Genomic DNA, 72,089 nt, shown 5'->3' on the forward strand with positions numbered 1-72,089 from the left:
TGGTGGGGATGTGGAGAGAAAGGAACTCTTATCCACTGCTGGTGGGAATGCTGTCTAGTTCAACCTTTATGGAAAGCAATATGGAGATTCCTCCAAAAACTGGAAATCGAGCTCCCATATGATCCAGCTATACCACTCCTAGGAATATACCCTAGGATCACAAAAATACAATACCAAAATCCCTTCCTTACACCTATATTCATTGCAGCACTATTTACCACAGCAAGACTCTGGAAATGGAATGTATTATGCTGAATTAATTAAGTCAGAGAGAGAGAGAGAAATGCAGAATTATCTCACTCATCTATGGCTTTTAAGAAAAATGAAAGACATTCTTGCAATAATAATTTTCAGACACAAAAGAGGGAAGGGTTGGAAGTTACAGCTTACCTCATGAAGCTCACCACAAAGAGTGATGTGTATATTTAAAGAAATAACTACATTTTGAACTATCCTAATAATGAGAATGTACGAGGGAAATAGAAAGCCTGTCTAGAGTACAGTCGGGGGTTGGGTAGGGAGGAGGGACATTTGGAACATTGGTGATGGGAATGTTGCACTGGTGATGGGTGGTGTTCTTTAAATGACTGAAACCCAAACACAATCATGTATGTAATAAAGTTGTTTAAATAAAAATATTAAAAAAAAGAAAACAACCCCATTCACAATTGTGCCACACAAACTCAAATATCTTGGAATCAACTTTACTAAAAATGTGAAGGACCTAAACAAACAAAACTATAAAACTCTACTCCAAGAAATAAGAGAGGACATGCAGAAATGGAAACACATACTCTGGTCATGGATTGGCAGGATTAACATAATTAAAATGGCAATACTCCCCAAGGCATTGTACAGATTTAATGCGATCCCTCTAAATATTTCCATGACATTCTTCAAAGAAGTGGATCAGGCACTTTTGAAATTCATTTGGAACAATAAACACCCTCAAATAGCCAAAGCAATTATTTGGAAAAAGTATATGGGAAGCATAATGTTCCCAACTTTAAACTGTTTTACAAAGCAATAGTTATCAAACAGTATGGTATTGGAATAAAGACAGACCCTCAGATTAGTGGAATAGACTTGAGTACTCGTAGAATGCTCCCCAGACATATAATCATATAATCTTTAATAAAGGTGCTCCAAAAAAAGTCCAAAATGGAGCAAAGAAAGCCTCTTCAACAAATGGTGTTGGCACAACTGGCTAGCCAATTGAAAAAAAATTGAACTTAGACCCCCAGCTAACATCATGTACGAAGGTAAAATCCAGATGGATTAAAGACCTCAATATCAGATCTGAAATGATAAGGTATTAGAACAACATCTAGGTATAACACTCCATGACATTGAGTCTAAAGGCATCTTCAAGGAGGAAACTTCACTCTCCAAGCAAGTGAAAGCAGAGATTAATAGATGGAAATATATTAAGCTGAGAAGCTTCTGTACCTCAAAGGAAATAGTGCCCAGGATACAAGAGCCACCCACTGATTGGGAGAAGCTATTCACCCAATACACATCAGATAAGGGGCTAATATCCAAAATATACAGGGCACTGACAGAACTCTACAAGTAAAAAAATCATCTAATTCCATCAAAAATTGGGGAGAGGAAATGAACAGACACTTTGATAAAGAAGAAATACAAATGGCCAAAAGGCACATGAAAAATTGCTCCACATCACTAATCATCAGGGAGATGCAAATCAAAAGAACTCTGAGGTACCACCTCACACCACAGAGACTGGCACACATCACAAAGATTGAGAACAAGCAGTGTTGGTGGGGATGTATGTGGTGAGAGAAGAACTCTTATCCACTGCTGGTGGGAATGCCGACTAGTTCAACCTTTCTGGAGAGCGATATGGAGATTTCTCCAAAAACTGGAAATTGTGCTCCCATATGATCCAGCTATACCACTCCTAGGAATACCCTAGGAACACAAAAATACAATACAAAAACCCCTTCCTTACACCTATAGTTATTGCAGCACTATTTACGATAGCAAGAATACCAGATGAGGACAAAAAGGGAAGGAGAAGAACAATTAGAGAAGGAGATAATAGCAGAGAACTCCTCCACTTTTTGGAAAGAGGATGCTGTATAACTCCAAGAGGCAAAAAGTGTGCCAAACAAAATAGAACCTAAAAGAACTACACCAAAACATATTGGATTATAAATGAAAACAACAACAACAACAAAAAAAAAAACAAAGAGAGAAATGGGAGTTTTAAAGTAAAAAATAGAAAAAACCTGAAGTATAATGAAAAGAACATAAGAATAAATCAGATCTTTCATATGTAATTGTACAGGAAAGAAAAGAGAAGAATAACATATCCAAACTACTGAATGAAAGAAATTTTCTTTTTTTTTATTTTTTTAATGCATATTTTTTTTATTTAAACACCTTGATTACATACATAATTGTGTTTGGGTTTCAGTCATAAAAGGAACACCACCCATCACCAGTGCAATATTCCCATCACCCAAGTCCCAAATCTCCCTCCTCCCCACCCAACCCCCGCCTGTACCCTAAACAGGCTCTACATTTCCCTCATACATTCTCAATATTAGGACAGTTCAAAATGTAGTTATTTCTCTAACTAAACTCATCACTCTTTGTGGTGAGCTTCCTGAGGTGAGCTGGAACTTCCAGCTCTTTTCTCTTTTGTGTCTGAAAATTATTATTACAAGGGTGTCTTTCATTTTTCTTAAAACCCATAGATGAGTGAGACCATTCTGCGTTTTTCTCTCTCTCTCTGACTTATTTCACTCAGCATAATAGATTCCATGTACATCCATGTATAGGAAAATTTCATGACTTCATCTCTCCTGACAGCTGCATAATATTCCATTGTGTATATGTACCACAGTTTCTTTAGCCATTCGTCTGTTGAAGGGCATCTTGGTTGTTTCCAGAGTCTTGCTATGGTAAATAGAGCTGCAATGAATATAGGTGTAAGGAAGGGGTTTTTGTATTGTATTTTTGTGTTCCTAGGGTATATTCCTAGGAGTGGTATAGCTGGATCGTATGGGAGCTCGATTTCCAGTTTTTGGAGGAATCTCCATATCGCTTTCCATAAAGGTTGAACTAGACGGCATTCCCACCAGCAGTGGATAAGAGTTCCTTTCTCTCCACATCCCCGCCAACACTGTTTATTCTCATTCTTTGTGATGTGTGCCATTCTCTGGGGTGTGAGGTGGTATCTCATCGTTGTTTTGATTTGCATCTCCCTGATGATTAGTGATGTGGAACATTTTTTCATGTGTCTTTTGGCCATGCGTATTTCTTCTTTGTCAAAGTGTCTGTTCATTTCTTCTCCCCATTTTTTGATGGGGTTAGATGTTTTTTTCTTGTAAAGTTCTGTCAGTGCCTTGTATATTTTGGAGATTAGCCCCTTATCTGATGGGTATTGGGTGAATAGTTTCTCCCACTCAGTGGGTGGCTCTTGTATCCTGGGCACTATTTCCTTTGAGGTGCAGAAGCTTCTCAGCTTAATATATTCCCATCTGTTAATCTCTGCTTTCACTTGCTTGGAGAGTGCAGTTTCCTCCTTGAAGATGCCTGTAATGTCCTGGAGTGTTTTGCCTATGTGCTGTTCTATATATCTTATGGTTTTGGGGCTGATATCGAGGTCTTTAATCCATTTGGATTTTACCTTTGTACATGATGTTAGCTGGGGGTCTAAGTTTAATTTTTTGCAAGTGGCTATCCAATTGTGCCAACACCACTTGTTGAAGAGGCTTTCCCTGCTCCATTTAGGATTTCCTGCTCCTTTATCAAAAATTAGATGGTTGTATCTCTGGGGAACATTTTCTGAGTATTCAAGCCTATTCCACTGATCTGAGGACCTATCCTTATTCCAATACCATGCTGTTTTGATAACTGTTGCTTTGTAGTACAGTTTAAAGCTGGGAAAAGTAATTCCTCCCATATTCTTTTTCCCAATGATTGCTTTAGCTATTCGAGGGTGTTTATTGTTCCAAATGAATTTCAAAAGTGTCTGATCCACTTCTTTGAAGAATGTCATGGGTATCTTTAGAGGGATGGCATTAAATCTGTATAATGCCTTGGGGAGTATTGACATTTTGATGATGTTAATCCTGCCAATCCATGAGCAGGGTATGTGTTTCCATTTCCGTGTGTCCTCTCTTATTTCTTGGAGCAGAGTTTTATAGTTTTCTTTGTATAGGTCCTTCACATATTTAGTCAAGTTGATTCCAAGATATTTGAGTTTGTGTGGTACTATTGTGAATGGGGTTGTTTTCTTAATGTCCATTTCATCCTTATTACTATTGGTATATAGAAAGGCCATTGATTTTTGTGTGTTAATTTTGTAGCCTGCCACCTTGCTATATGAGTCTATTGTTTCTAGAAGCTTTTTGATAGAGTCTTTAGGGTTTTCTAAGTAGAGTATCATGTCATCTGCAAACAGTGAGAGCTTGACTTCTTCCTTTCCTATCTGGATTCCCTTGATATCCTTTTCTTGCCTAATCGCTATAGCAAGTACTTCCAGTGCTATGTTGAATAGGAGTGGTGAGAGAGGACAGCCTTGTCTTGTGCCAGAATTTAGAGGGAAGGCTTTCAGTTTTTCTCCATTGAGGATAATATTTGCCACTGGCTTGTGGTAGATGGCCTTCACTATATTGAGAAAGGTTCCCTCCATTCCCATCTTCCTGAGAGTTTTGATCAAGAATGGGTGTTGGACCTTATCAAATGCTTTCTCTGCATCTATTGATATGATCACGTGGTTTTTATTTTTCTTGTTATTGATGTTGTGTATTATGTTGATAGATTTACGGATGTTAAACCAGCCTTGCATTCCTGGGATGAAACCTACTTGATCGTAGTGGATGATCTTCTTAACGAGGCATTGAATCCTATTTGCCAGGATTTTGTTGAGGATCTTTGCATCTGCATTCATCAGTGATATTGGTCTGTAATTTTCTTTTTTGGTAGCGTCTCTGTCTGGTTTAGGTATCAAGGTGATGTTGGCTTCATAAAAGCTATTTGGGAGTGTTTCTGTTTGTTCAATTTCATGAAAGAGTCTTGCCAAGATTGGCAGTAGTTCCTCTTGGAAAGTTTGATAGAATTCATTAGTGAATCCATCTGGACCTGGGCTTTTGTTTTTCGGCAGACATTTGATTACTGTTTTAATTTCATCAATGGTGATGGGGGTGTTTAGATATGCTACATCCTCTTCCTTCAACCGTGGAAGATTATAAGAGTCCAAGAATTTATCCATTTCTTCCAGGTTCTCATTTTTAGTGGCGTAGAGTTTCTCAAAGTAGTTTCTGATTACCCTTTGAATCTCTGTCATATCAGTAGTGATCTCTCCTTTTTCATTCCTGATACGAGTTATCAAGTTTCTCTCTCTCTCTTTCTTTGTTAGGTTTGCCAGTGGTCTATCAATCTTGTTTATTTTTTCAAAGAACCAACTTCTGCTTTCGTTGATCTTTCGGATTGTTTTTTGAGTTTCCACTTCGTTGATTTCTGCTCTCAGCTTTGTTATTTCCTTCTGTCTTCCTATTCTTGGGTCCTTTTGTTGAGCATTTTCTAGTTCTATTAGCTGTGTCATTAAGCTACTCAGGTAAGCTCCTTCTTCCTTCCTGATGTGTGCTTGCAAAGCTATAAATTTTCCTCTCAGTACTGCTTTTGCTGTGTCCCATAGGTTCTGAGAGTTTGTGTCTTTATTGTCATTTGTTTCCAGGAACCTTTTTATTTCCTCCTTGATTTCATCTCGGACCCACTGGTTATTGAGCATGAGGCTGTTTAACTTCCAGGTGTTAAAGTGTTTCTTCTGAGTCCCTTTGGAATTCACAAATAATTTCAGAGCCTTGTGGTCAGCGAAGGTAGTCTGCAAAATTTCTATCCTCTTGATCTTATGGAGGTATGTTTTATGTGCCAGCATGTAGTCTATCCTGGAGAATGTCCCATGTACATTGGAGAAGAATGTGTATCCAGGTTTCTGGGGATGGAGTGTCCTATATATATCCACTAGGCCTCTTTCTTCCATTTCTCTCCTCAGGTCTAGTATATTCTTGTTGGGTTTCAGTCTGGTTGACCTGTCCAGTGTTGACAAAGCCGTGTTAAGGTCCCCCACAATTATTGTGTTGTTGTTGATATTATTTTTCAGATTTGTCAACAGTTGTATTAAATATTTTGCTGGCCCCTCATTCGGTGCATATATGTTTAGGAGAGTGAATTCTTCCTGCTCTACGTACCCCTTGATTAATATAAAATGTCCGTCTTTGTCCCTTACAACCTTCCTGAGTATAAAGTTTGCATTATCTGATATTAGTATGGCCACTCCAGCTTTTTTATGGGTGTTGTTTGCTTGGATAACTTTTCTCCAGCCTTTTATTTTGAGTCTATGTTTGTTCTGACTATTCAGGTGTGTTTCTTGTAGGCAGCAGAAGGTTGGATTGAGTTTTTTGATCCATTTAGCCACTCTGTGTCTCTTAACTGGTGCATTTAGTCCATTGACGTTGAGAGAAAGAATTGTCCTGGGATTTAACGCCATCTTTATTTCAAAATTTGGTGTGTCTTTTGGGTAGTCTTGTCTTAGATTAGGTCTTTCAGTTTTTCTCTTAAGACTGGTTTTGTGTCTGTGAAGTTTCTGAGCTGTTTTTTGTCTGTGAAACCATGTATTCTTCCATCAAAACGGAAAGTGAGTTTTGCTGGGTATAGTATTCTGGATGAAGCATTCATTTCATTCAGTCTTGTCACAATATCCCACCACTGCTTTCTGGCATTGAGCGTTTCTGGTGACAGGTCTGCTGTAAATCTCAGGGAAGCTTGCTTGAACATGATTTCCCCTTTTGATCTTGCTGTTTTCAGAATTCTGTCTCTATCTGTGGGATTTGTCATTGTGACTAGGATGTGTCTTGGGGTGGTTTTTCTGGGGTCTCTTTTGGTTGGTACTCTTCGGGCATGCAGGATTTGATCACATATATTCTTTAGCTCTGGAAGTTTCTCTTTAATGATGTTCTTGACCATTGATTCTTCCTGGAAATTTTCTTCCTGGGTCTCTGGGACTCCAATGATTCTTAAGTTGTTTCTGTTGATCTTATCATAGACTTCTATTTTCGTCTGTTCCCATTCTTTGACTAATTTTTCCATTGTCTGCTCATTTGCTTTAAGTTTTTTGTCCAATCTCTCCTGCTGTATGGAATTGTTATGTATCTCATCTTCCACAGCACCAAGTCTATTCTCAGCTTCTGATACCCTGTCCCAGAGCTTATCCATTTGTCATTCACTTCGTTTACTGACTTTTTCAGTCCTGTTAGTTGACATGTTATTTCAGTTTGGAGTTTTGTCATTTCTGCCTTCATATTTTCTTGGTTCTTATTAGTGTTCTGTTCAACTCGATCCATGGTTTCTTGGAGTCTGTTGAGCACCTTCCATATTGCTAGTCTAAAGTCCTTATCTGAGAGGTTGATTAGTTGTTCAGTCATTATCTGGTCCTCAGAATTGTCATCTTCATTCTCTATGTCTGATGCTGGCCTGCGTTGTTTCCCCATTGTCACACTTGTATTGTGGGTTTTTCTACGTGTTGTGGTGGTATTCATTGTCTATATGATGTAGGCAGCACACTCCTCTGGCTCCTCCCTTTCTGGATGGGCTGACTTGCCTCTAAGGGTGGGGAGTCCTCCGTGGATGAAGCCTCACACTGGGTCAAATCTTAGGCCCGAGCATGCAACAGAGAAGACAGTCCAGAGAGAAATATTTGCTTCTGTGATATAGCGCCGTTCTTAGTGTGATTTTTCCTTCTTGTTGCAATGGAGTTCTTTCCTTAGAAAGAGTGCACAGCCGCGTAGTGAAGCGGAGCGGCCGTGCTCCTCTGAGCCTCTTTTTGCCCCACTCGCAAGAGTTTCACGCAAGAGGACAGTAGACAGACATAGACAGGTCAGACTCACAGTCTTTCACAGCTGAGCCCCACTGGACCGGTGTACTTTCGCGGATTTTCCCCGCCTGGTGTCACACACAGGGAGCCAGCTTTTGCAAAGGTTAGCCGGTTTTTATGCTCTGAAATACCTCCCTGAAAATGGCGTCTGGGCGAGCGAGGTTTCTGGAGGCTCTTTTTGCCCCACTCACAAGAGTTTCACGCAAGAGGACAGTAGACAGACATAGACAGGTCACACTCACAGTCTTTCACAGCTGAGCCCCACTGGGCCGGTGTACTTTCGCGTATTTTCCCCGCCTGGTGTCACACACAGGGAGCCAGCTTTTGCAAAGGTTAGCCGGTTTTTATGCTCTGAAGTCCCTCCCTGAAAATGGCGTCTGGGCGAGCGAGGTTTCTGGAGGTTCTTTTTGCCCCACTCGCAAGAGTTTCACGCAAGAGGACAGTAGACAGACATAGACAGGTCACACTCACAGTCTTTCACAGCTGAGCCCCACTGGGCCGGTGTACTTTCGCGGATTTTCCCCGCCTGGTGTCACACACAGGGAGCCAGCTTTTGCAAAGGTTAGCCGGTTTTTATGCTCTGAAGTCCCTCCCTGAAAATGGCGTCTGGGCGAGCGAGGTTTCTGGAGGCTCTTTTTGCCCCACTCGCAAGAGTTTCACGCAAGAGGACAGTAGACAGACATAGACAGGTCACACTCACAGTCTTTCACAGCTGAGCCCCACTGGGCCGGTGTACTTTCGCGTATTTTCCCCGCCTGGTGTCACACACAGGGAGCCAGCTTTTGCAAAGGTTAGCCGGTTTTTATGCTCTGAAGTCCCTCCCTGAAAATGGCGTCTGGGGGAGCGAGGTTTCTGGTGGCTCTTTTTGCCCCACTCGCAAGAGTTTTACACAAGAGGACAGTAGACAGACATAGACAGGTCACACTCACAGTCTTTCACAGCTGAGCCCCACTGGGCCGGTGTACTTTCGCGGATTTTCCCCGCCTGGTGTCACACACAGGGAGCCCTGAATGAAAGAAATTTTCAACCTAGAGTCCACTCCCCAGCTAAACTCGCATTCAGATGGGAAGGAGAATTAAAAATATTCCAACTCAAAACAAGAAAAGAAAAAATAAAGAAAGCCTGTCTAGAGTACAGGCCAGGATAGGGTGGGGAGGAAGGACACTTGGGATATTGGTGATGGGAATGTTGCACTGGTGATGGGTTTCTGATCTATATATAAAAGGAAATCAAAAGAAAAGAAAAGAAAAGATCTGGCCTCTCAAAGCTTACCACAGGCTGTGCTCTTTTCACTGGCTATATAGAAAGAGCAGGTATAGTAAATGCTCCCCATATACACCTCAAACCAGGCCCTTTGCCTGGTCTGTATTGTGAATGGGGGGACAAGAAAAACTCATAATACTCCAGCTAATGAAACTGAGCTACTCAAAGGTCAATTAAACAAACCAACATCCCAATGTTACGACAACAATCCTACACAATATATGTTACAAGAGCCATTTCTTTCATACTGTCCTTACTTGGTAATGGGAAAAAAACATCAAAATGCAGAGTATCGCGTTGTATCGGAAACAAAAACCAGTCATCTGCTGCATCAGGAAGCACACTTAACTTTTCAGTATGGAAACATGCTCAGAGTAAAAGGATAGAAAAATAGAAAACTATAAATTCTACTGAAAAAAAAACTAGAACTAATTTTATGCAGTAATATAATAAAATTAACACTATTGTATTAATACTCTGGATACTGTTATATTTGTCATTCGATCAGTAGAAAAACTCTATGGCAAGGTAAAGGAGGGAAAAAACAGCCCTTTTATTTGTTAGCAGTGGGATAAAGGGTCAAGCACCATTTTTTCAGTCACCAATCCATACATAGTTCTCACTCATGCAAAGAACTCAGCAATGAAATTTGCTGGGTCATTATTGCCCAACATCACTCTTCCCTTCCTTCCTTTCTTCCCTTCCTGGTCCCACACAAAGAAAACTACAAAGTTAACATTTTGCTCCATGTTTTATTGGGGCAGCTACATGATCGACTTGCACTTGAAAGAGCAAAGAAACCACGTGTGCACTGCCTTTGTGAGGGCAAGCACAATCTTTGAGAGATTATGAGCACTGGGAAGTTGAAGGTGTCTCCGCACCTTCTTCGTTGTTCTTGGGCTGATTGTCCTTTGCCTTCTTAGTTCGGTACCAAAATACAAAGACGTGCACCTTCTTCCCTTTAGGCCTACTCTTATTCTCCTTGAGCCTGGTGTTCACCATTTCTACTATCTCTTTCACCTAGTAGGAGATCAAGGTCGACAGAAATGCCTTTGTCATTGAAATAGACTTTTTTCTTTAACTTTCAGCATCATAATGAAATTGTTGCATGCAGAGATCCAAGCACACTACATTCCAACACTTGTCCCACTGCCAGAATTGGGGCCAGCCCCTCCACCACCCCGAAAGAACCCAACATTCCCGTTGGAAAATAAGGCAACACTGAAGGAGGGCCCACCATGGAAGGGTCAGGCTCCACGTGGGGAAAGGAAGAGACTCTGAGGCAGAATTTAAGGAAAAGTTACCCAAGACCAGAGTCAACTCACCTTTTTCCTCTCTTCTTCCTTCTCGTTGTCGTCAAGCTCATGAGAGTCATCCAGGACCTCACAGGAGAAGTCCTGCTGCCCCGGGGACCTCTTGAGGATAACTTTCCTCACTGTGACTCCGCTTGGCCATGTTTGTGCACCGGAAGCAGAAGCACCTCCCTCCTCCTCTGAATTTAACATGGTGAAGCACCAACAGTGCCTGCTGCCTTCTGGCTTCTGCTGCGCCCAGTAATACCCTGGCACCAGCGGAACCACCCCCCTTGTTCTGATGGGCTGCAAGATATTGCCCCAGTTAATAGCAGCCTGAGGTGAAGTTACATCACAAAGGCTATCTGGTGACATTTGTAGGGGGAGGGCCCAGCCAGAGTTCAGTGGGCTTGACTAAAGAAATGGGGTGGGGGTGGGCTTCATCAACATCTCTTAAAGGGTCGCCTGCAATTAAGGTCTTCTATTTCCTCATCTCTAGTTCAATTGAGATCAGAAAGTATGTTTTCTCCAAACCATTGATCACTGCACCTAGTCCTAAATGGGCTCATTGGCACTCATAATTTCCCCTTCTTACCATTACGTAGTCAGTTATTAGAGGAGGTTTCTAAGGAAAGTTTCAGATTCAGAATGGATTTCGACATATAGTGACATAGAACTTCCACACTCCTAACATGTGTCTCTTTCTGGTTTCCTGCGTTGGTAGGAACTTCCTAGACTAGCTTAACCGTTATAGAAATGGCACTACCGTTCATACAGGATGGCTTACGTTGAAAAAATATCATATTTTCCTAACATATCATGATCCAGGATACAATTCACAAATACTGTTTATTTTAATCATTATGTACATTTACTTTCGTTTTTGATTAATTTAGTTACTCCTTTATTTTTATTTAATTGTTTGGTGTTGTTGTCAAGGTCACTGTTGCTCATGGTGGTGCTCAGACTTCCATATGGGACACTGCTTATCAAACCCTAGTTGGTCACCTGTAAGACAAGCTCCATATTTATTTTCAGTGCTATACTGATAGCTATACTGATGCTTTGTGCTTTACTTTCAGCATCCTAATGAAATCATTGCAAGCAGAGATCCAAGCACACTACATTCCAACACTTGTCCCACTGCCAGAATTGGGGCCAGCCCCTCCACCACTCCGAAAGAACCCAACATTCCCATTGAAAAATAAGGCCACACTGATTACATGTATGTAATCAAGGTGTTTAAATAAAAGAAATATATATATATATAAAGAAAATGTGGTACATATACATGATGGAATATTATGTAGCCGTCAGGAGAGATGAAGTCATAAAATTTTCCTATACATGGATGTACACGGAATCTATTAAGCTGAGTAAAATAAGTCAGAGAGAATGAGAAAGATGGAGAATTGTCTCATTCATCTGTGGGTTTTAAGAAAAATGAAAGACATTTCTCAACAATTTTCAGAGACAAAAGAGAGGAGGGCTGGACGTTAAAGCTGACCTCATGAATCTCACCACAAAGAGTGATGAGTTTATTTAGAAAATAACCACATTGCGAACTATCCTAACAATTAGAATATATGAGGGAAGTGGAAAGCCTGTTTAGAGTACAGGTAAGGGCGGGAGGGGAGGAGGGATATTTGGGTCATTGGTGATGGGAATGTTGCACTGGTCATTGGGTGGTGCCATCTGATATGACTGAAACCCAACTGCAATCATGTTTGTAAACAAGTTGTTTAAATAAAAATTATTAAAAAAGACAGTGTTTGTGTAGATGTAGAAGGCATCAGATTTAGCTGCTAAGAGGCAATACATATGATGTATGTGTGTTGAAGTTCCAGACTTTGAAAGCTGCCCTGTGCCTAATTAAGCCTATTTTCTTCCTAAATACCATAAACTGAGAATGGTAGAACAAAACTATGAGTGCACAACAACAGAATGATAAAAGAAAAATAGTCAGAAAACAATATCTTTTGTGTCTGTTATGAATTTACCACATAACTTCTTTAAAGAATATAGAAAAGTGGGAAGCTGCTGTTGAGACCATCTTGATTTAACACTTTACTAACAGTTTAAGTAGGCCGCGAAAGACACTTGAAATGGTCGGCTCTAACATACACTGATGCCAGCATTACAGTTTGTATAAGTCACGCTGAAGTGGAAACGACAAGTAGTACACATTGTCATGGCATATCAAAAACAGCAAAAGTACTTGAGCAGTTGTCAAAACAAACCACTATTATGTGCTTCTCCTGAGTTCTAGCATAAGATTCTCTACAGAAATATATGGTGCAAACTCTGTGTACACAGGGTCTAACATATTGGGTCAAGTCTCCCAAAACAAGCCAAGATGGAGTATATTTCTTCTTCCAGCTTCAATTCTTGATTTTACCTTAACCAGCACTTTCAAACCACTAATTACATACCTTTCTCTTAATGAAAATTTTCTTAAGGCACAGACAAGCAATTTTTGACATTGCTACTATATACCTAAGGTAAAATCCTCTAAGAAGCAGACCTGCAGGAAGCTAGGGAGATGGATTAGGGATTAAGCCGTTTACCTTGCATTAAGCTAAATCAATTTCAACTCCTGACATCCGATATGATTCCCAAACCTCTGACAGGAGTGATTCCTGAGTGCCACAACAGAAGTAATTGTTAAGCACTGCCTTGTGTGACCCCTAAACCAAAACCTGGACACCTAAAAATAACACTAATCTTGAAGTAGAGCATTAATATTAGTTTCAAAGGTCCATTCTATATTAAGGGGCTGTCTTTGGAGAGCTTAGTTCTGCAACGTAGTTGAACCTGTGTTATAGAAATGTGTATGTCATAAATTTGCCTTTGTCTGCTATAGTAAAATGCCTTAGACTGGGAGTTTAAATAATAGGCACATATTTTTCATAGTTCTGAATGCTGGAAGTCTAAGTTAAAGTGTCAACATATTAGTCCTTGATGAGGGCTCATCTCAAATTGCTGACAGCCACTGTGTCTTCCTATGGCAACAGAAACTCTGCTTCCCCTTTCTCTTCTTTTAAGAGCACTAATGTTATCATTATGACTCCACCATCATGACCTCAAAAAACTTTGATTACCCTCCAAATGTCCCGTCTTCTAACACCATGACAATTGGAGGTTAAAGCTCCAACAGATGCATTTTGAGGAGACATATTTGGTCCATATGAATATAAATTTAACTTCATTTAACCTTTGAAGATAATCTCTCCTAGAACTGAAAATAGTAAGCAAATTTATAATCATATTTGGGGACTAGAGAGGGGAAACAAAGAATAAAAAGCTTGTCTTGCACATGGATAACCTGTGTTTGATCTCCACTACCCCATAGGTGTCAGGTATCCCCAAATTCCACCAGGAATGATCTCAGAGCAGATCGAGGAGTAAGTCATGAGCACAGGCAAGTATGGTCCAACACCTCAAAAGCATCATTTTATTATTGGTTGCAGAGAACATTAGGGAGGCCTGGATTCAGCATTTTGCACATACTCCCCTTTCCTCCTCTTATCCTCCTTCCTGTCAAGTTTCCTCCTTTCACCTCCCCTCTCCTCCTTTCCATTCCTCTTCTTACATCTCCCTTCCCCCCTCTCTTCACTCCAACCTCTCTCCTCTGCCCTGCTCCTCTTCACTCCTCTTTTCTCCCCCTCTCTCTTTTTTATTCCCCTCCTATTTTCTCATCTCCCTTTCTCTCCTCTCCTCTCACCTCCTCTCCTATTCTCTCCTATCATCTCCTCTCCTTTCCTCTCCTCTCTAGCACATGGAGCAATCACTAAACACTACTGGGTTTTTCCTCACCCCCACCCCCACCATAAAGATATTTTAGTTGAAAGGGCTTTGGTTAGGCTGAAATTGTTTCAGAAAAATATTCCAAACTACATCTCACAGAGATCATTTCATTCAAGAAAGATTTATCTTTCTTTTTGATGAAATTATAACCAAGCAACCAAGCTCTCAAATTAAAATGCAAAAGAATGTGAATGACCTCTAACTGAATGGCTATATCATGCTGTCTTTATTGATCTTTCTTTGTAATGTTACAGCAGGACCAGATCTTGCACATAAGTGACCACACAGAGAGTTCCTGAAGATTTATAGTTCCTTTTCTGGCTTTATTCCTAAAATTCTGACCAGAGAACTTAGCACTAAAAAGGTTATTAATTTGTCTTTTGATTTTGTTTTTACACACTTTTCCATTGTTTAATTTTGTTTTGTTTAGTTTAGTTTTACATAATTTAGAAAATACAAACAGAACGGTAAATTTCCCTGTATTATCAATGATGTTGTCCTTCTCTGTATAAAGACTTTTCAAAGACCCACAATAACCGATATGGTCCTGGGAAGACTTAGCCAAGCATAAAGATATGCAAAGTAAAAAGAGTAATAGGGGCTGGAGAGATAACACAATGGATAAGGTACTCTTTTGGCATGCATCTGACCTGGGTTCAATCCATGGCATTCCCTAAGGTCCCCTGAGCACCACGAGAAGTGACTTCTGAGCACAAAACAGGAACTAATTCCTGAACATCACCAAGTATTACCCCCAAAAATGTAAAAAAAATTTTCAGTAGTGACAATAATATCATTGGACCAAGGAGATGGCTCAGGAGTCAGAGATACATGTTTTGCAGGCACAATGACTCTAATCTATACCGCTACCACATGGCCCCAGAGTCCCCAAATATTGTCAGAATGGAAAACTGCCAGACACAAGCACTGAATCATCTGATTTGGTTGACTAAGTATTATCAGGAATGGTTTTCAAGGTCCCTGAGTGTAGTGTATTTTCGTAGAATTGTTTTTGCCTGTCGTCCCACCTGGATCTTCCAGGTGGGGACAATTGAGAAAAGAATAAAAAGCCTTTGGGTGAGGCGAGAAAGACTTTTTGGCAGAACTGATGGCTGGTTCGATTGTTGTTCTGGAGTTGGCATCAGAACTGTTAAAAGACTCGCCTCACCAACTTTTGTCCCCCAACCTTTGTATCTGTCTGAATTATTCGTGGTGGAGAATTGTCACTTAGGCTTCCCCCAAGAGGAAGAATGGAAGAATGGGATATAATCTCCATTTTGGGAGATATTTCTGGACTTTCAAATCACAAACAAGGGGTTCAACATCCCCCAACACCTGAGCACTGTTTTAGAACCCCGCAAATAAAATATCATTAGAACTCATGATAATTTAAGTTCTTAGGTTGGTAGGTAGTGAGAGAAGAGTGAGGCAGCAAGCCCTGAACTTTCAAAAATATCTGAATATAATAATCATAACTAGAGCTGAACAGGAGGCTACAGAAATCCATCTGACACCACCAATTTAAACACTGCTAGACAAACCAAATGCCATGAGAACATGGGTGGAAGGTAACACCACGGTTAAATCAGAGACAACAGTAAGAATTAGAGAACTAGAAAAAACGCTACAGTCCTTTGTCCTGTAATTACCAGCTCCCTTTGATGAGGGGAATTAGGACAAATGAGCAAGGAGCCTTGGATCCACCATAAGAGAAATAAAAACATTTAATGAATGTTGTGCTTCTTTAAGGCACCTGAGATCAAAGGCATGCCCAACCAAACATAAATCTTCAATGTTTTGATAAAATAAAAGTGTGAGAATCAAGGGAATAAATCCATTCACTCATTCATTTGTTCTCATAATTATAAGAAGGCAGTGTAGACCGTAATTCACGTTCTGCTGAAGGGCGTTTTTTCAGCCACAGAGGTTTTCTGCATAACTCTTTTTTTGAGAGAAGCTGGATTGTCAAGGAAAATGTTTTACTGAACTCTTTCCCTGGGCTTCTACACAGGAGCAGTGACTTAGCCACTTGAGCCACATAGCAATTAAGCAAGTGAGATGAAGTTACAATTATCTACTATCATCAAAATAATCTCACCAGACAGATGTTACCTACAGTCTATAGATACAGATATCGGGCTTCAGAGATGTAGAGTGAGTTAAAGTCAAGCAATTGCATAATGGAGCCATGATCAGCACAGAGAATGGCTAATACTGGAACACATCATTTATGTAACTCTGAGTCTTCATTAGAAAAGAAATAAAAAAGCAATGCCATCATTTGAAGGTTCCAGTGTCCTGACTTATTCTTTTTTTTTATTTTTTTTGGTTTTTGGGCCATACCCGGCGTTGCTCAGGGGTTACTCCTGGCTGTCTTCTCAGAAATAGCTCCTGGCAGGCACGGGGGACTATATGGGACACCGGGATTCAAACAAATCACCTTTGGTCCTGGATCGGCTGCTTGCAAGGCAAACACCACTGTGCTATCTCTCCGGGCCCGTCCTGACTTATTCTAACATATAGTGCTACACCTTAAAAATTCTACAATATGTTTCTGTTATAGTTTACATGGAACACTTTATCTGTTAGGACTCAAAGTTTCTATAGAAAAGAAAAATGCAATATAACCCTTGTTTGGGGTGCAAGACCAATTTTTATTAAAAAAATTAACTTTCATGATACAAATTGACTTACAAAGTTATTCATCATTTCATTTCAAGCATACACCAAGTTCACCACCAATATAACTTCCCTTAACCAAGTGTTTGCAGATCAAGTGTCATCCCTATCCCAACCTGCCTCCTAGACTCTCTATTTTATGTCCTTTGTTTTTTTAACAAAGCTAATTAGATTTTTTCTTTTTCCCTTTTTATTTAAACACTGTGATTGTAAAGTTGTTCATAATTGAGTTTCAGTCTTGCAATACACACCTGAATCCAATCATAATCACTACCATTAAGTTTGTACCTAATACTTTACTTTTTTTAGATATATTGTCCTCGGATAAAGGACATATCAGATATTAAACTGATAAGAGATACTACACTTGATCTTAGCCAAAAGGCCGAGAAGCGATCACTTTACTTTTTTTTCATTGAAAGGTTAGAGTATTCAACAACTTTAAGACAAAGTTCCCTCATTTGTTACTCCCTACTTAGGGGGGGCACGCACCAGACATGGCTTTTTGCCGTCCTGGGCCAGTGCCTTCCTCCCAAAGAATTATTTGCCAAAAGGCCCGCTTAGCAAAGTCAATCATTTGACCCTTTGTGTGGATCATTGGCAGTAATTTCAACATGGCTGTAACATTACATTTTCTCTTTATTTGGACACTATAGAAATCCAGCCTCAGCTTTCCTACAGACAAAGAAATGTCAGTACCAAAACCCCGCCAAAAGTTCCCTGCTGGCTAGTTCGTATAACCTGGCTCCAGCAGCTTGTTTTTCTGAGTCTAGCTCTATGATGGTAAACAATTATTTCCATCCCCCCTAAAATCTATTTTCCAGCTACTACATAAACATCATAAATATCTCTGTCTCTCTCCTCCTGGTTTCTTGAAAAACCTGCTTTTTGCTAAACCAAAAACATCTCTAGCTCAGGTTTCACTACCCTCCAGCAGAGTTCTTTCTCACCTGACGAATGATCTTTTAATATGTAAATTTAAGGCCTTGTTCCCCATTGTACTGCTCTCCTGCTCTTTGAGGATACCTTGCATACCTGAGTTTGTGCTTATAAATGTCATCAGCTGAAAAGTAAATTTGTCTCTCGTCCCTTGGACAAGGGTCCCCATACAATGCATTTTGTGTGGTCTCATTTATTTCATTTTCATATTTCATATTCGTCCACTCATGATCCTGCTTCTCTCCCTGTGAAAGGTTCCCGGACCCCACGAAGGTTCTGCTTAGCAACGCAACACCTCTGCAGCACTCGTTTTCCAGTGATTTATAAAATAGTTGAAAAGTAAACTTGATTGTCTGGGATAACAATTAACTATTTTTTAAAGTACCATGATTTACAAAGTAGTTGAGATTTAGACATACAATGTTCCAGCATTTATTCCACCACCAGTGTCAACTTCCCCCTACCAATGTTTCTAAACTCCATCCCTCCCTCCCACCCACCTCCAGCCTGCCATCTTAACAAGCACTTTTTAACTTTGGTTGTTCAGGTTTAGGTTTCATAATTTCAGTGTTGTTGACTCTGTAGTTTGAATATTTGGCTTTAACATTCCATAAAGAATGGATGTTGGATCTTATCAAATGCTTTCTCTGCATCTATTGATAAGATCATATGGTTCTTTATTTTTCTTTTTGTTGATATAGTGTAGTATGTTGATTGATTTACATATGTTTAACAATCCTTGCATTCCTGGAATGAATCCTACTTCGTCATGGTGTGTGACCTTCTTAATGAGGCATTGGATCCTATTTGCCAGAATTTTGTTGAGGATCTTTGCATTTGTGTTCATCAGAGATATTGGTCTGTAGTTGTCTTTTTTTGCAGCATCTCTGTCTGGTTTTGGTATCAAGGTGATGTTAGCTTTATAAAACTTATTTGGGAGTGTTCCTTAATTTTTAATTTCATGAAATAGTCTGAAGAGGATTGGTTGAAATCCCTTTTTAAAGGTTTGGAAGGTTATAAGAGTCCTAGAATTTATCCATTTCTTCCATGTTTTCATGTTTTATAGCATAGAGTTTCTCAAAGAAGTCTATGATTACCCTTTGAATCTCTGCAGTCAACTGAGGTGATCTCCCCCTTTTCATTCCTAATCCAGTGTATTAGATTTTGATCTCTCCATTTATGTCTGAGTTTTGATAGTGGTTTATAAATCTTATTTATTTTTTTAAAGAACCAACTGTCGTTTTCGTTGATATTTCTATTGTTTTTGGATTTCCACTTCATTGATTTCTCCTATTAGCTTTGTTATTTCCTTCTGCCTACCTATTTTTGGTTCCTTTGTTGACCCAGCTATACCACACCTAAGGATATACCCTAGGAACTCAAAAACGCAATGCAAGAATCCCTTTCTCAAACCTATATTCATTGCAGTACTATTTACAATAGCCAGACTGTAAGCAACCAAGATGCCTCTCAACAGATGAATGATGAATCACTAAAGAAACTGTTGTACATATACACAATGGAATATTATGCAGCCATCAGGACAGATGAAGTCAAAAATTTTCTTATACATTGATGTAATGGAATCTATTATTCTGAGTGAAATAAGTCAGAAAGAGAAAGAGACACACAGAACTGTCTCAAACATCTATGGGTTTTAAGAAAAATAAAAGACATTAAAATAATTCCCAGAGATGAAAGTCAGAAGGACGGTCTCAAGATATGAAGCTCACTACAAAGGTGGTGAATGCAGTTAGAGAATGACTATGCTGAGAACTATCATAACAATGTTAGTGATGAGTAATGTAGAAAGCCTGTCTCAAATACAGGTGAGGAGTGAAGGAGGGAGGAGATGGGGGCATTGGTGATGGAAAGGTTGCACTGGTGAAGAGAGTTGTTCTTATTATGACTGAAACCCAACTACAATCATGTATATAACCACGGTTTTAAAATATAATATTATTAAAAATAGCATCTTATAAATCTACCAATGTACCTGAGTCCACTTGACCCCTGCACCTCTCTGCTTCTCATATGTCTCCTCTCCCCACCTCCTTTTGATTTATTATCTTCTCTGCTTGATACTCAAGTATTAAGTTGGTCTTGGTATCCCACTGTTAGATAATTGCATTCTCTCATCCAGTTATTCTAAATACCACATTTAAATGATATCTTCCAGTGTCTAAGACAGAAGAGGAAGGGTAATTAACATGGCTTAAATAACTTCTGGTCATTTTAAATTTGGGAAAACAATAAAAAAATCAAGGACTATTAAAGCCACCTATAAAACAATTCCTGGGAATAACCATAGCTTTTGCCCATTAATTGCTATCACTTATACATATATACATAAGAACAAAATAAGATAATTTACATATGTGTTAAAAATGAAGTATTATGTATTATAAAATTTTCTCTCATGATCATGAAAAATTCTGAAACAAAATTGAAAGCTTTTGTAATACTCCAACACCATTCCAGAATAATTCATTTCACTACTTCCTATCTTCAGATTACAAGTCTTCTATACCTAAATTAAGTGCAGAAGATTAAGAACCCCATATTATTCCTTCGTCTTTGCAAGTTAATAGAATGCAAAGAAACAGGACACTCAAATGCAACATTTCAGCTTTAGAAGGATCTATTTTTATAGGCATAGATTTAGCCATTATTGCTGATGTGTTAGGCTGCAAGGTGCCCACAGAGCAATGAATTTAAGAAAAGGACTCTTTATCTGAATGGTGGGAGCTACGTTCTTATCTGTTTGGGTCAGAAAATAGCACCAAAGAACACAACTCAGAAAACTCAACTGGCCTCATCAAAATCCAGCTTCCATCTAAGAAAAGATCAAAGCTCTTAATCTCCACATTCATGAGACTTAACAACTATGAAAACGTCAGCCAAAGCGATTGTCAATTTATTGTGTGTTTGGTTATGATTCTCCAAGAGAAGGCCCAGTTTTAACATGAGTGTTTCTAGTTTCAGGAAGGATAAAAGGTAGATGTTAGACCTGATGAAATGTAAGGTGCTTACCCTCCATGGGGCTGCCTCAGTTCACTCTCAAGCATGTTTATGGGGCCCCAAGGCTCACCAGAAATGATCCCTAGCACATAGCTCTACAAGCCAGATGCAGCCCAAATCAAAAACAATAAAGGTTAGAAGTTCCAGGTATTCAGTAAAGAGGTTGTTCTGAACATACTTTATTTCAACTTTTTTATTAATAATTTTATTGTGACCAAAGTGTATTATAAATATTTCACAGTAATATTTTAGGTACATAGTGGCATTGAACCCAGGGCATTCTCACCACCAGTGTTGTCCTCACTCCAACTCTGTTACCAGCATGCATCCCATATCCCCATCCTTCGCTCCCCAGACTGCTAGTATAAGTAGTCTACTCTGTGTCTAGCTTGTTGTAGAATGGGTATCAATTCTGTTGTCATTGGCTTTGGATTTGGTGTTTATGACTAATCTTTTTTTTTTTTTGGTTTTTGGGCCACACCCGTTTGACGCTCAGGGGTTACTCCTGGCTATGTGCTCAGAAATCGCCCCTGGCTTGGGGGGACCATATGGGACGCCGGGGGATCGAACCGCGGTCCTTCCTTGGCTAGCACTTACAAGGCAGACACCTTACCTCCAGCGCCACCTACCCGGCCCCTGACTAATCTTTTTTTAATTTCTACTCAGTGTTCACACAACTGTTTGGTCTTGGTACCACCCATTTTCCCCCTCAATTTATAAGGCAGAACAAGAAGATTCAAGTTATGTGATTCTGTTTGAAGGGAATGAAATAGAAAAAAAATAAACAAAACAAAAACAAAAAACAAAAACAAGAAAGCAAAAAACAAAACAAAAAAATCTGGGAGGGATCCATCTAGAGGCTTATAAATAAAAATTTAAGAGAAGAAAGGGGAAAAGGAATAAAAATATGATAAAACTACAAAAATTAAGAAAAAAGGAATGACAAAGAAGAAAACAACAACAAAAACTACAGTGACAAAAAAAATAACCACCACAATACAGACAACAAAAAAGCAATAATCACAAGCCCAAATTTAAAAAATTTTGCTTCCTTTTTTCCCCTCTTTTGCATAGGCACAGTAAATATTGGGGAGATTAGAAAGGGAATTCCCTTGGCCTAAGAGATACAGGGTTTCTCTGCCCTTGAAGCATACTGTCATGGTAATAAGTACAGGCTCCATACATGCTCTTTTACCCTCCTCTCGGTCTTTTTGTGGTGTCTGGAAACTTTCTGCTCAGTCGTGATTGATAAAATCAGGCCTCTGTAACTAGAGATTTTGGTATTTGCACTGGTCATAGGATGGAGCCTAGAATAGAGTATTCCTTTATGCTTCTAGAAGTTCTGTTCCAACACTGTTGTTTTAATCAATATTCTGAAATTGGTGGCCTTGGTGTTTGCACCAATCCTAGGACAAAGCCTAGGATAGAGTCTTTCATTATGTTTCCAAACGTTGCAGTTGTCTCTGTCAGACTTCTGGAATTAGAGATCTTGGTTGTTGTACAGATTTTAGGTCAAAGCCTAGGCTAGAGTCTTCTTACTGGTCCCATGGTAAATTCTGCCGAGTCATGGTTGTCACTTTATTTCAACTTTTAAGAAGAATTGCATTCCTTATCTTGTTTATTTGAAAGATGTTTGGTTATCACAAATTGATTGTTTAATTAGAATAGATAGCAAAGAAGATCACTCAGTATCAAAAGAATGCTGAGATAACATCATGAAAAAATGTTCTCATTTCGAAAAAGTATTTTTATTTCTTGAAGCAGGGTTTTGTACATTTCTTTGTGTAGGTCCTTAATATATTTAGTTAAGTTGACTGCAAGATATTCGAGTTAGTGGGGATCTAATGTGAATGGAATTGTTTTTATGTCAGTTTTTTCTCTATCATTATTGTTGTATAAGAATGCCATTGATTTTTGCATGATAATTTCGTAGACTGCCACTTTGCTATAGGAATTTATTGTTTCTAGAAGCTTTATGGTAGAGTCTTTAGGGCTTTCTAAATATAGTATGTCATTTGCAAACAGTGAGAGCTTGACTTCTTCCATTCCTATCAGGTTGCCCTTGAATTCTTCTTTTGCCTAATCACTATGGCAAGTACTTCCAGCACTATTTTGAATAGGAGTGGTGAGAGAGGGCAGCTTTGTCTTGTACCAGATTTTAGAAGAAAGGCTTTTAGTTTATCTCCATGGAGAATAATATTTGCCATTGGCTTGTGGTAGATCGCCTTGACTATATTGAGACTATATTCCTTCCTTTCTCATCTTGGTGAGAGTTTGTATTAAGAATGGGAGTTGCAACTTATAAAATGCTGTCTCTGTATCTATTGATATGATATATGGTTTTCATTTTTCTTTTTTTTTGATTGGCACATTATGTTGATTGATTTACGTATGTTTTAAACATCCAGTGTTGGGGACTGACTTGTTTGAGGCCATTTTGCTGTTCTTTCTGCCATATTCCAGCTTTTCACCTAAAAGCTATTTTGCAGTCTTGCTGTAAGTTTTTGAGCTATAGAGAAAGGAATGTGCAACTGTAGATATAATTAACTCTAGCCCGGAGGAGAGCAACACTGTCCGGTACCGTTATCAGAAACTAGGCCTCACTCCTTAAGACCACATTTCGGAGTGAACTAGGCTATTATCAATAAGTGTATGCTACATTGTCTGTTCAAGATCACTGAGGCAGGCACATCTCGCACCACCTCCTGATAGTTAAGCAATTAGGAATGCAGCTAGAAGGTCACAAGATGTTTCCATGGATACTGCAAGAAGTATTGCCCACTTGCCTTATTTGGAATAATGAAGTAATTTTCATGCCAAAAGTGTGATTGACATCACCCTTGTACTGCCCCCTTCTCCTTCTCTATAAAAGAAGGAGCTGTAGCCAAATAAAGTTGCCCTTGAGCAGTGAGACATTGCCTTGGGTCTTTATTATTAACCTCTCTCAGATTTTTTACAGTGTGGTTGTGCTTCTACCCAGCAAAATAGGAGTGCGGTTGTCTGAGAAGTCTTCCCAGCTAATTCCTGCTGGCCGGGCCCCCCTGGGGGGCTTCAGGACCCCGCATTTTGGCGCCCAATGCGGGGCTCGAAGACCACCGCCACACTCCGAACGACTACGGGTCGGCGAGTCCGGAGCTGTTTCGTAAATCGCAGGATATACCCCATCCGGGTAGGCGTTGAAACGAGTTAGCCTTAATCAAATATTTAAACTGCAGTTTTTTCAGTCGTTCTGATCACCGCCCCTGATTGGCTCTTGGGGCTTCGCCCGTTGGCTTCACTTCCATGGGTGTTTTCATTGAGTACTGAACTTAAATTCATTAAATATATACAGTCTGAGTTGAAAGCCAGACATGTAGAGGTTACCAAAAAAGAATATTTGTAATTTTCTTATGTTTATTCATAATGTATGTCATTGGTTTATTATTACCTGTCCAGAAATTGTTGCGTCCACTTGGGACAAAGTAGGACATGAAATGAGTGATTATTTTGTAAATAATGATGATTCACAGAAGGAAAAAATTATGTTCCAATATTGGAGCCTGTTAAGAGATATCATTGTAACTAAAAATGCCGGAACCGCCAAAGACATCATCCATGCCGTTGAATCTCATGTACAACAAGTCTCCCGTGAGTGTTCCAGGACTCCCTCTCGTTCTAATTCTGTCTCTCATCTCCCTTCTCCCTCTGAGAATACTTCCCCTTGTCCTCCCTCCACCACTGACCTTTGTCTCCAAAGTAACTAATGCTCTTAAAGATCTCTCTAATGCTTCTCATTTATATCCCTCCCTTACTTCTGTCCATGCTTCTGCTCTATGCACCCAGACCCCTACAGAAGAGGCCGCTGCACCCTCTGTGCAAAATCCTAAACAGCCCTTCACTTCCCTAGCTTCAGCTCCGTCCCTGTTTCACCAAAACCTTTACTCCCCTCACCACCCTCCCCTCCTTAGCCAGCAATTGCAACAATACAAAGCCTTTAATTGGAAAAGCCTCAAAGAGCCGTTTCAAGCCGTAACCTCCTATGGCCCCCAAGCCCCTTACACGCTCTCCTGCTTAGAATCTAAAAGCTGAACTCTTTGTCTCTTGGGAAGTTAACTTTTTTTTCCGCTGCAAAGCCCTTGCAGATAGGCAGGAATCCTGATCTCTAAGCTCTTATAGCTGGCCTCGCCTCTTTTCATAACTGTTGCTGCTTTCTCCCTCCCCCCCCCTTTTCTAAAGGTACAGCACACACTTTCCAGGTCCCAGCTTGCCAACATGGCTCTTGCTGCCCTCCGTGCCTGGAAGTCGCTCCCCAAAGCCAGCATTCCAGCAGCTCCCCCACACCGGCAACAACCAATCCTCAGCCTCCTTCAGCCTCTTTCCTGCCAGCCTTGGAGAACAGCCAGCTCAGACCCTGCCACTCCCACTTTAAGCCTTCCAATTCACCTTGAAATACCCAATCTTTGTTATTCAAAAGAAATCTGAAAAGTGGCATCTCTTGCATATTCTCAAATCAATTAATAAAACCATGATCCCCATGGTGCTTTTGCAACCCAGACTCCCCTCTTCGGTTGCCATTCCCTCTAATTCCAATAAATTAGTAATTAATCTTAAAAGATTGCTTTTTTTATATATATCATTACACCCTGCTAACTGTAAATAATTTGCCTCTAACCTTCCTGCTGTTAACTGTGCTAGCCCCTCCCCAAGTTATCAGTGAAAAACTCTGCTTCACCTTGTCAGCCCTACACTTCGTCAAATATGTGTTATTAGGTTTAGTGCATTAAGTAGTGTAAAGTAATTATTAAAACATTAAAAAGCAACAGGAAGATAAGGGCAATAAACTTTTTTTTTTTCATGCCTCTCAGAAAATTTTAAAGCAAGGTCATAATTCTGTCATTTTACAGATAACAAAATGTTGGTAAAAGAAAAACTTCTTTGTGTTTTAAAATCCAAACGAACACAAAAGTGTTAAATTTAAGTCTTATATTTCTATTAAAAGTTTTATTTTAATTTTTAAAGTATTTACAAAATTATGTGAAAAATAATGTAGTTAGCCTTTTTAAACAATATAGTTAATTTAATGCACAGTAAACACCTAAGTGTGCTTTATAATACCCTTAGTTTTAACTTTGTGCTACAGCAATGGTTGTTCTTTATTTCTGCATTGAAAGAACTATTATTTTAAGTGCATTCAAAATATCAGCACATTATATAAATCTGTATATTTGTGTCGCAGTGAAAAAATAATATTAATAAAAATATATTATATATAATTTTATAAGTAATATATAAAAGTAACTAAACCTTATAAGCAAATTAACTAGTATTAAATATAATTTTAGTCTTAAGTTCTAGGTGTGTAAATGCATCAGATGTCTTTAACTATATTTTATAATAATCTAAGCATTTAGTTAATTTAGTATATAATATTTTTTACAAATTATTCACTTAAAGTCTTCATAGTAAAAACAGTTGTTTGTATTTTTAAAATCAGTTTTTATACCTTTAATAATCATAGTTCATGCTATTGTGTTTAATCATAAAAATTTTAACACTTTATTGCAGCTGTCTTACTGTTCTACTGCAAAACCAATTTAAATAAAACCTATTCATTTACAGCAAATGATTTCATACTTCAGAGTGAAGACTCCTTCTACAGTGCTCATTAACCATTTTACTTAATGTTTTAAACTTCAAATTAAAATTGTTTTAAAAATGTTTTGTGTTAAATCTAAACCTTAAAATTTATTTTCAGCAAAGTTCCACTCCATCTACATTAAGTACTTCTCAAAACTAAAAAAGTTTTTCTACAAAATTTTTTTTTCTCTTCTTCTCACAAACATGTTAGCTAAATATTTAAAAGCGCTTGTCAATTTTTTATAAATAAGTCTTAAATCAATCCTTTTGTCTGTTTATGTGTCTGTTGTGATGAATGAAAGTGGCCACAAGTGTAAAATGTTGTGTTTAGTGTTGTTTTGTTTTGTCTGTTTATTTGTTATCTCTACATTTTATAATAATACAATTTTTAAAGCCTTATCCATTTTTTAAATTTCAATTAATTTTTTCAACCTGGTTCAGTCTGGTCAGTTCACAAACTGGCATCTTACAATTAAAAATCATGTGTTAAAAATTATGTATTAAGCTAGCTTTGTCCTTCTAAGAACATGGCAGAAAGTGTGAGGGATGGCAAACCCCAGATTTCTCAATGGCCATCGGGGATAACTTTTCCCTGGAGAATTTCTGGACTTTGCAGTCACCTGGCTTTCCTGCTATGTGTAAGTTCAAGCCTATAGAATATGTATTTATGGCTAAAAAATAGCATCCAGCTTTAACATAATAACTAGAAGTTTAAGAAAAATCCTTTATATTCAGTTTAAAAAATTTTTTTAATTAGCAATTGTTAATTATAAATTTTCTTTTATGCCAAAGTCTAACAGAGGTCAAATAGCATTCCCGTGGTATTCAAAAATAACTAGTGTAATGTAAATTGCTAATGTTTTCTGCAAATTCTTAATTTTTATATGAAGTAACCATTTTGCCTTCTGCCAAGCTGTTTTCTTATAAACCTCCTGCTAGACGCCATTCCTGCAAACCTGTTTCTAACTGACTCCACCTTTGACAATGCTGAATTAGACACTCTGCCTAGCTGCCTTGGATGCCCACCGATGCCACCAACAACCTCCATCCTCTCTACCTCCATCCCTTGGCCGGTCTTGCAAGTCGACCTTTGTGCCCTAACCATGGGTGCAAGCCTATACTGGGGCACCTCCAATTTCCGCCTGCCTCAACCTCGTGCTGTTGACCCCGATGACTATTACTCCCCTGCTAGCGGTGGCTGCAACTCTGTTATTCGCCGTGATGTACTACGCCACCCCTTCACCACCTTCTACGTCTGCCCTAGTCACCACCGGCCCCGTTCCAGCGACTATAAGTGTGGCGCTCATAACCAACACTTTTGCGCCTCCTGGGGCTGTGAAACCACCGGAACTGCTTATTGGAAACCCTCTTCCTCCTGGGACTTCATCACCGTTTCACGCCCCCCAACTCCTCCTTTTCTGAAATGTGATGCATCCTCTGCTACCCGTGGTTGGTGTAACCCCCTCATCATCGAATTTACTGCTGCTGGACGTCAGCATCACTGGACTCAACCCGTACAATGGGGACTCAGACTTTACGTTAGGCGTACCGACCCTGGACTTCTTTTTTCCCTCCGTTTACTTAAACAGTTGCCGAATTCTCACCCCCTCGCCGTTGGTCCTAACACCTTTCTTCATCCTCATTCAGGTCCATCACACATGCCTTCTCCTCCTTATCCTCTTCCATCTGCCTCTCCTTCTCTCAGACAGCTCACTATGCCTTCAGGTCCTTCTCCGTCCTCTCAGGTTATTCTCAATCTCATAAATGCTTCTGCTCTTGCCCTTACAAATCCTGCCTATGAAAGATGTTAGCTTTGTTTTTCTCCTCAACCTCCTTTCTATGAAGGTGTTGCAGTGTTTGGCAACCTTTCCTCTACCTCCAACCCCTCTGACCTCCGTTGGAACACACAACCTCAACATGGCATTACAGTCGGTCAAGTCGTAGGCTCTGGCCTCTGCATTAAGCCTAACGACTCCCTGCTTCCTAGCCAATTACTTGACGTGTGCAACGAAACTATTAACATCTACAATTCTTCCTCCTCACAACCCTATCTGTTAGCTCCCAATGGTACTTATTTTGCCTGTGCTTCTGGTCTTACTCCTTTTGTCATTCGTTCTTCTTTCCTCCTTTCACATGATTACTGTATTCTCGTTATTCTCATTCCAAAAATCACCATTCACTCAGAACATATCTTTCCCTCTCCTGCCGCCTCACCCTATTCCTATTCTTCTCAATCCCTTTCTCGACAATGCCGTGAGCCCTTCACCTCCATTACACTTGCAGTGCTCCTTGCTGTTGGCGCTACTGGCGCTGGCACTGGTATCTACTCTCTTGTATCCTCTCAATCCAATTTCCGCACTCTTACTCAAGCAGTGGAACAAGACATTAATGAAATCAAAACTAGTCTGCAATTTCTCACAGATACTATTAGTTCCCTTGCTGATGTTGTTCTCCAAAATCGTCGTGCTCTATATTTTGCCCTTATGTAGAGGGGGGAGTCTGTGTAGCCCTTAAGGAACAATGTTGTATTTTCAAAGATAAACCTGGATTAGTTAGGAATAGCGTTCAACACATTGGTGACGGTATAAAAGATTTTGAAAAACATTTCGATGAAGAACAAGGCTGGTACCAGGGCTGGTTTTTCTCTTCTCCTTGGTTCCACACAATCTTGTCCACCGTTGTGGGCCCTCTTATTAGCCTCATGCTGCTCTTTTCTCTTGGCCCATGGATTTTCCGCAAAATCACTGCCTTTATTAAGAACCAGGTAGATGAACAGACAAAAACCTCTATTCAGGTTAACTACCAGCGTCTAACCCCGCGTGACTCCTGTGAAAACTTGGCTTTAGTCACCAAGCCGCCTTTCCAGCCACTAAGTTTCCAGGAGATAGAGCGCATAGCTAACAAGCGGAGCTCGCTCCGGCACTTGTGCTCTTGGCTGTGGAGACACCTACGACGGGATTAGCAAGGTCCCAGTTAGGGCACGGCCCAAAAAGGCTACAGCGCATAATTCGGATCCCTGTGCACACCCACGGCGTTTGTAGCCACCTTTTAATTGCGGCTTTGGCCGTGTCCGACCTGGTCAAACCTTGTATGCCTAAGACACGGTTCTTCCACCCGCTCACGACTTTCCTTCTTTTATTAGAAGAGAAAGGGGGAGATGTTGGGGACTGACTTGTTTGAGGCCATTTTGCTGTTCTTTCTGCCATATTCCAGCTTTTCACCTAAAAGCTATTTTGCAGTCTTGCTGTAAGTTTTTGAGCTATAGAGAAAGGAATGTGCAACTGTAGATATAATTAACTCTAGCCCGGAGGAGAGCAACACTGTCCGGTACCGTTATCAGAAACTAGGCCTCACTCCTTAAGACCACATTTCGGAGTGAACTAGGCTATTATCAATAAGTGTATGCTACATTGTCTGTTCAAGATCACTGAGGCAGGCACATCTCGCACCACCTCCTGATAGTTAAGCAATTAGGAATGCAGCTAGAAGGTCACAAGATGTTTCCATGGATACTGCAAGAAGTATTGCCCACTTGCCTTATTTGGAATAATGAAGTAATTTTCATGCCAAAAGTGTGATTGACATCACCCTTGTACTGCCCCCTTCTCCTTCTCTATAAAAGAAGGAGCTGTAGCCAAATAAAGTTGCCCTTGAGCAGTGAGACATTGCCTTGGGTCTTTATTATTAACCTCTCTCAGATTTTTTACAGTGTGGTTGTGCTTCTACCCAGCAAAATAGGAGTGCGGTTGTCTGAGAAGTCTTCCCAGCTAATTCCTGCTGGCCGGGCCCCCCTGGGGGGCTTCAGGACCCCGCAATCCAGGCATTGCTGGAATAAATTCTACTTGGTCATGCGGTATGACCATATTGATGAAGTATTAGATCCTATTTGCCAGAATTTTGTTGAGGATTTTTGCATTTGTGTTTATCGGGGTTATTGTTCTGTAGTTGTCTTTTCTGCAGCACCTCTGTCTGGTTTTGGTATTAAGGTGATTTTAGCTTCATAAAAACCCTTTGGGAATGTTCCTAATTTTTCAATTTTATAAAAGAGCCTGAAGAGGACTGGTAGAAGTTTATCTTAAAAGGCTTGAAAGAATTCATTAGTAAATTCATCTGGGCATGGGATTTTGTTTTTGGGAAGACTCTTGATGAGCATTTTAGTTTCCTCAGTAGTGATGGGTCTGTTTTGGTGATAGGTCTATCTTGGTTTAATCATGGAAGGTTATGAGTCCAAGAATTTATCCATTTCTTCCAGGTTTTCATGTTTTGTGGTATAGAGTTTCTCAAAGTAGTCTCTGATTACCCTTTGAATCTCTGCAGTATCTGTGGTGATCTCCCCATTTTCATTACTAATCTGGTTTATTAGATTTGTCTCTCCATTTGTTTTTGAGTTTTTCTAGTGATTTATCAATCTTGTTTATTTTTTTCAAAGAATAAACTTTTGCTTTCGTTGATCGTTTGGATTGTTTTCAGATTTTTGCTTTATTGATTTCTGTTCTTTGCTTTGTTATTTGTTCTACCTACCTATTTTTGTTTCCTTTTGTTTATTATTTTCTAATTTTAAACGCTGTGTCATTAAGATTTTTATATAGGACACTTCTTCCTGTCTGATGTGTGCTTGCAGGGCAAAAAATGTTCCCCTTAATAATGCTTTTGCTGTGTCCCATAAATTCTGACAACTTGTATTTTCATTGTCATATGTTTCCAGTAATGTTTTGATTTCCTTTTTATTGTATCTCTGACCCACAGGTTATTCATTAGTGAGCTGTTTATTTTCTAGGTGTTAACATTTTTCTTCTGTGTTTCTTTGTCGTTCACTTTTAATTTCAGTTCCTTGTGATCAGTAATGGTAGTCTGTACAATTTCTATCCTCTTGACTTTTTGGAAATATGGTTTATGGGCCAGCATGTGGTCTATCCTGAAGAATGACCCATGTGCATTGGAGAAGGATGTGTAACTATTTTTCTGTGGAATGGAGTGCCATATATATACACTAGTCCAGTTTTTTCCATTTCACTTTTTATAGCTAATATATTCATTTTAGGCTTCAACCAGGTTGACATATAAATGGTGTCAGTCCATCATTGTGTACAAATATGTTTAGGAGTCTGATTTATTTTTGTTGTACATATTCTTTGATTAGTATGAAATGACCATATTTGTCCCTTATAACTTTTCTGAGTCTAAAGATTGTTTCTTCTGATATTAATATGGCCACTCCAACTTTTTGTGGGTGTGGGTTGCTTGGATGATTTTCTGCCAGCCTTTGATTTTGAGTCTATGCTTTTTCCGATTATTCAGATATGTTTCTTCTAGGCAGAAAAACATTGAATTCAGCTTTTGTTTTCCATTTTCCACTCTGTGTCTCTTAGCAAGTGCATTTAGTCCATTGACATTGAGAGATAATTGTCATGGGATTTAGTGTCATCTTTGTGTAGAAGTTTGTTGTGTCTGTTAGTCTGTCTTGTCTTAAAGAAGGCATTTTAGCTTTCCTTTTAGAACTGGTTTTGAGTCTGTAAAGTTTCTGAGCTGTTTATCTGTGAAGCCATGTATACTTTCTTCAAACCTGAAATTGAGTCTGGCTGAGTGTAGTATTCTAGGCATAGCATTCATTTAGTTGAGTTTTGTCACTATATCCCACTACTGCCTTCTGGCCTTAAGGGTTTCTTGTAACAGGTCTGCTGTAAATCTTAAGGATGCTCCTTTTAATGTAATTTCCATTTTTGATCTTGCTGCTTTCAATGTTCTATCCCTATCTGTGGGATTCGTTGTTGTGAATAGGATGTGTCTTAGGGTGCTTTTCTTTGTGTCTCTTTTTAGCTGGTACTCTAGGTGTGCAGGATTGGTTGCATGTAGTATTTAGGTCTGGAAATTTCTCTGTAATTATGTCATTGACTGTTGATTATTCCTGGGGATTTTTTCCTGGGTTTCTGAAACTCCAATGAGTCCTATGTTGTTTCTATTGAATATAACAAACACTTCTATTTTCACCTGTTCACATTCTTTGAGTATTTTTCCATTGTTTGAGAATTTGCTTTGTTTTTTTCACAATCTCTACTGTTGTATAAAGTTGTTATGCATCTCATCTTTTAGCTCACTGATTCTGTCCTCAGCTGCTGTTACTCTATTGGAGAGGCTTTCCATTGAGTTTTCCATTTCATCTACAAAGTTATTCTGTCCCATTATTTCAATTTACAGTTTTCTGATTTTTATCTTTGTGGTCTGTTCAGATTGATCCATGCTTTTTTTTTGAGGTCTATGAACAACCTCCATATTTCTATTATAAACTCCTTATCTGAGAGGTTAATTAGGTGATTTGGGGGGGGGTCTTCAGAGTTGCCATCTTCATTCTCTATACATGCTGCTGTCCTGTGTAGTTTCCCCCTTGCCAGGCTTGTAGTGTCATTCTTACTATGTGTTGTGATGGGGTTCATGTTCTAGAAGATGTGTGTGGCCATGACGCAAAGCAAAGCAGCCCCACTTTTCTGAGCAAGCCTACCTGTGTGCTGGGCACTTAAGAGCTTTTATTGCTGGGGTTTACTTTGGCTGTCGCACACTGGGAATCAGGAAGCCAGGCACACATGCTGCTCTTTACAGAGTCTTCTTTAGCCCAAACACAGACAGGAGTCAGCCCCCACCATTGTGGGCAGAGACAAGCCTACCTGTGTGCTGGATGCTTGAGAGCATTTTTTGATGTGCTCTTTTTTTCTCAGTCTTAATTTTTGTTCACATTTTAATTCATGGTATTTTTTTGGATTTGGTTTATAACTGGAAGCAACATCAAGGCAGGACACAAAGAGTTTGGAAATTCATAAAACAGATTAAAAGTATTAATGAAAGCTTTTTTTATCCTAAGCACTATCATTCAGGGTGCAGTCAGCTATAGATTTTTCAAAGCTTTGAAAATATTCAGTGGCTTGACATTGCACCAATCTATTCACTGATATCTAAAGTGTTAAATGTACTTTGTGCAATTTTCCAAGGATAAAGGATAATTGTTGAAAGGTTTCAGCCATTAATTTCTGCAATCCCACACTTCTGGAGTGCTGAGTTTTATTGTCATCCATGTACGTTCATATAAGGCAGTGCTTCTCAAATAGTGGGGTGCCCCCTGGGTGGGGCGAGAGGCTCGGTAAAGGGGGCCATGTTTGACCTCGGCAAACACTGTCATAACAAGCTAAGCCCTGTGTTTTTGTCTCTGTATATCTCTGGAGCTGAGAGTTGCTGTGTCCTGCTTCAAACCCCGCTTCGAAAAAATATGCATTGCAAAACGTGCTTATTGTAGCTATTGATCCAGACATCACATCTGATTAAAAAATCAGCTCAAATTATTTTATATATTTTTGTTTTGCAGGTTAAGGTTTTTTTAAATAAAGATACGATTTATAGTTGCATGGAGGGGAGCGAAAAATGTTTTCTTCTTCCTAGGGGGGCATGGCAGAAAATAATTGAGAAGCACTGATATAAGGTATATTTTTGCACATAGCTATATCCATTCAACTATAAGTCTTTGGGGGGGCTACACCTGGTGTCTCTCAGGAGTTATTCCTGGTTATGTTCTCAGAAATCGCTGCTGGCTTGGGGGACCATATGGGACTCTGGGAGATGAAACTGCGGTTCGTCCTAGGTTAGTGCATGCAAGGCAGATGCCCTACCACTTGCACCACCACTCCGGCCCCATCTATGATTCTGAAACCCTAAATATGAGTTTTATTCCATTTTATCGCATGTATAAGTAACTGATAATCTATCCATCATTCAATTTAACTATAAATGAGTTAGGCAAAAATATACTAAATACTAAAATCCTTCTTGACTGGGATATAGATTCTTATGGGAATCCTAAACGTACCAAAAGGTGGTATCTAGAAAGTGTTATGTTGACCTAATGGCAAACTAGGTGCCATCTGTGTGTTTAAAATCCACTGGTCTTCCATTTCTTGCAATCTTGGGGCAGTAGATACTCAGTGTGTGGCTCAGAATCCAGCACACAGTAAATAGTCAGCCATTTTATGAGGTGTGAAACTTGGTTCTGGAATGCCAACAATCAAATTTTCTCAGAATGCTTTCTGAATTGGTAAATTCTCTTACTATGGAGGTATTATGCATCAGTCCCTAACTAGATTTCATCATTAACCTATCTACCCTGACATCTCAGATAAGACCTCTCCTATAAGATTTTGGACTCTGCCATCAGTAGAATCATCTATCACCAGGGGAACATTTTTGAAAAAAAATACAGACATTAATATAAAAGCATACAAAAAGGAATCTTGAAGAATTCCACATAAGATTTTTCCAAGAAAGTCTTTATCCCACTCAATTACATACATTTATTTTCATTTTTATAAAACCAGATGTGCCTAGAAAAACTGTACATGGCTCTGTCCCTTAATTTACTGTATTATTTTCACTACTTTTCACATAATATTTGATCACCAAAGAAGGTAGATTATATCCTTCATCAAATCTACTCCCCTAAGCCCAATGTATAACATAAATTAGTTGGAGAAAAATTTTAAATGATTCCTATTTTCATACTGCTTTCTATATGCAAATAAATACATTAATAATTAACAACTCAAAATATGGTTGTGTTCTACCAATAACTATTTTAAAGAAAACATATATAAGCAAACATTCCTAAAGAAAACATATGAGATAAAATACATGTGAATAATTATATATAAAATGGAAGAGGAAGGAAAACATGGTTAGAAAAGTTAAATGCTGGATCTCTATGGTTCTATTTGTAGATTGTATCAATGAATGAATTATTGTATTAGTTTTTGCAGGATGTCACTTTTGGAGGAGTTGATGCCTTTTGTATGATATCTTTTAACTGCAGGTGATTTCACAATTATGACTAAATAAAACTGTCTAAAATTAATCAACAATAGCAGAACAATTTTAAATTTTTCTTTTAAAGTCTTGCACACAGAGGAAAAAAAGACAAATTTTAGCTGAAAATGTATTGAATTTATCTACTGATAAGAAAAATAGAGATAAGACAGATTAATCAAATAATTTTCAGTAAGGAGAATGAAAAACAACTAAAAACACAGTTCAGTACCTGCTAAGATAGTGATAACTACATGTATAAAATGGGTTTATCACCATATCCTTTTAAAAAAATCTTGCCTAGAAATACCAAAATGAATCTTTTTGTTATAAACCAGAAGCAAAAAGCCATGATTAAAAGTGAGATGCCTGAAGAGTGGAGAAAGATTTAAACCCAAAAGTCTGCAAACTAAATTCATAGCAATAACTTGAAACTTTTTGACAATGGCAACATAAGTATAATTACATAAACATTACTGTGAGTCTCTGGCTAGAGATATTAAGTTATGCTCCTCACAAGTGCTCTCACTAGGAAGTCGTAACTTACACTACAGCTCTGAGCTATCGTTAGTGGCAAATAATAATGAGAATTGTATTCGGTTATGAACTACACAACTGACAATGCTATTAACAAACTTGATTGAAGGCTTAACATAACTAAAACAAATGTTCTAATGAAAGAAGTAAAATACTTTGTATGAGAAGCCCAGAACTACTTAGACATTTCTGATTCTGTCTCCTTTGAATTTTGATAACAGAAAGTGAGTAACATAAGAGGTGAATAGAGGTCTCCAGTTCAACCAACAGACAATCAGTTCTGTGCTTTTCCTCTTATATTAATTAGCCAAGGCTTCCAGCTTCCTGGAGAGAGACCGAAAAAGTTGGCACTGAAGGTACTCAATAAATTGGAAAAAGTTCATGTCTTTAAATCAGTGTTACTAGAGTAGAAAGTTTGCCAGCAAAAGAATCATATGGTAAATCAGAATGGTGAGGGTTTGTGGAACTGAAGTCAGCCATTAGAACCCCAGTGAATCCAGTTTGAAAATGCATACTCAGCTCACCTGTTACAGCCAAGGAAGATGTATGCCCATTGTCCTCCATTTGACCCTCAAATCTTTCACTTACTGTTTTTAGCTTGCTCTGCTTCATTATAAGTCACCTCAAACACTTTTTGGATAAAATACAGTTAAAAGGATAAAGATTCAAATATCAGCCAATGGAACGCTGGGTTTGCTTGTTTCATTTTGAAGTCAATATCAGACTTCTAAGTATCAAGGCACTTGGTCAGCTAAAAGCAGGTATATATGTAAGGTTATGAGTTATTATTAAGTACTTGAGCATGGGAATTTTTAAGGATCTAACCAAAAATAAGTCATCAGATGCCAGTCGACATTGGTTGCTGAAGAGTGATAACTAGTTTACAGCAAAACACCTTTGCCCTTGGATCCCAAGAGATTCTTAGATTATGAGCACTGACAAGTACCAACCCTATTACCAAGCCCCTAATAGCCATAGATGTAGCTCAGGGATAGAGCATATGTTCCATATGTATGAGACCATATTGTATCCCAAGCACTGATAACTACATAAGCTAAAATATAGAAATAAAATGATGTGCATTGAACAATCTTCTCCCATTCATTACATTTGCAGAATTACTGCAATCAGTGTGGATCCCAAAATGCTCGTTATGATGCTTGCATGCTCAGCCACTATCCTAACCAAGATTTTATACTTGAGGTGTTCATGCATTGGCTCTTCAGGGGGGTTCACTGTGAATGTAAGGTTCTCATATCTTCTGTTTGTAGTGCTTTCCTGAAGTTACATTCTTATTCCCAGTGCTGATGGTTTTTTAAATTGGGGTGTGCACTTTAGTTGTGACACTCACACACTGACACAGTGGAAGAGAAAGTGCACATTTGGTTGCAATGCCAGTGGTCCCAAACAGCAGATCAGCTTGGAACCTGTAGGCAGAGACATAAATTAAACTCATGGTCTTATGCTTTCGGAGATATTTTGCCACTGAATCATGCCACTGGCTTGCTATTGTGCATCTTCTTTATCATTTCAAGTAATGTGAACTGGAAGCATGGATTATTTGAAAATTATTTCAGAGAGGACTGAGTATATTCTCCACCTTGGGTCTAATTATGGGGGAAATGGGTGGAAATGTGTTATTATGGGGTTTTTCTCTTAATGTCCTATCAATAAATACAGAACGGCAGAGAGAGTTTGGCTGAAAAATGACTGATCTGATTTATGGAGAAAGCAAAACTATCCAAAGGATTTGCTACGAACTGGGGAAAGTAAGGGATAAAGTCAAGGAGGGAAAAAAAGAACTGTGAAACAGTACATGTCAGGACCAGAGCAATAGTTCAATGGGTAAGGCACTTGCCTTGCACATGACTGATCTGAATTTTATTCCTGCCCTAGTGGTCCTCTGAAACCCTGCCAGGAGTCATCACTAAGCACAGAGACAGAAGCAAGTGCTGAGCAGTGTAGGGTGTGGCTCCCAAAACTAAAGCAAATGAAAAATATCAGTGTATGTCTATTTCCATGTAGCAATGATAGGCGATGCCTTTGTTTATGTCACCCTACACACATACACAATCCTTCCATTTTCACAACCAAAAAGGATATCACTGTGGCTAATTATCTCCATCTTATTTTCATTCTCCAATCTCCCTCATAGTGACCTTTTCCGATTAGAAAAAATAAAGGCAAGCAAGAGAATGTGTTGAGAGTCAAAATGGAGGTAAAGTGTATAATTCAACTTTCAGATAGTGTCCTTGGCTACTGGTAGTATTTTGAAATGTAGGAAAATCCAATCTGGCTCCTACAGTAGAGAAGTAGAATAAAAACAGCAAAGGTGAATAGTGAAGAAGGATCTTCTCCTGATTCCAGAAACATTTAGCTTGACCCAAGGACTCAAGCATGATATCCTCCTAAGTGAGGAAGCTAGGATATGAGGAGTAAACACAAATACAGCTTAGTTCTGTCAGTGAAAGAAAATATATAGGAAGGAACTGGGTGGGCTCATCCATAGTGGAGATCTTCTCATTGCATCTCTAGGACTCCAGAAATAAGGTTATCAAATTTTAGCAATGGGTGTTATGTGGAAACACATAACTTGAAGACCCACAAAATTGTTCCCCTAAAACACATAGTTGTATAAGCTAATGTTCTCTCAAATTTAAATTAAAATAATACAAAAACGTTACCAAGTTCAGCATATATGTGTATATTTGTATACACATGTATTCCAATTAAGTTTAAGTGTCAGATAAACAATAAATAATTTAGTCAAAATATATTCTAAATGTAGAATGGACTAAAGCTTTTCTTTACATTAAATTTAAATGCAATTGAACAACCATAGAGTATTTAAGAAACTATTGCTAGAGTACAGAGATGAAAGAGGAGGTAAGTTGTTTCCCTTGCATGCAGCCTCCCATGGTTTAATCCCTGGTATTGCACATGATATCTGAGGACCACCAAAGTTCATACTTAAGTACATAATCAGGCATAGCCCCACAAGCAAGTCATTAATTTTATGTGTGCCTCCATTTCCTAAATTATAAAATGGGGAATTAATAAATAAAAAGAATACTTATCCATCTATATAAACATTCTCTACTTTAATTCTTATTTCTTTTTTGTCAGTCTATCAGATTCACATGTTATCACTACATCCTATGTTTTGTCTCATTTTAGTTAACTCTCATGATAAATATGTCGAGTAATTTGTATCATCTCCTCTATTTAGTTCACAGGGAAACATAAGCTCTTAGAAAATCAGAAACTTGGGGCCAGCGAGGTGGCGCTAGAAGTAAGGTGTCTGCCTTGAAAGCGCTAGCCAAGGAAAGGACCACGGTTCGATCCCCCGGCGTCCCATATGGTCCCACCAAGCCAGGGGCAATTTCTGAGCGCTTATCCAGGAGAAACCCCTGAGCATCAAAAGGCTGTGGCCCGAAAAACCAAAAAAAAAAAAAAAGAAATTCAGAAATGTGCTTATAGACACACATGTATGATCAAGATTCAACTCTACTTGAAAAATCTCATATTTTTCCCACTGCTATAGAGTCCCTTGAATACCAAGAGCATTCAAGTGCCTCTAATTCCAATTTTTTATTTAAACATAGTGGTTACAAGGTTTTTTCATAATACAGTCCATTTATGTTTCTAACAATAAATTTGTTCACAATTGAGTTTGTCATACAATGTACAACAACCTTCACCAGTGTACATTTCTCACAAACAATGTCCCCAGTTTCCCTCTCAATGCCTCTTTCTGACTTTGGTGCATACATTTTTCTTCTCTCTCTCTTCTCTCTCTTCTATCTCTCTCTCACCCTTTTATTCTAATTTAGACACTTTAGTTTTCACAATGGCACACATTACTCCCAATTATGTCCATACTTTCCCTCCCCTGACTACCTCTGAGGCAGGTATTTTACTAATTTCTTTCTGTCTGTCTCTTATTTTATCTCTCACACTTTTTTTTGATACTATGATTTTCACTATTGCTAATTAAGGGGTACCACGTATATTACTTTATCCCTTTCATCACCAAGTTCTTGTCCAGAGTGATAATTTCCAGCCACAACTGTCACCGTGGACCTTTCACTCCAAATAACTGCATTCACCACTTTTTGTGCCAAGCTTCCTACCTTGGACTGGTCCGGTCCTCCTGATCCTCATCTATATCATCTCTGGGTCTTATTACCATAGTATCTATTTTTTTCTTATATCGCACATATGTGTGAGATTATTCTATGTCTTTCCTTCTCCCTTTGTCTCATTTCACTCCACATAATAATCCCCATATACACATGTATAAGTATGTTACATGACTTCATTTTTCTAATAGCTGTATAGTATTCCATTATGTAGATGTACCACAGATTCTTTATCCACTCATGAATTATTGGGTACTTGGGCTATTTCTAGATCTTGTGTATTGTAAATAATGCTGTGATGGACACAGAACTGCAGAGTGCTTTTCTGCATGGTGTTTTTCGGTTCCTAGGGTACATCCCTAGGAGTGGTATTCCTGGGTCATAAGAAAGCTCAATTTCCAATTTCTTGATATATATCCATAATGTTTTCCAAAAAGGCTGAACCAGTCTACATTCCTACCATCAGTGAATGAGAGTCCCTTTCTTCTGGCATCCAAGCCAGCACCCATTTTTCTTATTCTTTGTGATGTGTGCCAGTCTTTGGTGAAAGATGATATCTCATTGATGCTTTGATTTGCATATTCCTGATGATTAGTGATGTGGAACATTTTTCATGTGCCTTCTGGCCATTTGTATTTCTTCTTTGAGGAATGTCTGCTCATTTCTTCTCCACATTTTTGGATGGAGTTAGATGTTTTCTTACTATAGCAGTATCTTGTATATCTTATATATTAATCCCTTATCTGAAGGGTGAATAGATTCTCCCATTCTGTGGAAAGTCTTTGTATCCTAGTCACTGTTTCCTTTGAAGTACAGAAGCTTCTAAGTTTAATGTAGACCCATTTCTTTGTCTTTGCTTCTACTTTATTGAACACTGGCATTTTTACCTTGAAGATGCCTTTAGCTTCACTGTCATGGAAGTTTTCCATGCCTATGCTTTCTTCTCTGTACCTTATAATTTCAGAGACAAACAAATTTTTAAGCTTAATATTATATTTGGTTCCTATATTTAGAGTAGTGCTCACACTATATGTATATATACATACATACAGATGCATCTATACTTCCCCTATACAATGTTGGTAGGAATATATATTGGTGCAGCATCTATGAAAACCAGTATGGAGACTCCTTAAAAATAAACATAGAAAGAGCCTGGAGCACATGCCTTTCATATGTAAGACCATGAATTTAATCCTGGTGAAACAGAACATCACAATGACCCATGACTACCACCAAGTATGGCACCTAATAAAATAATAAAAAAGAAATTCTATGTGACTCAGAATTCCATTCCTATGCATTTCCAAAAAATGTAACCATTAATTCAAATGAAGTTTGCACAATTCTGTTCATAGCTGCAATATCCAAAACACGGAGTCAACCTAAATACCCAGATAACTGCAATAAGAAAACCCAATATTATTCTACATTATAGAAAATGGGAAGACCTGGTGTTTGTAAAAACATGAGATTATTTTGAGGTGATTGTGGAAACCATAATGCAATATGTAGAAGTAAAAGGCAATTACAGGATGGTTTTGCTAATATTTGACTCGTAAACCAAGTCAAACACACTACAAACACTAGAAACACTGACACACACACTCTTAGACTCTAAATATTATGGTGGGAATTGGGAAGTGGTGAAGTATGAGCAAATAGAAGTGATCATTTTGATAAAGTGATGGCACTATGATTTTTATACTGCATATAGCGAGAAACATATACTTACAAAAGTGTAAGGATGTACTCCAGAAATTTTATATTATTGTCATTCAAAAGTAATAAGTAGTTTGCTTTTTCAGAGGTGAAAAACATTACATGAATCCTTGGATGTCTCTTCATTCATTGTGCCATCATTGAGTGCTCATATTACTTCCCCAAGGAAGATATCTGGGATTCTAAAATCTGAATTTGACTACATGTCACACAGCAAAATGCAAACAAAAACCAGAAAATGGCTAACCAGAGCAGGCTAGTTCTGGTTAGCTTGCTAACCACAGCTAACCACAGCTCCCTGTAATTTCAATAGCCATAGATATATGCTTTAAACACCAATGAATGGACATAATGCAGTGTCAACCTATCAGTTACTGCAGTTTCTAGCATTTGTGAGATTGCTGTCTATAGTCAGTTTTCAAGAGAACTTATGTTCCATGTCAGCAGCAATCAGATAATGATCAGACTGCAATGGGCAACGAGAGAAATATTCATTTCTTTCTGTTGTTTAAAGGCTGGAATCAATCATTCTAAGTGAAGGCCTTCTATCATGTGAAACTCAAATTCCCTTCACTTATATATTCAGCTTTTCCAAGTTTTGTTTGTCAAAACATTCATTTCCTTAGTGTCAGACCCAAAAGAGCTGGAGTGATAGTACAGGGATTAAGGCCCCCGGTTTGTGATCAACTCTGCTTTGATACCCAGAACAGCATATGTACTCAACACACAATCCCAAGACTAATTCCAAAGGATTACTTGAGTGTGTTTCCCACCTCATCCCTCAAAATGACTTTTCAGATGATTACAAGTTATGGAAATTATCCTGTATTAATTTAGTAAGCCCAATGCAATTATATGAGTCCTTGAACAAAAGATGAGGTGAATTGCAGGAGTTTCAAGATTTCAAGTCTGAGAAACACATCATCCTATTGCTACCCAGAGATGGAGAAGACAAGTGGAAATGGTAGAAGGAAACTGGAATCCTTGCCAAGGATCTGGATGAGTTTTGAAGTCAATTCTTCTGACTCAAATGGCCTCAATATAAGAACTCAGACTATCTAAATTTGGCTCTTGTGATACCCAGATAAGAATGCTCACTTGAGACTACCTCACTCTATAACTACAGGAGCATAATAATACTTTGTTATACTTGTTTTAAACTAATTTTAAAAATGCAGTTTTGATACCAGAGGCAGGTAGAGCGAATACGGCACTTGACTTGCAAACAGATGACCCAGATTTGCTTCCCAGCACCATTTATTGTACCTATTGCCCCACCAGAAGTGATCCCTGAATCTAGCCAAGAATAAATTATGAGTCAGGTGGGAGGGGAAGGTGTGCAGCTTCTGAATAGAATAGATACTGATCATTTTTCACCAGCAGGGGGAGGTTAAAACAAGGAAGTTGGAAATAGTCCACATTTTCACCATGGGGGCTGAGCCTTTTTACAGTGTGACTGATTAGCTCCCTTTAGCAGCTTGGTTTAATTTAGAAAGGTCAGAAAATAGTGTTTAACATTTGCTGAGGCAACGAGCTTTAGAAAAACAAAAGTGGCAAAAAGAAAAAAAAAGTCCTAGCAGAAGCAATCCTAGCACAGTGGCTCTGAGAATAAGAGCTTAAGGTAAAAATGATCACTGTCTGCCACTTTCCATACAGCGGAGAAATATTTTGTGCAATGACATTACACAGGACATACTTTGCCAGTGAGAAGACATCTAAGTTTCCGACTCAGAGAAGGTCACGTGTCTATTTCTCACTATACTCAAATTAATGACATCACGATATTTGTGGTGTTGGGTTATTTTTTATTAGATGACAGAGCAAATCTAGTAATGCTCTGTAAAAATGAAACCCAGCTACCAATCCCAAACAAAGACCTTCCTCCTTCCTAAAATCCTTTCATTTGATATGTAAAAACCCACTGTATAGTACTTTTGTCTCTCTGGACCTGCCCTCTCCTGGTATTGGGAATTGCTTTAGCTCATCTACCTACACACTGAGAAAGGAATGTGGACTAAGGAATCTAAACTAATATGACTCAGTTTAATATCCTGTGTTTAATGAATCAAAAGTACATGAGTGAGAAATCAAGGGTGTATCTCAGTGATGGAACTCTGGCCTTAATGTGTTCAGAGCTGTTTGACTTCAGCACCATGGAAACCAAATAACTAAAATGTACATGACTGGAACACTGGATGCCTGAAACTTACAACAGTTTTATAAGTAAAAGTGAAAAAAATGTACATTCTGTAGAGCAGCAGTACAAAGGTTAAGTGTCTTGCCTTGCATGTGGTCAACACTAATTCAATTCCCGGCATTATATAGGATCCCCTAAGTAACACAAAGATTGATACCAAGCACAGACCCAGGAGTAAGCTCTGAGCAACTTCAGGTATGTGCCTCACCATAAATGAAAACACATAAGTGGTGGAGTTCTAAGCGTGATTTTTTCTGGGAGAGCAAATGCATTGCAAGGTATATGCTATGCTATGTTCATCCTCAGCATTGCATGCTCCCTCCTGCAGCATTTCTGGGTGTGGTCCTAGGAAGTCTCCAAGTACTTCAGAGAAGAGAAGCTCTAGGAGTGACAACTGTAACAATTGAATTAAAGTACAGAAAGTGTGGGGGCCAGAGCAATAGCACAACATATGGGCATTTGTCTTCCATGCAGCCAACCCAGGTTTGATCCCCAGCATACCATATGGCCCTGGCAGGAGTGATTTCTGAGAGCAGACCCAAGAGTAATCCCTGAGTGCCACTGGGTGTGGCTCCAAAAAAAAATAAAAGAAAATAAAATAGGTCAGTGTGTAGCTATAGTGAATGGGCTGGAGTTGTTTCTTTCCAGGTAGGTATAGATTTGAAGTGTGGCACTACCTGGTCTCCAGAGCACTGTTAGCAAAAATCGCCAAATACAAAGCCTAAAACAGCTCCTATGCACCACTGGGTGCAGATTCCCCATCCCAACATGCATAAGCAGCATGATTGTTTTATAGCAACCACATTTATTAGTCTTTGGAACTGTGGCCATTGATGGAGGGAAGACAACACTGAAGAAGGGATTGCTGTTGGGATATCATAAGACTAAAACTCATCCAGAAATAACTTTGTAATGTGAATTATAATTGTAATTGTAATGTAATTGTAATGTGTAATGGTGAATCAATAAGAAAAAATTTTAATTAAAAAAGACATGCAAAAAAAAAGTCATGCAAGCCAGATAGATAGTGCAGAAGTTGAGACGCTTGAATTCCATGTGGTTGGCTCCAGTTTAATCCCTGGCATTGAGTTCCCCCAAATGTTCCCCAAGGTTCACTCCTGAGAATAGAGTCAAAAGTTAGCCCTGGCACAGCTGAAAATGGTTCAAAAACAAAGCAACCTTAAAAAGCTCATTATTGCTATTGGAACAGGTCAATTAGTCAATCGTCCTTTGGGGTGACCTGTGCTCCAGTTCAGGCTATGTAACATACTGAAGAATGGGAAAACTAACTGCTTTGAATGGGCAAAGGAACCCCTCTCTGGGAGAAAACTGTTTTTATGTTGGACAAACATGTTTCGCTGTGAAGATGAGTCCCCTGGGCAGTGACAGAATGTCTGAGCTGAGACCAGCCAAGAACTAAATTTCTCTGGATAGAAGAGACAAGCAGAGGGGTTAGAATAAAATCAGCTGGCAGGGCAGAGATGAGGTGAGGGTTAGAGTTAGAAATGGGCTGCTTGTGGACAACTGAATGGCAAATAATAAGAAGTTCTAAAAATTACCTCTCCTCACAGCTGAGCTTGTAGACCAAACTTAACTAGGAGAGCTGGAATGACAGCACAGCGGGTAGTGTATTTGTCTTGTATGTAGCCAATCCAGGCTCAATCCCAGGCATCCCATATGATCCCCAAGCCTACCAGAAGTAATTTATGAGTTCAAAGCCAGGAGTGACCCCTGAATACTGACAGTGTGACCTCAAAACTAAAAAACAAACAAATAATAACAAAAGCCAAACTTAACTAGGTACACTGTATTTTCAGTTCTGTGGGAAAGATACTTAAGAAAAACCCTGATGTTTATATAAAGTTCCCATTTTAGTGATTATTCTGCGGTTTTATTTGTGAAATGTGATCATCTTGCCATGTTACAGAAATGGCACATATTTTTAATAATTTTATTTTGAGTTTTTTAAATCTGTCTGAAGGTAAAATCACCTCACCTCAGGGACACTGCTAAAGTGTAAAGCAGGTCCTGGTTAATTAGAGAAAGTTTTCCCTTTCTCTCAGAACCTGTCTAGTACACAAGGTGTGGTGTGTGGCTTCTAACCTGAATTCTAGTCTTCAATATCCCCCTCCATCCTACCTCCCTTCTAAATCTTTAATTATTTATTGAGCTAACTTGGCTCTACATCACCTTAGGTCAAAGTACAGAAGGTAGTAGAAAGGCCACCCCAGCCAGTAGCAGAATTTGCTTGAAAAAGACTGAAAATAGAAGCAGGTTCAGGAGATAAGCTCAGTGCAAAGATCAAGGATTTCACCAACTGAAAAGAACTCAGGTGACCAGATCAAACAATCCTCAGCCCTTGACAGCCTTCCCCAGCAACACTGAAGATTGTATTGAGTGGGTTTTGAATGTACTAGAAAGGAGTCCAATGATGGGATGTTTGAGACACAATATCATGATCTACAACTAAAAGGTTAGTAGAGGATTGTGATGGTGTGGCATTCATGGAGAGAGAAAAGTTACTATTCAGATGAACAGTCAACAACTACCTGTTCCGTGAGCTTTTTTTACTGAAGGATCCAGGTGGAAATCATTCCTTTATGCTCCATTGTCACTGGAACCTACTTCCATGGAGCCACAGGGAAATAAAGACTATCTAATTAAATTACAATATGTCACCCCCAACTATGAATCTTTGGCCTAACAATTTTGCTCTTTGGCCTAACAATTTTGCTCTGATTACTTTTATGAAATGCCAAACACTGAATTATAATATGTAAGCTGTTTAGGTTCTGATACATTTATTTTAATCTCTCTTTGTGTAGGGTTCAGAGGGATAGTATAGTAGTTAAGGTAATTACTTGGACCAATCCCAGTTTAAATTCATATCACTAGGTATGGTCCCCTGAGCACTACCAAGAGTAACTCGAATACAGAGCCAGTAAGAGCACTGAAGCTCCCTCAATTGAAGGGGTGGCACATGCCTAGTTAGCTCAAGGCTTACTCCTAGTGCTGAACTCAGGGGTCATTCCTGGTTATGCTCAGGGGTCAGCCACATGTGCTTTAAAAATCTCTTTGTATGAGTGTCTCATTCTAGGTAAAGCAAGCGGAATCCTTAAATCTGCTGACGACCCTGTGCTTTTTATATAATTTGATGAAAAATTCCCAAAACACACTATCCTCTCCCTCAATATATTTTGTATAGGGGCTGCACAAGGGTCTGGGCTCAGAGCTTGTGTTCCTCTGTGGATCATGAATTGCTGAAGATTAAACTCAGAACCTCCTGCAAGTGGGCATATGTTCTACCAATTGAACTAATTCTTGCTCCCCACTCCCAAATCTTTTATTTTGCCTCTAAACTTGGATTATTTTAGATTTATTCAATATCTAGGTATCTCCACAAGTAATAGATACAAAAGGTATACATGCTATTTAAACTCTGTTTGTTTTTCTCTTGATACTCATTCACTGTGTGTGGCCAGTGTCTCAGCCAAGTCTTAGAAGCACAGAAGGAAAAAATTCTCCTCTTCCCTTTCTAGAGGTAGATTCAGCCTAAAAAATAAAATATCAAATTACCATGTTGTTACAGTTGCCAAGTTTCTTTGCCACCAAAGAAAAGAAAACGTGGAGAGACAGTACAACAGGTAAATTGCTTGCATTGCATGCATCCAATCCAGGTTCAATTCCTGGCATCCCTAAATACAACCAGGAGTAATTCCTGAGTATAAAGCCCTGAGCATCAGCAGGTCTGACCCCAGAAAAGGAAGTAATCAGCAGACCAGAAATTTTTGCCCAATGCTTTATTGGAGAAATGGACCAGAGGCAGAATGGGATTTGCATTTGCACTTGAGCACAGGAATGCCACACATGATAAAATGTTGTTGGTGCCCTCAAGAACATGGCCAGGAGTTTTAATCTTTAACATAGGAGATTGAGAAGTATCTGTCCGACCTGGAAGTTTCCATGCCCATTACTGGAAACATTACACTTGCTTCCAGTAACTGAGTGGTTTGCTGGTCTATGTACCTAACCAGGGTCTGCTGTTCCACAGTGTCTACTGGAAATCAAGAGTATATTGCCTAAGATGGGCTAGTTGCTCAATACTCATGACCTAATAGAGCAGAATTGCTTGCTACCACAGTGCATAAGATGATAGACTTTCTCCTTCCTACCTCTCCAGAAGGTCTGAAAGCACACTGGTTGTTAAGTACTATGTCATGCCAGAGCTAAGGATTATCCCCTACCTGTGGCAGAGGACATTTGTCATCAAATAGCCTGATTAGTTTGCCCGAAAGAATTTTTAGGAAATTTTATCAGTTCTTTTTGAGACAAGTTCTCTGTGAAATTGACAAATTAGCTTCTTGATGGAGGGAGGGGCCAAGGTCAGCCTTTATTCATGCTCAAACTCAAAGGAGTCTCACAACACTATCTACTCTGACTCAGCTCTGAACTTTACCTTTAAGATGAGAATGATGCTACTGACTCTTGAATGCCCTGCTAATTCAGTACTGTTGACTTGAGATAATTTGGGAAGTGTTGGAGCTGTCTAAGGAGCTGTGTCCTATGAAAGTATTGCAAATAGAAATCCAGAAAGGAGAAAAGGAAAGGTCAAGAGTCTGAATAATATTGCTAACAATAAAATACGAATCCCTGAGCCTACGGAGAATTTTGATCTTTCTCTTTTATTCACATTTGATTGTAAAGAAGCCATGGGTTCCTCCTAACAGAACCTGTTCCCATCCCTTTCCTAAGACTTTCAGCCTATTAATTATTACCTCTGTCATCCTTCTTCCCCATTCAAATTCTTCTAGCAACTTTTGCATGGCCATGTTAGCTTAAAGCATTGCTCTCTACTCCTCCACTCCCTTCTGAGAAAGGCTAAGTCATCCTCACCAATATCCAGTTCTCTGCTCTGGCCAGGAATACAAAATCTATTCCATTGTCGTTTGGGTTGTTTGTATGATGAGTTCTGGTCAACGTATTGTGAGTGGAGGTAACATGCCATTTGAGAAGAGAAATTTAGAAGAACGCGTGTGAAGTGGGCTTGTATATTTAGTTGCAGTGCTGAAATACTTGCAGTGCTCACTAAGTGCTCATACACTTATTTATGGTATTCACATACTTTGTGTGTTCTGATGCTTCAAATGTTACATGCTTTTTGTGACCAAAACATAACAATGACACTGCTGTCAGAATAGCACTCAACAATGAAAAGTGGTGCCAGGTACTGAATTAAAGGCCTCTTGCCTGCAAAATAGGCTATTGTACAAGTGAGCTCATTCACCAGACACCCAGTGAAGAACTGATTATTTTTAAATATATATTTTTGCTATTGTTGGTTTGGGCCATATCCAGAGGTACTCAGAAAAACTCTTGGCTGTACACTCTGGGATAATACCTGGAGGAGCTTCTGTAATGCTATCTAGTGCCAGGATCAAACTCATGCCAGCCATGTCCAAGGCCAGTGCCCTATCTACTGTATTCTCACTTTAGATATAAAGAAAATAGATGTTGGTGAAGGGATGAAAACTCAAACATTGTATGATTGAATGTCAATCATAAGTAACTTTGTAATTTTGCATGCCATGGTGATTCAATATTTTTAAAAGGATAAAAAGAAAAATTTCTCTCTTTTTTTGTAATAGTAAATAAACAAACTCCCTCATACAGAGCTAATAGAAACCCATGTACAAATTGTTGCAAGGGGAAGTACTGTACATTAGCATAGAGAAAGCCCTGGAATCTATAAGAATCTATTTCAGGGTCCAGGAGATAGTCAAGAGGCAGGGCAATTTACTTGCACTATGGTAGCTAGCCCAGGTTATATTCCTAATACCCCATATGGTTCCCAGAGCCCCCACTATGAGTGAGAGCAGAGCCAGGAATAAGCCCTGAACACTGCTGAGTGTAGTAGATCCACCCCCCAAAAGACCCAAAAAACAATTATGGTTAAATCTACTCTTATATATTTCTAACTTCTAAAAGCCTTTCTGATATCTCCATTTAGATCTTTCAAAATCAAGCAAATCACCCCTTTCAAATCAATGACACCAGCTGATTTTCTACCGATACTATTCATCTAGTCTTAGGTTTGTTTAATTGTTGTCTTGGTTGTTTACTACCTCATTCAGTCAACAGCTCATTACCAATTCAGCTCTCTTAGATATCTGTCAGTCCTGTCATCCCTAATCTCTTCACACTATCACCAAAGTAAATCAAACATAAATCTTCTCCATCTAGACATCTAGACTACCGCAGTGACATAATTGCTTTGCATACTTATAAGATATTCTATACAACTAGAATTCTAAGCAATAGTAGTTATGGCTAGCACCTGAGTCTTTTTCTACAACATATCTTGTCTGATTAATTAATTGCCTGATTAATTCTCTGTCATTCACACATCCACATACAAACTAGCACTGTATCTGGAACATGACCTGAAATAATTACAGAAATTATAGAATGCATACCACTTCTATATTCTCCTTATTGCAATTACAGTGCTTTGTACTCAATAAATACAGCTCAGTAAATATTTGTTGAACTGTGCAATGTTCTAAGTTTCGCAAATGATATTGTATCATTAATCTTTATGTTAACCCTTTACTACAGGTACTGTTTGACAGCATTCAACTAATTCTACTTTTAACCAAAATATATAGTTCTTCATGGTTGTCAGTCGTGAGTTAACTTAACCAGGCTATGAAATGGAAAAAGTTAACCACTACAGAACTTAAAGAGCTATGTGTCCTTCAGTAAGATACCAGGCTTGTTAAAGAAGTCTATATTTGTGAAATCACTTTTTCATTTTTTTATTTGGGGCCAATCTGGTTATGCTGGCTCTATGCCCAGGGTTAATTTATAGCGTGTTTGAGAAACCATATAAAATCACTTGGGATTGAACCCTGGTTGGTCACATGCAAGTCTTGAGCCCAACCCACTGTAAAATTGTCCTAGTGAACTCATCTCTTTTTTGTTTTGTTTTATTTGTTTTGGGGCTACACCCACTGACACTCATGGGTTACTCCTGGCTATGCTCTCAATCGTTTCTGGCATAGGGGACCATATGGGACACCAGGAGATCAAACCTAGGCTAGAACGAACAAGGCAGATGCCTCACCCCTTGTACCACCACACTGGCCCCTGAACTCACTTCTTAAAGTTATTTAGTTTTTACAGATTATATGGCTTATAATACCATTAATAATCACTTTTGACAATAGTTACAACTTCTAACTTCTAATTCTCATCTCTTTGCTCCTTTATGTTCAACTGTCTTTCATTTCATACTATCCTTCAAATGTGTGACCAATCTGTGGCTTTTCACTCTCCTTAATTTCTTCCCAGCTAGAAACTACTTTGTTCTTCCAGAGTAAGAAAATTCTAAGACTCGGCTCTAAATATCACTTGGCCTTGTCTCAGAACCTCTCAACTAAGACCATAGTTCTACCCACAGTTCAAACAAAAAAACAATCAGCTATATTTCTAACAAAATGGCTTTTTTGAAAACAGAAACAAAAAAGCAGTTTGATAAAAATGAACCTCATGGTGAGTAACATATGCACTTCTTTCTTCAAAGACTAGCATTCTGTGTATTGAGTCATTTGGAATGACAGCTGAACACAGCTGTATCCTTCTTCCTCCCCATGAGATGGGAAATGGACATCACTTTTTCTAGAAGAAGAAAGTAGATCTGCATTTGCTGATTACACATGCATATGTATTCTTTAAGCCAATAATGTTCATTTAAATAGAGTTTATATACACAGTAAGTCATCAAAATCTTGAGAAGGTCCTTGGAAATTATGACTTAAGCTAAAGAACTATAAAAGTTTATCCCACAATAATACATTTCATTCTTTGTCAGCTGGGGCTTCTTGCTCTCATCAACATTAAAGCAAAATGACATTGAAACTAAATGACCAGTTGTATTTATTTTCACAATTTTCTTCCAGAAGAAATTATATAAATTGGAGCTGTTTTAAGTTCTGTGCTCAAATATGAGCAGCATAATTGAAAGTTATTTCTGTCCTGTTTAAGCATGAATATAGCTGTTAAATGCCTGGTTATATCACCTACCATAAATTATTCCTAAATTCCTGGGTATTGTATAGAGGTATGTCAGAAACAGAGTTTATTAATGTCTTTAAAAACTGTCACCACAAAGTTTATTTAACACTGAGGAACTGTTTATTAATTACACCCATTGCTTAAGGTGTCCTTATCACCTTCAAGCATAAAGCCCTTTATGGGTACATTTTTCTAGACTGAAAATAGAAAGTATTATCCACTTCTCCCATTTCCCCTATACTGAAAATCCTATCATGCTCTTATGTATCTCAGAAAGGTCTGTCTGAAGGTGGTCAAGACACTAATATAGAGCTATGGCATATCTGATATGAACATACTCTGCTTCGCTGTTTCTACACCTTGACCAGAAACCACAAGACTATGAAGCAAATATTTATTCTTTCTACAAATACCAAAGAAGCACCAACTCCCTCCAAGAGCCCATAGTACAGTTAGAATGAATCAAACAGATTATTTACATTTTTACTTATAATCCTTCAAATCAAGCCTTTTCATAAATTTTGGTATTGTATTCTACATTTTCACATTAGCTTTTGCTTTTTCTCTTTCAAAAAATTAAAATTTTGCTCAGAGAATTTTGCATATAGATCTAATAGGCAGAAGATAAAATATTTTCCTGGCAGTGGTTTGTTTATTCTAGTCCTTTATTTGCAGAGATTATTCAGCCATAGACAATATTCATTCACAGGATAGTTTTCTCATTTCCTCTTTCTTTTTGTCTTCTGGAAATCCTGTTATCAGGTAACAGGATCTGGAATATATCTAACTTCTGCAAAGAGATCACTTTCCAAAATGTGAGGACTGAAAAAATAGAGGTGAGGCCCTGCAGCTAAAGAAAGACAAGTTGGCAGTTGGTGTCTCTACAGAGATTAATTGTGAAGCAGTGACTTGGGCCATGGCCACTATACGACTTTGATGTGGCTGCCAGGAAATGCAGAGTGGAGAGTCGATCTGGCACCAAGAGCACCCTGGAGTTTTCAGCTGCAAGATTAGTACCCATGAAATCTAGTGGCTTGACTTGCATCTCCTTCGAGAGTGAGTGAGTCTATGGAGTTGGACAATGTGTAAACATGGCTGCTGCTGCTGGGAGACATAGGCATGGCTTCTGGGGCTTCAAGAAGTATGGAGGGATCTAGGAGGAGGTTTCACACCCTAATAGAATTCCTAATAGAATCCATGGTTTTCATCCCCCAAATCAATGTACCTGGAGTGTTTGTCAGTTTGTGGTCTCTTCAAAGATTAATCATGAGCAATGAAGTTTGGTTCCAGGTCTGCCAGTTTGGGGGCTCAAAACTCCGTGTTCTTGCTGTAGATATTATCTAACTTCCACACCCACATCTTACAGCTGCAGAATGTCAAATCATAAGCTCAGCTCTACAAATCCTGAAATTTCTGAAAAGTATAGGGGCCACATGGTATTACTAAATTTCTCAATACTACCCCTGCAGTAGGAGCACACTGAATAAGATGTGAATGTAGCATAGAAGCCACCTAAGCTCAACAAACAAAACCAGTAACACTGAATGCTCAACTGGCAACAAACAGCTTATATACCTTCAGACAATGAAACCATTGTGAGATTTAAACTTTTTCACAAATTTTCTTTTGACTTTTTTAAAAAATAATTTCATTGGGAGCCTGATCCCTGGTGTGTGCATTTGTACACAGGGGCCATTATGAACTGACAAGAGGATACCATGAGCCACCCTGCCCAGAAAAGCTCCTAACAGTGCATCAACAGAAGTGAGCTGACCCACCCAAGAAGGACAGAGTCTTATCCCTGTTGTGTGCATTTGCATCCATCTTGAACTGACAAGCTACTGCCATGAACCACCCTGCCGCCCCAAAGAGCTGATTGCACATCAACAGAAGGGAGCTTATCCAGCTCATGAAGAATGGAGCTTGATCTCCACCATGTGTGCTTGCTTCTCTTCATGACAGTGCATGTCTCCTAGTTAGCAAAACATGTAAAATAAACACCTCACTACAAGTATGACAATGGGAAACAATGCAGGCCTCCACCATGCAAGAGAACAAAGATGGCAGTTATGATAACCCAAAAAGTGCTGACCACCTATTTAGCCTCTGATATAAGTTTTGAGAAGCAATATGGAGGATCCTTATAGAAGTCTAAGAAAGCATGGGCCAAGCTGAACGAACCACAAATAAGAATTAAGAGGATATGAAATAGAAATAAAAACTCCAAGCTGAAATAACAGAACTAAAAACTAGAAAACTTGGTAGCCAAAATGAAAACCTCACGAAATTCTCTCCAACAGAGTAACAGAGGCTGAGGATAGAATCAGTGAGCCGGAATCTGAAGTAAATAACAACTCCACATAACAGAAGAGATTGGAAAAGAACCTTAAAAAATGTTCAGACAATGGAAAAAATCCTCAAAGAAAGTAAACATATGAAAATGGAAGTCTTTGATAAACTCAACAGAAACAACACAAGAATCAGTGGAGTCCCAGAAATAGCTCCTGGCAGGCACGGGGGACCATATGGGACATCAGGATTCGAACCAACCACCTTTGGTCCTGGATCGGCTGCTTGCAAGGCAAACACCGCTGTGCTATCTCTCCGGGCCCCAAGCACTTTCAGGTTTTAAGGAAGCTTACATAGCTTCATGGATAAACAAAATCTCAGAAACTTTATAGACTCAAACTAGCCTTAAAAGAAAAACTGAAAGGTCTCCTTTGAAATAAGACATACCAACATACACATCAAGTTTCTACAAAGATGATACTAAATCCCATGACAATTATCTCTCTCAACATCAATGGAATAGTGCAGAAGTTAAGAGACACAGAGTGGCAAAATATATCAAATAGCTGAATCAAACAATCTGCTGCCTACAAGAAACAAATCTGAATATTCAGAACAAACACAGACTCAAAATCAAGGTTGGAGGACAATCATTCAAGCAAACGATTCTCTTAAAAAGGTGTAGTGGCAGGGCCAGAGCAGTGGCACAGTAGTAGAGCATTTGCCTTGCACGCAGCTGACTGAGGATGGACCACGGTTCTATCCTCCTGCATTGCATATGGTCCCCCAAGCCAGGAGCAATTTCTGAGAGCATAACCAGGAATAAGTTCTGAGCATCAATGGGTTGGCCTCCTCAAAAAAGGTATAGTGGCCATATTAATTAGAAGATTCAAACTATAGACTTAGTAAGTTAACTTTGTTCTTAAAAAGACAAAGATGGACATTTCATAATAATCAATGGATATGTATGCTAGGAAGAAATTACATGCTTAAATATATGTGCACTAATAAGGGACCAGGAAAATATACAATACAATTGTTGACAAATTTGATAGAAGATATCAATAGTAACATAATAATAGTGGAGACTTCAACCCCAACCTGTAAACATTTGATAGTGCCACCAGTCTGAAATAAAAAATATATATATATATATATACAAGCTCTGAAATGAGAAATGGAAAAAAGTGGCCTAGTGTATATGTATGTATGTATGTATACATATAGTATATATATATAGCACTCCACCCCCCAAAAACTGGTTACACATTCTTCTTAAATGCACATGGGTCATTCTCCATGGTAGACAACATGTTGGACCATAAAACATAACTTTATAACATCAAGAGGAGAGAAATCTTACAGGCTAACTTGTCAGATCACAAAGCACTGTAATTAGAAGTGAAATACAAAGGGACACAGAAGAAAAACTTTAATATCCAGAAATTAAACATCTCGCTGAACAACCAGTGGGTCCAGGATGATATCAAACAAAATTCAAAAGATTCCTGGAAACAAGTGAGAATGAAGACACAAATTATCAGAATTCGTAGGAAATATCAAAATCAGTACTAAGAGAAAATTGTATAGCTTTGCAAGAACATGTCAGGAAGGAAGAACGGACCTACATAAATAAGGTAATGACACAGGTTATAAAATTAGAAATTTATCAACAAAATACATCAAAAATATATAGACAGAAGGAAATAACAAAGCTTAGGAGAGAAATTTATGAAGTGGAAATTCAAAGAACAATGCAAATGATAAATGAAACAAAAATGATTCTTTGAACAAGATCAATAAATTAGTAGCAAAACTCACAAAGAAATAGAGTTAATATGCCAGATTCAGATGAAAAGAGGAAGATCGCTACAGATTCAAAGGTTCAAAGGGTCAACGGAGACTACTTTGAGAAACTCTTTGCAACAAAACATGAGAACCTGAAAAAAATGGATAAATTCTCAGACTTATAATCTTTCATAATAGAACCATAATTATATAACATATCTAAATAAACAAATCTCTACTAAGGAAATTGAAATTAAACATCTTCCCAAATACAAAAATCCCAGGCCTAAATTGATTCATTATAAAATTCTTTCAGACCTCTCAAGAGGTTTAAAACTACTAACACTTTCCAGGCTTTTTCATGATACTGAAAAATCAGGAACACTCACAAATAGTTTTTATGAAGCCAACGTCACCTTGATACCAAAACTAGAGAGAGATGCTGCCAAGAAAGAAAACTACAAATTAATATCCCTGATGAATATAGATCCTCAACAAAATTCTAGCAAATAGGATGCAATACCTCATCAAAAAGGTCATACATTATGACCGAGTAGATTTCATTCCGAGAATGCAAGATTGGTTATATATACATAAATCAATCAACATAATACACCATATTAACAAAAATAAATCAAAGCCATACAATCATATCAATATATGCAGTGAAAGCATTTGGTAAGGTCCAACATCCATTCTTGATAAAAAAAAAATCTCTCATCAAGATGAGAATGGAAGGAACTTTTCTCAATATAGTCAAGGCCATCTATTAAAAGCCAATAGCAAATACTCTTCTCCATGGAGATAAACTAAAAGCCTTTCCTCTAAAATCTGATATAAGCAAGGCTGCTCTCTCTCATCACTCTTATTCAACATAGTGCTGGAAGTACTTGCCATAGTGATTCAGCAAGAAAGAGATATCAAGGGCAACCAGATAGGAAAGGGAGAAATCAAGCTCTCACTGTTTGCTGATGACATTATACTATATTTAGAAAATCCTAAACACTAGACCAAAAAAGTTCCAGAAATGATAAATTCACATAGCAAAGTGTCAGGCTACAAAATTAACAAGCAAAAATCAATGGCCTTCTTGTACACCAATAATGATAGAGAAGAAATGGGCATTAAAATAGCAATCCTATTCACATTAGTGTCACACAAACTCAAATATCTTATAGTCAACTTATCTAAAGACGTGAAGGACCTACAAAACCCTTCTTCTAGAAATAAAAGAAGGCATACGGGAAATGAAGACACATACCCTGCTTGTGTATTGGTAGGATTAACATCATTAAAATGGCAATACTCCCCAAAGCATTGTACAGATTTTTTGTTTTGATTTCCAGACCACACCGAGTGATGCTCAGGAGTTATTTCTGGCTCAGAAATTGCTCCTGGACCATATGGGATTCTGGGGATTGAACCCAGGTCTATCCTGGGCAGCCATGTGCAATGCAAATGATCTACCATATGTTATTGCCCCGAATATTTTTGTCATTGTACAAATTTAATGCAATTCCTCTAAGAATACTCATGACATTCTTAAAAAAAATTGGTTCATACATTCCTGAAATTCATTTGGAACAATAAACACCCACAAATAATTAAAAGCATCCCTTAGGAAAAAGAAGATAGAAAGCATCACTTTACCCTACTTTGAACTGTGTTACAAAGAAATTTTTATTAAAAGGGCATAGTATTTGAATAAAGACAGACTCTCAGATAATGAATTAGACTTGAATATTCAGAGAATGTTCCCCAGATATACAATTAATGAATCTTTGATTAAGGGCAAAAAACGAAAAATGGAGCAAGGAAAGCACCTTCAAGTAGTAGTGTTGCAACAACTGGTTAGTCACATGCAAAACAGTGAATTTGGACTTCCATCTGACACCATGTACAATGGACAAATCCAAGTGGTTTAAAGACCTTGATATCAGATCTGAAACTATAAGGTATATAGAAGAATATATAGGTAAAACACTCCATAACATCGAGATTAAAGTCATCTTTAAGAATGAATCACCACTGTCCAAATAAGTGGAAGCATAAATAACCAAATGGGACTGAAGTAAACTGGGAAGTTTTTGAAACTCGAAGAAAACAGTGACTTATTATGAGGAAACTCATAATCGGAGAAACTATTCACCCAGTACTCATCAGATAAGGGGCTAATATCTAAGATATAAAAGGCACTGACAGAACAAAACAGGATAAAAGATCTAACCCCATCAAAAATGAGGAGAAGAAATGAACAGACACATTTCTCAAAGAAGTACAGATGACAAAATGGCACTTGAAAAAATGCTCCACATCACTAATCATCAGAGAAATGCAAATCAAAACAACAATGAGGTACCTTCTTACACCAGAGAGACTGGCACACATCACAAAGAACAAGAACAATTAGTGCTGTTGGGATGTAGGAGGAAGAAACTACCCTTTACTCCTTTACTGCTAGTGGGAATGCCATTTAGTACAGACTTTATGGAAAACAATATGGAGATTCCTCAAAAAACTGGAAATTGAGCTCCCATATAATCCAGCTATACCACTTTTAGGGATATGCCCTAGGAACACAAAAACACAACAGAAAAATTCTCTCTGCAAGCCTATGTTTTTTGAAGCCCTATTTGCAATAACCAGAATTTGGAAAAACCCAGGGGCCTGAAAACAGATGAGTAGCTAAAGAAACTATGGTACAAATACACAATGGAATACTGTACAGCTGTCAGGAAAAATGAAGTAATAATATTTTCCTATAATGTATGGAAATGGAAACTAATATGCTAGTGAAGATGGACAGAGATAGACACAGAATAGTCCCTTTCATTGATGAGATATAAGAAAAATGAAAAATAGTATGGTAATAATACCCAGAAATGATAGAGATGAGCTCCTAAAAGGAACAGCCAATGACATAAAACTTAGCACAAAGATTGGTGAGTGAAGTTAGAGAAGTAACTACACCAAAAATTATCTTTTTTAAAATGGTAATTTTTTTTTACCAAAGTGGATTGCAAATCTTTCACAGTAATGTTTTAGGTACATAATGACATTGAATTAGGGTCATCCCCATCACCAATGTTGTCCTCTCTCCACCCATGTTCCCAGCATGCATCTTATATCCCCCTCCTTTGACCTCTTGGCTGCTAGTATAAGTGGTCCCCTCTGTGTCTAGCTTGTTGTAGATTGGTTATTGATTCTCTTCTCATTGGCTTTGGATTTGGTGTTTAAGTCTGATCATTTTTTATTTCTACTCAATGTTCATATGACTGTTTGGTCATGGTACCCTCCAATATTTCCCCCCTCAATTTGTGAGGCAGAATAAGATGGTTAAAGTTATGTGGTTTTGTTTGAAGAAAAAAAGGGGTGCAAAAATCAAACAAGCAAAATATAGAGGAGTCATTTGAGAGACTATAAATATCATTTTAAGAGAACAAAGGGAAAAAGGAAGAAAAGCCTAAAAACAATACAAAAAAGTCAAAAAAAAGAGAAGAAAAGCACCACAGCAATAAAGACAACAACCAAACAATAACCACATCATGAAAGTAGGGCGTTTGCCTTGCATGCAGAAGGAAGTGGTTATAATCCCAGCATCCTATATGGCCTGCCTGGAGCGATTTCTGAGCATAGAGCTAGGAGTAACCCCTGAGCACTGCTGGGTGTGACCCCAAAACAAAAACAAACAAACAACAAAAAAACAATAACCACGATCCCAAAATAAAAACAAAACAAAGCAAAAAACCAACAACAAAAAACACAAACAAAAACAAAAACAACAATAATAACAAAAGAATTAATTTGTGCTTCTTTTTTTGCATAGGCACAGTAAATATTGGGAAGATTAGAAAAGGAATTCCCTTGAGATACAGGGTTTCTCCACCCTTGAAGTATACTCTCATGGCAATAACTATAGGCTCCGTACATGCTGTTTTATTCTACCCTAGGTCCTTTTGCGATGTCAGGAAACTTTCAGCTCAGTCATGGATGATAGAATCAGGCCTCTGTAACTAGAGATCTTGGATGGAGCCTATGATGGAGTCCTGTTTTATGCTTCTAGAAGTTCTGTTCCATAACTGTTGTTATCAGTCTTCTGTAGTTGGTCATATTGTTTTTTGTACCAATCCTAGGAGAAAGCCTAGGATAGAGTCTTTTATTATGTGTCCAGAAGTTCTGCTCAGTTGCAGTTGTCTTAGTCAGACCTCAGGATTTAGAGATCTTGGTAGTTGTACAGATCATATGCTAAAGCCTAGACAAGAGTCTTTTTTTATTGTTCCCAGGATAAGTTCTGCCTAGTCATGGTTTTCAGAGTCAGACATTTGTAGTTAGTGCTCTTGGTTTTTGCACAGATCAAAAGATGATGTTTATTCTGATTTTATCTTATCATTTGGTGATGAGATAAGACAACCTGCTCTTACATAAAGTTGATGCCATTTCCTCATTGTCGGGATGTCGTAACAAAACTGGCACATGTTGGTGTCAGAGCCATATTAAGAAAGTCCCGGACCCGGAGAGATAGCACAGTGGCATTTGCCTTGCAAGCAGCCGATCCAGGACCAAAGGTGGTTGGTTCAAATCTCGGTGTCCCATATGGTCCCCCGTGCCTGCCAGGAGCTATTTCTGAGCAGACAGCCAGGAGTAACCCCTGAGAACCGCTGGGTGTGCCCCGCCCACCAAAAAAGAAAGTCCCAGCAAAGATGAACACTTCGTGCTAATAAAGGGATATGCACAACAGGAAGAAATCACACTTCTAAACATATATGTACCCAATGAGAGATCAGCTAAATAATAATACAATTATTGACAAATTTGAAATAGGACATCAATAATAACACAATAATTGTGAGAGACTTCAACACGGCCCTGTCAGCAGTTGATAGGTCAACCAGACTGAAACCCAACAAAAATATACTAGCCCTCAAAAGAGAAATGGAAGAGGCCTAGTAGATATATATATAGGACACTCCATTCCCAGAAACCTGGATACACATTCTTCTCCAATGTACATAGGACATTCTCCAGGATAGACCACATGCTGGCACATAAAACATACCTCCATAAAATCAAGAGGATAGAAATTTTGCAGGCTAACTTTGCTGACCACAATGCTCTGAAATTATATGTGAACTACAAAGGAACACAGAATAAGAACTTTAAACAGCCTGCTACTGAACAACCAGTGAGTCCAAGATGAAATTAAAGAGGAAATCAAAACTTTCCTGGAAACAAATGACAATGAAGACATAAACTATCAGAATCTACTGGACACTGCAAAAGCAGTGCTGAGAGGAAAATTTATAGCTTTGCAAGCACACATCAGGAAGGAAGAAGGGGCATACCTCAATAGCCTAATGATGTAGCTTATAAAATTAAAAAATGATCTACAAAAGGAACCAGAAATAGGGAGATAGAAGGAAATAATAAAGCTTAGAAGAGAAACCAATGAAGGGGAAACCCAAAAAAACAATGTGAAAGATCTACAAAGGCAGATGTTGGTTCTTTGAAAAAATAAACAAGATTGATAGACCATTGGTAAAACTTACAATGAAAGAGAGAGAGAGAAACTTGATAACCCGTATTAGAAATGAAAAGGGGGAGATCACTACAGATAATGCAGAGATTCAAAAGGTAATTCGAGACTACTTTGAGAAACTATGCCACCAAATATGAGAACCTTGAAGAAATGGACAATTTTTTGGACTCATACCCTTCCACGATTGAATAAGGAGGATGTAGCATATATTAAAACCCCATCTCCATTGAGGAAATTAAAACAGTAATCAAATGTCTGCCCGAACAAATGTCCAGGCCCAAGTGGATTCACTAATGAATTCTTTCAAACCTTTCAAGAGAAACTACTACCAAACCTGCCAGGCTCTTTCATGAAATTGAACAAACGGGAACACTTCCAAATAGTTGAAGCCAACATCACCTTAATACCAAAACCAGACAAAGATGCTGCCAAAAAGGAAAATTACAACCAATATTCTTGATGAACACAGATGCAAAGATCCTCAACAAAATCTTGACAAATAGGATCCAATAACTCATCAAGGAGATCATTCACTTCAATCAAGTAGCTTTTATTCCAAAAATGCAAGGGTGGTTTAACATCCTTAAGTCTATCAACATAATACACATCAACAAAAATAAAAATAAAAATCGTATGATCATATCAATAGATGCAGAGAAAGCATTTAATGCCCATTTTTGATAAAAAAAAATTCTCAGCAAGATGGGAATGAAAGAAATCTTTCTCAATATAGTTAAGGTCATCTACCACAAGTCAATGGCAAATATTACCCTCAATGGAGAAAAGCTAAAAGCCTTTTCTCTAAATTCTTTTTTTTTTGCTTCCCCCCAGCCCTTCCACCTGTTCTCTAAATTCTTATACAAGACAAATCTGTCTTCTCTCACCACTGCTATTCACCATAGTACTAGATGTCCTTGCTATTGTGATTCGGCAAGAAAAAGATATCAAGGTAATCCAGATAGGAAAGGAAGAAGTCAAGCTCTCACGGTTTGCAGATGACATTGTACTCTACTTAGAAAACCCTAACGACTCTACCAAAAAGCTTCTAGAAACAGTAGATTCATATAGCAATGTGGCAGGCTGTTGCAAAGCAGCCCTTGATGGGGCTGACTGATGGAGGGATGGAGGATGAGGTCTTTCTCCTCCAGCTCGAAGCACGTGTCTGTCACCTCGTTCAGCTGGTGATTCTGAGGTGAATGCGGCAGGTATAAAGCTAACAGGCAGTCAGGCATCAGAAGATATCAGCTTTATTCTGTGGACATGGCTGAAGCCAAAAGCCCCAGAGCCAGCCCTCGAAAAAAGCCCCTCGAAAAAATCAGAGCCTTGATTTTATACATCAGAATCAGGTACCACCCTAGTGTGGAAGCAGAATGTCAGGTCACACCCTAGGGTAGGGAACAATCACTGATTTGCTGTAGGCAGCTTCTGTCCTACAGCCATCAGTGAGATTTCGGTGAATCCACTTTAGGGAGAGTGGGTTGCGTGGATGGCAAAATATGAAATATAAAATAAATGAAACCACACCTCTGTGGGATCAACACATTTCTGGCAGGAGTATGACAAGTTTAATTTTTTGAGCAGGGGAATTTATAGGGGTAAAATTAGCCAGAGGTAAAGAATAATTATAATTACAAAGTATAGTAAAACAGTAACAATACCTAAACTATGGGTGTGACTGTAAAAATTCTAGGTTACAAACAAGAAGGTCACAACTCAAGATAACTCTTTACAAGCTTACTTTAAATGCAAAATTAGGATTAGGAGAGAGTAGAAAATATCTAGGAACTTGATCTTAATTAGACTAGACTCTATTGTTTTAGAGGTTAAGTGAAGGGAGGAGCCAAATCCCCAAAAAAGGGTTTCCCTTTTTCTAAAGGACGGTCAATAGTCAAGATCTGCATTCTGGTTACACCCTTGATTACCAGAAACTGCAGCTACAAAGGACATATTTGAAAAAGAGAGAAATATTGTCTTTGCTTTTAGGGCTGGCTATATCCAGAAAAAGGGGTTCTCAAATAAACTTTGGTGCTAAAATTTCTGAGCCAAATTATTTTATAGTGGCCATTATTTTGCCTGATACATACAAAGGAGAGATAGTCAAATACTGGCTGAAAATATAATGCCAGGCATCTCTTTAAAAATTCCTCAACCCTCCAAGCAGGGGAAAAAGGCATCTACAGTGGGCCTTTTGAGGAACCCCATGGGGGTTAAATTAGTTCTACCCACCAGGAAAATCTGAGGATACATCTGGTGGGCTGACCCCCACAAAAGCTTAGGTATGCCCTGGCACCAATCAGAGTAGGATCAGTAACATAATCCCATGGAAATGTTTACATACAAAATTCCCCCGTTTTTAGTAAACAAACAATAATATACAAAAGTAAGTAATATTGTCTATAATTATTAAAGGAAAAACTAAGGAATAATAAAAGAGCGACTGTTTGCATAAGTCCATCACAGGAAAATGTAAAGAAAAACTTCTAACCTAAACACAGAGTGTCTAAAACCATAAACATGTGTTTAGGAATCAAATACAAGTTCCAGAGATGATAGATCTACGACATACAAGATTAAGAATTCCAAGTAATTTCTTCCTTGGAAAAGCAGATGGAGAATCTGAAATTCAATAACCAAGGATCTAGTAGGCGACAGGGAGCCCCAAGGCAATCAGAAAGCCCAACTGTAATCCGTAGACAGAGATCCTTCGAAGAGATGCCAGAAAGGCTGTGCAGCAGGCGAGAAGAAGCACATACAAGTCCAGGTAGACCAGAAAGCCCATCTTTGAGGGCAGTGAATTAGGCCCTTGTTTTGGAAAAAGAGGCACACACCCCTGCACAGTGGGTGGCCACTGCAATGATGATCAATAAGTATCTGAACTTAATCCAAGTTCTTAGTCCAGGCAGAAGTCCATATGAGGTCCAAAATTGACGTACCAAGTACAGCCGATTATTTATATATGGGAGCTTAAGTCACAAACCAAAACAAAATGTTTTAAGGCAGAGAACCTCCCTGTGTAAAAAAACAACTTTAGGGTCCATACAAAATGGATAAAACCTCCTTTTAAACCTAGTATTTTTGCCTATGATGCACCCACGCAAAAAACCCTGAGAACAGACTAAAATATCATTTAGAAATTATAGACAACAATATCTAACCCACTAATCTAAAGCCAAGAAAGCAAAACCCTAATGTAATACATCAACTTCTAAGATTAAAAACTAAAATGGAAAAACATCTTTATATAATGATTTATATCTAAATATATATTATTTATAAACATACACATGTTCATATATAAATTATCTATATATTATATTTATATTGGCTATATATCTTTTTATATAAAAGTATATATAAATATCTTTATCTTTATATATAACATATTTCATGGTTTTTTCAACTATAAAAGCTAAAATGACTAAGTGCTAAATAAATATTAGAACTCATCATATATCATTAATAAGATAAAGCATATACCAATAGTTGTATTAGTAGTTACAGTGTCCTCTGTCATATTTTCTCCAGAACTTTGGGCTTTGGTGCAAATGGACAAGAATAGGAGATAAATAAAATGATTCATGTCCATGACTATGTCCAATGTGTATTTTGCTAAGGAAATAGCCCTGTGTGACATACTCAGCCTGTCCTGAGGCTTTATGACATTATCATCATTTTTCTGACAGCATAATCTCACTGTGAGAATGCATATATTTCTGAATGCACATGCTATTCAAAGACTTGGTTTCTTTTTTACTTTCAGAGGCCTATCAAATGCAAGTCAGGAAAATTGGAACATTAGTAAGCCCAGAGGGGAATGAATGGAAATGGGAGAAAACTCTAAATTTCAGAGGATTTTAGTTACACGATCAGGAAGGCTAGGAAGTAGTCCTCAGTGTTATGATTGAAAAATCATCTCAGAATCTAAGTCTGTATAAATTTTTTAAATAAAGTTAAGCTTGTGCTCTTTCAGGGACTGATTCTTACTAATGTAAGAGGGATTTTGCATAATCTCTCTGGATTTGAACCCTGATACTCGTATATGTAAAGTATTGCTCTACCAATGAGTAATCCCTAGCTCATCCCTAGCTCATTCCTCAACATTTACTCAGCTTCAGGTTTTTTCTTCACCCTCCAGTCTAGTGATTTATTTATTCATCTCACATATGTAGTACAGGCCTTTCTGCTAGACCCCAATTAATTAATGTTAAATTAATATTAATTAATTATTGGTACTAAGTTTAAAAATTGTGGTGGGGTATGTATAAAGTTTAGTTAAGGAATACAAGCATCATATGTATGAGGCCCTACATATGATCTCTGGTTCCTTGCATGCATCACACACAATTACACACATGCTCTCTATGTACACATACACAAACATATGTTTATATATATTTTCCTCCCATTTGTTTTTTTTTGTTTTTTGTTTTTTTTTTATTTTATTATTTTTTTCTCCCATTTGTAAGATAGTTTACTTTCATTTTGAAGCTTTAGTTATTCCTGATCCTCTATATACCTTTTGGTTTTGGGGCCACACCCTGTGACACTCAGGGGTTATTCCTGGCTATACGCTCAGAAATTGCTCCTGGCTTGGAAGACCATATGGGGCACCTAGAGGTCGAACCGAGGTCTGTCCTAGGTTAGCACCTGCAAAGCAATCGCCCTACCACTTGCACCACTTCTCCAGCCCCCTAGATATTTTTATATAAAAGATATATAAACATCTTTTAGATATATATTTTATATTAAGATATATAAACATCTTTATATACAATTCATTTAGATATATATCTAAATATCTTTATATGTTTATATATCTATATATGTAAAAATTTTATCTACACATAAATATCTCTATATATCTTTAGATATATAAACATATATAGAATTCTTTATATATAAACATATTTATATATAATGTATCTAAATATCTTTATATCATATGCATTATATGTTTATATAACAATGTGAATAAATGAAGGAAGTAGAAAACCTGTTTAGAGTACAGGAGGGGTGGGGTGTGGAAAAGGGATATTTGTGACATTGGTGATGGGAATGTTGCACTGGTGAAGGGGGTGTTCTTTACATGACTGAAACCCAACTACAATATTTTGTAATCAAGGTGTTTAAATAAAGATATAATAAACAATTTCATTGAAAAAAGAGTGTCCCAGAGGAAGTTTGGTTCCTGGAGCTGTTGCAGAGAACTATGTAGGTTATATTTCTGACTTAGAGGTTTTGGGGGCTTGGATGGCTGCTGTCTAATCATATAAAGTTTAAGTTGGGGCCACATAACATATGTTCAATGTGGAAGGCGCCCTTTTATTGCAAAATGTATGAGTTCTTATCCCTAGTTGATAAGAGCTTGTTTCTATAAGTAAAATCCCCCCCCTTTCAGTATGCCTTTGCAAAAAGAAATGGTGCTATATTATATTGCTGGTTCATTTGTGGGTGAGTGTCAGGCTCCATCATCTCTTTTTTGTCTTGAAGTTTTATCCCAGGCAAGACTATTTTTTTGTAGGTTTTTGTACCAAGCAGAACCAAAATAGGTGAAGTTAAGGACAAGAAGAAGACAAAAACAAGACAAAATATATAGACACACACATATAAAGGAAAAAATAAAGAAAACTGAGTTTGAAAAAGTAATTATGGGAACAAAGTGATTCAGGAGACTACATTATATTTGGGGGTAAACAGGTTAAGGCAATAGGGAAGCCTATATTTCCTTTAAAAATTTAAGACCTCTTTAATACTACCAACAACTATCTTGACAATGGTAGTGAGTGAGAAAAATAGAATGCCTGTCTCAAAGACAGGTTGGGAGTGGGGGAGGAGGAAATGGAGGGTATTTGTGGTGGGAAGGTTTTGCTAGTGAGGGGGGTGAACATTGTTTTTAAATTTTTAATATCTTTATTTAAACACTGTGCTTACAAACTGATTGTAGTTGGGTTTTAGTCATAAAAAGAACACCCCACTTCACCAGTGCAACATTCCAATACCAATGGCCCCATCTCCATTGCCCCTGCCTGTATTCGAGACAGGATTCTTACTTCCATAACATATTGATATTGTTGTGATAGTCCTCAGTGCAGGTATTTCTCTAACTGTACTCACCATCCTTCGTGGTGATCTTCATATGGTGAGCCGGTCCTTATGACCCTCACTCTTGGAATTATTTTTCTGAAAACTTATAGATGAGTGAGACTATTCTGTGTGTGTCACTCTCCCTCTGACTTATTTCACTCAGCATAATAGATTCCATGTACATCCACGTATAGGAAAATTTCATGACTTCATCTTTTCTGACAGCTACATAATATTTCATTGTGTATATGTACAACAGTTTCTTTAGCTATTGATATGTTTAGAGGCATCTTGGTTGCTTACAGAATCTAGCTATTGTAAATAGTATGGCAATGAATATAGGTTTGATGAAGGGGTTTTTGTATTGCCTTTTTGAGTTACTAGGGTATATCCCTTTGGAGTGGTATAGCTGGATCAAATGGGAGCTCAATTTCCAGTTTTGTGAGGAATCTCCATATTGTTTTCCATAAAGGCTGGACTAGATGGCATTTCCACCAGCAGAGAATGAGAGTCCCTTTTCTCCACATGTACACCAGCACAGATTGTCCTTGTTCTTTGTGATGTATGCCAGTATCTGTGGTGTCAGATGGTACCTCATTGTTGTTTTGGTTTGAATCTTCCTCATGATTAGTTATGTGAGACATTTTTTTAAATTTTTATTGTGACCAAAGTGCATTACAAATCTTTCACTGCATCATTTATGGTACATAGTGACAATGAATGAGGGGCATTCCCACCACCGGTGCTGTCCTCCCTCCGCCCCTATTTCCAGCATGCATCCCACATCTCCCTCCTCTACGCCCCAGTATGCCAGTGCAACTGGTCTCCACTTTACAGTTTGTTGTAGATTGAGCATCCATTCCACCGTCATTGGAGATAAAAAGGATAAGAAAAAGGGGAGAAAAAAATTTGGTGACAACTACCAAAAAAAGAAAGGAGAAAAGAAAAAAATGGACCCAGCAAATAAAAATAAAAATAAATCTCTAAATAATAACCACAAGTGTGAAAAAGAAAGAGAAAAGTAGAAGAGCAAAAAGAAGGAAAGTAAAGTAAAAAACTAACAAATCAAAACAAAACAAGAAAAAGTATGGGTACTGGAATGGTAGGGTTTGGCGTTCCCCCCCCCACTTTTTTTTTTTGCATAGGCACAGTAAGCATTGGGGAAGAAAGGTAATTCCTGTGGCCTAAGAAATTCAGGGTTTCTCCATCCTTGAAGCATATCATCATGGAATCAACTCCTGGCTCCATATATACTCATTACCCCATCCCAAAGGCTTTTTTTGTGATGCCAGGAAAGTTTCCTCTCGGTTGTGTGTGAGAAAATCAAGCCACTGTAGCTAGCAATCTTGGTATTTGCGCAGGTTATAGGACAGGGTCTAGGATAGAGTCTCTAGGTTCTAGAGGTTCCTATCCATCGTTGTTGTGGTGTTCAGTCTTCTGTAACACTTGCTTCCTGTTTCCGTTCAGTCCCTAAGCAGAAGCCTAGGATATTATGGATCCAAAGGTTCTGCTCAGTCTCTGTTGTCCAAGTTGGACCTCTGCAATAAGACATCTTGTTTTGTTGTTGTTGTTTATGTGTCCTGGACTACAGCGTAGGGTGGGGCTTTCCTTATTAGTCCAAGGTAGGCTCTGTTCAGTCACAGTTGTCAAAATCAGTTTTCTGTTGTTGGTGCTCTTATTTTTTACAGTTCAAAGGACGATATCTCTTCTGATTTACATTTAGTGTTAGGTGATGTGATAGGACGGCCTGGTCTTAGCTCAAGTTTTCCTTTCCTCGTTGTCATATCAAAACTGGCAAAAGTTGGTGCCAGAGTAGTGTTATAAATCTCCCAATGGAGCTTAGTTCCTTGTGGTGTTGCCCAGAGCTGTATCATTTCTACGTCAGGGATCTGGGGTTTCGGATTGGACTAACACTGTCCAATCTCCTGGGGACTGGTTACATCCACATGACACATGTTCAGGATGGGAGGCACCCTTCTGCTATAAAAAGTGAGTTCTTATCCCTAGAAGATAAGATCTTGTTTCTGTGTCTATGGTTCCCCACCACCTTTTTTTGTTTTTGTTTTTGGGCCACACCTGGCATTCTCAGGGGTTACTCCTGGCTGTCTGCTCAAAAATAGCTCCTGGCAGGCACAGGGGACCATATGGGACACCAGGATTCGAACCAACCACATTTGGTCCTGGATCGGCTGCTTGCAAGCCAAACGCCGTTGTGCTATCTCTCCGGGCCCTGGTTTCCCCCTTTTTTACTGTGCCCATACAAAAACTTATGGTGTCATACTGTGTTGCTGGTGCTATTCTGGGTAAGGATGACAGGTTGCATACACAGTCTCTGTTGTCTGGTTTTGTACTGTGCTTTTATCCCAGTCAAGGCATTTTGCATGAAGCAGCACCGAAAATGGTAAGGATAGAGAAAAATGTATATATTAAAATAGAACAAATAAATAAAACTGAGTTTAAAAGAAAAGGTATTCGAATAAAACAAGTGGTGGAGGAGGCTACCTGTATATTTAGGAATACACATATTAACATGTATTGTTATACAGGTATTGAACTTCCATAGGCAATATAAGACTCCCAATAAAGTCTTTTGATATATTCTTGTGGAGAGTAAAAGCCAAGGTACTTTTTGATTCACAGGCCTTGGAATTGAGTTTGAGATATGCTTTGCTGCATTACGAGACCATATAGTGTCTTTGAGCTGGGAGTTTTGCTGAGGCTGATTCCTGTATCATGCAATAGTCCACAATTTGGTGGGGGTGAGAGGGGCCATCAAGCATGAGTCAGCAGGCATGCTGGTTGTAGTTCTTTGCCAATGCATGAGAACGGGGACCCAGAGGGTGTCTTTCACTGAGGAGCTGGAAGGTGGTCTGTTTGGGCAGGAGGTTGATCTTGGTGCCTACTGAGTTAGGAACTGAGGGTAAAGAGGGTTAAATTAGGGGAAGATAAAGGATCAGGATTGAAAAATGAGGGGATAGAGGAGACACATGGGAAGGGGAGAGGCAATACATGACAGGGGCTATATACAATACATATATATGAATTGTTTGTGATTTCTGCTTGGAGTCAGTACGGAAAGTCACGTCCATAAAGACTGACTTTAAAGATCTATTTGAGTATTATCATTCAAATCTTTGGTATTCCGTTTCCTTTCCTAGGAACCGTCTAGAATGAAGAACATTTTTAGATAATGCTCAAAAAGTATATTTGTTGTGCGGGCGCATTTGCGCCCATGTGGTTATAAAAATGAGTATTAGTAAGAAAAGACAACGCTGCAGGGGGTCCGTATGAATACGGGAGGAATATGACTAACTGGTCAGTCCTGGGGGCCTTTGGCCAGCTGACTGTCCAGATTCCCAGCCATGCCAGCAGAAGAGGAGCAGTAATCCTGGCATGTGGGATTTTCTGGGTCCAGCTGCAGCCTTCCTCTCCAGTTTGAAAAAGCATGGGGTTGGAGTTTCCCTCTTCCCCCCTCCCCCCAGAGCCCAGTTGCCAAACCTGGCCCTGAAGACCAGTTTGGCATGGGGGGATCTCGGTCTCCTGGACTAGTTGGTCAGCCCAGGAGGCCATTGGCCATCTGTCTGCCCAGTTTCCCAGCCATACCTGTAGGAGAGGAACAGTAATCCTGGCATGTGGGATTTTCTGGGTCCAGCTGCAGCCTCCCTTTTTTGATGGGGTTAGTTTTTTTCCTTCAGAGAATTTTTCTTTTTTTTTCTCAATGTTTATTGTGGTTGAAGTGAATTTCAATTTTTCACAGTAACATTTCAGGCACATAGTGACAATGAGTGAGGGGCACTCCAACCACCAGTGTTGTCCTCCCTCCACCCCTGTTCCCAGTGTGCACCCCACATCTTCCTCCTTTACTCCCGTAATGCTAGTGCAACTATTCCCCCCTTGTACAGCTTGTTGTAGATTGGGTATTGATTCTGTTGTCGTTGACTTTGGATTTGGTATTCATGTCTGATCTGTTTTTATTTCCATCAAATGAAAATTCGACTGTCTCTTCTTGGTACCATTGGCGGGGGAGGCAAACAAAAAAGAGTAAATCTAGGAGGAGTCCGTCTAAGTTTTATAAATATCTATTTAGAAGAAGGAAGGGAAAAAAGAAAAAAGGGTAGTAAAACAAAACAAAGCAGAAACAAAAAACAATAAGGGAGTATCAACATAATTACAAAAAGAATAAACCATAAGCCAAAATCATCAGCTATGAAAAAAAGAACAAAACAAACAAATAAAATAAATCAATAACCCAGACCAGGAACTTCTTAAAAGAGGTTGTGTTTCTTCTTCTTCTTCTTCTTCTTCTTCTTCTTCTTCTTCTTCTTCTTCTTCTTCTTCTTCTTCTTCTTCTTCTTCTTCT

At 38.5% G+C, this 72,089-nt stretch overlaps 2 non-coding genes and 1 pseudogene across 2 annotated transcripts; 2 read left to right on the forward strand and 1 right to left on the reverse strand.

The window, feature by feature from the left end:
* The first annotated feature begins 9,161 nt into the window (after nucleotides 1–9,161).
* LOC125999819 (small nucleolar RNA SNORA51) lies at nucleotides 9,162–9,294 on the forward strand. Its single transcript, XR_007492287.1, has one exon. It is a non-coding gene; the product is annotated as a small nucleolar RNA SNORA51 (small nucleolar RNA).
* A 7,869-nt stretch (nucleotides 9,295–17,163) lies between these two features.
* LOC126000027 (uncharacterized) lies at nucleotides 17,164–17,344 on the reverse strand (annotated as a pseudogene).
* Nucleotides 17,345–25,966: 8,622 nt separating this feature from the next.
* Nucleotides 25,967–26,096, forward strand: LOC125999712 (small nucleolar RNA SNORA22). Its single transcript, XR_007492191.1, has one exon. It is a non-coding gene; the product is annotated as a small nucleolar RNA SNORA22 (small nucleolar RNA).
* The last annotated feature ends 45,993 nt before the right edge of the window (nucleotides 26,097–72,089 follow it).

This window comes from Suncus etruscus, chromosome X (genome assembly GCF_024139225.1).
Source record: "Suncus etruscus isolate mSunEtr1 chromosome X, mSunEtr1.pri.cur, whole genome shotgun sequence".
In the NCBI taxonomy this organism is placed as follows: domain Eukaryota; kingdom Metazoa; phylum Chordata; class Mammalia; order Eulipotyphla; family Soricidae; genus Suncus; species Suncus etruscus.